Here is a 72,089-nt window from a genome sequence, read left to right on the forward strand (position 1 = left end):
ATTAAATTTTACTTGATGAAACAAGAATAAGAATTACATTATGTTTATCCTTCATCAATTAAATTGATGACACACGATGGATTTGGCATACTACTCATTCTCGTTGAAAGGATTAAGAGAGATATAGCACAAGCTTGGGAAGGTCTTCAACGAACCACCCGGTGGATTGGAAAGAACGAATGAATTGATACAAAAACAATGGAAGAGAATTCTTGAACGAACCGTCGTAAGAATTGAAAATAGCAAAGGAACAAATCGCCGGAAAGCATTAGAAAATGAGACGAAGATACTTGAGTGAATTTAAATCCATGAGAACAAAGATATCACGAGCGGACTAGAGAATACTTGAACGATGCACCGGTAAGATTGGAGAACGAGAGCTGCAAGCTGAGAATGAATAATTCTTATAAAATGATGGCCTTTGGATGAGCAAGAAAAATGAAAACAACTCCTGAAATGCTCCGGATGGGTGAAAAGAATTCTCACAATCGAAAACAATTATGAGAGGATGGCCAAGCTTGAACCATGAATCTTGAAGAGAATGGAGCAAGATTTAAGAGAAACTCTTCTTCGTTCTTCAAATGTTGAGAATGATGATGAGAACCACCATGACAATTGATGAGACACTCTGGAATGAAGAATGGAAAGGTTGAACCAATGTCGAAAAGAATGTGAAAGATCTTGGAGAAGGCATTTGACTGATGATAACTCATTCTCACGTCAAACTTGGAAAAGAATTTGAGAGTAACTCCGGAAAAATTAGAAGAGTCATGTAAGATCCTGGGAAAAGTCCTGTTGGTTAGGGCCCACTCAAAAGAAACACCGTTGAACGATTACTAGAAAGATATTGCACTAGTTGAATTAAATGACTTGAATGAGATAAAAATCTCGAAATAGCTTGAATGGATTAAGAATGGAAACACGAATCTCCTGAGATATCTTCAGCACTCCAAAACAAATGAATAGCAAGAAGTTTAAGATTAAGAGGTGCACCGGCAAGAGAAGACATTTGAAACGAGGAAAGGATATGATCAACAAAGCTTGACTTTAATCCACCGAAGAAAAAAAGAATGAAGAATGAAAAACTTGAAGCTCCGTTAGTATCTTCCTGAGAATCACCGGATAAGAATATTGACGGAAAATAATGGAGAGACTTCGCAACAATAAGATGGATGCTTGATTAAGAAATATTAGTCCTCGAAAAAAAAAAAAAAAGGGGGGGGGGGGGGGAAAACAAAGGCAACTTCGGCAGATGGAATGGATACCATCGAGAAAACTTAGAGTTGATCTTGCAGATGTTGACATGATCTGATCCACTTGAAGAGAAACACGCCGGTTGCGAAGAAATTGAGATGGCAAGCTCGAAGATCAAGAAAGATTTGCATCCACATAGAAATATGAGAACACCGCTTAGAATAAGGTATGGAATCAACATTTGACTTCGAAGCAACTCGAATACCACAACTCAAAAACAAAACAAAGATTGGCTTGCAGAATAAGCCGGAAACAAACATACGATGGATCCCATATCGTATCATGTGTCTGTTGGAAAGATATCATACGATATACTTGAATTCCCACTTATAAGCTCCCGAAACTTTCTGGTTATGCAATCAGGTGTTGGGGATACAGGGGAAGCATAATATCTCACCCAAAACTAACAAATCCTACATCCTGCTGTATACATCCTTCAACACATAACCAAGAAACCTTCGGAAATCATGTACCCCAACCTTCAAAAAGCATCTGTTATATGATTTATGGCAATACTCCCGAACTCCCGCCCCAGTACTAGGAGGCATCGAGGTTATCTCACCAACAACTGCATAAAAGAGATTTTCGATGTCGACGAACTCAGGTATTCCAAAACTGCAACGATAAAATTGTGACGACAACACCTCAGAGCTCAACTCCATGGGACACTGCCACAACCCCTAAATGTCAGGAGGCACCAAGAACAATGTTCTCGTCACAAGAATATCAGAATGATTCCAAGATACCCGCGTGATCCTAAAAAAATTCATGAAACTTGAGGAGAGAAGAGTCAAAACTCTACGTCAGGAGGCCTCACCAGAGTGACGAAGGGACTGAGGAGTAAAAAGAATCCTACTCTCCGATATATATAATCCTAAGACTCAAAACATTTTGTTCCAGACTCAACAACGTCAGCGATTCGATAAAGCAGGGGGCTCCTAAGTCGGGGAAGGCTCTGATACCAACTTGTAACGCCCACAATGCGGCTACATCTCCCACATGTCGGGGCACGACTTAGAGGCATAGCCGCATGGTAGGTTTGTCGCAAGAGGGGTAATCTTTACACAACCCCATGTATTAAATAGAAAGGGATAAGGAGTTAGCTTACAATCTCCACTTCACACAAATACAAGTTAAACATACATCATCTAGAATACAATCAAGGTCCGACTACGGAACCAAAATAAAAGAAGACAACCCCAAATGCTAGATCCCCGATCGTCCCAACTGGGCTCCACTACTGATCAACAGGAAACGAAACAACACAATGAACACGATCTTCATCAAGCTCCCACTTAAGCTCACTTGCGTCATCTGCACTGGTATCATCGGCACCTGCAACTGTTTGGGAGTATCTGTGAGTCACGAGGACTCAGCAACCTCACACCCGCGAGATGAAGACTATTTAAGCTTATGGGTAGGAAAGGGGTAGTGAGGTGGAGCTGCAGCAAGCACTAAGAATATATGGTGGCTAACATACGCAAATAAGAGCGAGAAGAGAAGCAACGCAGCGGTCGAAATGCTAGAAATGATCAAGAAGTGATCCTCAAAGCTACATACGTTGAAGCATAACACAAGAACCGTGTTCACTTCCCGGACTCCGACGGAAAGAGACCATCACGGCTACACACGCGGTTGATGCATTTGAATTAAGTTAAGTGTCAAGTTCTCTATGATCGGACATTAACAAATTCCCATCTGCCCATAACCGCGGGCATGCCTTTCGAAAGTTCAAACTCTGCAGGGGTGTCCCAACTTAGCCCATCACAAGCTCTCACGCTCAACGAAGGATATTCCTTCTCCCGGGAAGACCCGATCAGTCTCAGAATCCTAGTTACAAGACATTTCGACAATGGTAAAACAAGACCAGCAAAGCCGCCCAATGTGCCGACAATCCCGATAGGAGCTGCACATATCTCGTTCTCAGGGAAACACCGGATGAAACATCCTACGAGTAAAACCAAACCTCAAGTTTCCCCAAGGTGGCCCCGCAGTCTACTCGGTTCGGACCAACACTTAGAGAAGCACTGGCCCGGGGGGTAAAATAAAGATGACCCTCGGGTTGGCCGACCCAAGGGAAGGGTAATAGGTTGTTAGGCAAATGTAAAACCAAGGTTGGTCCTTGCTGGAGGAGTTTTATTCAAAGCAAACTGTCAAGGGGTTCCCATAACACCCAACCGTGTAAGGAACACAAAATCAAGGAACATAACACCGGTATGATGGAAACTAGGGTGGCAAGAGTGGAACAAAACACTAGGCATAAGGCCAAGCCTTCCACCCTTTACCAAGTATATTGATGCATTAATTAACATAAAAGATATTGTGATATCCCAACATATCCATGTTCCAACATGGAACAAACTTCAGCTTAACCTGCAACTAGCAACGCTATAAGAGGGGCTGAGCAAAAGCGGTAACATAGCCAAACAACGATTTGCTAGGAAAGGTGGGTTAGATGCTGACATGGAAAAATGGGAGGCATGATATAGCATGTGGTAGGTATCGCGGCATATCAATAGAGCGAGCAACTAGCAAGCAAAGATATAAGTGATTTCGAGGGTATGGTCATCTTGCCTGAGATCCCGCAAGGAAGAAGAACGAGTCCATGAAGAAGACAAACAGACGAAGTCGAACGGATCCTCACAAACCCGACGTTATCGGAACTAACCCGAAGAAGCAACACGGAAAGAAGCAAACAACATAGTAAACAACCATCACATAAGCATGGCATGATGAACAACCAAGGATGATGCATGTTTGGTTTAATGAAGCATGGCATGGCATGGCAAAGTGCACAAGCAATACTACAAATTAAGTGGAGCTCAATATGCAACGAGTTGCATATTGACGCAACACCACATGACTTATTTAGTTCACTCTCGTTTAGGTACCCAAAAATATTAAATGTTGGTTAGCATGGAAAGGGGTGAAGCATAATAAAACTAATTAACTAGGCAAGTTTAAATGAGGCCGGAAACAACAAACAACAATTCTGGAAAAACCTCATGTGCATATTTATGGATTTGGTACTGTTCTGCCCTAAACCATATTTTAGAGTTTTTAAACATGCAAGATGAATGCACCATGTTAAAATAGGCATTTTTCTACCCCATTTACATATAAAGTTTGTTAAGTTTGGAGCTACGGTTATTAAGTTATGAAATAAAGCATTTTAACATGGCATTAGGCAAATATATAAGCAAACATCATTTTAAACATCTTTACCATGCATGAAAGTGGCAAGTTATCAATCTACACATAATTCTAAGCATTTTTCATATATAAAACATTTTAATCCGATGCACCATTTGTGAGTTATATTATGCATGAACTAGGAGGATTTTTCTGTAAAACTGCAGTCTCAGGATTAATAGAAAAAATGTTCTGTGGAAAAAAACGTGTCCCAGGCCGAATCTGAGATAGCCTGCTGGGCGGCTCGCTGCTCACCTAGCTGGGCTCAGCCCAGGTCGGTGGAGACGGGCCAGGGGCGCGGTAGAGCAGGCCGGCTCAACAGGAGGCCCAAGCGGGGCGCTGGAGCGGGCTGGACGGCGAGCGAAGAGGGGCCCAGGGCGCGGTCGTTGCTCTCCCACGCGATGGGTCAGCGGGCAGGTGCGGGATCGCAGAGGGCAACCGCGGCGGCGGCAGAAGATCTCCGACGAGCAGTCAGCGGTGGGGTTCTCGAAGGACGAGGACGGTCAGATCCACGTTAGATCTGGTGAGGGGATCCGGTTACTGGCGGTGGGAGGCGGATTCGACACGGTGGAGCTCAAGGACGTCCATGGCGGTGGCGGCAGAAGATCTCCTTGCTCCTGCGTAGGAGACAGAGAGTGAGGTGAGGGAGAGGGAGGATGGAGGGGAAGGAGAGAGAGGCGGGTCTGGCCTGCTGAATCCGGGGCCGTCGGGCAACTCCGGTTGCCTGCCGGCTGGTGCGGGGCTGGACGGAGGGAGGAGCTCGGCCTCCTCCCGTGGCTTCGGGCACAGAGCTGCGAGCACTGCAGCGAAGCGGCAGCGCACGGGCCCGGGCGGGCCCCAGATGGGCTTCGCGGGCTACGGCGGCTGGGAGATGGAGGAGGAGGCGCCAATTGGCGGTGGCACTATGGAGGGGTGCGGAAAACGAGGCGTGATGGCTAGAGTTTCCAAAAATTGGAGGATGGAGTATCCATTTATAGGAATGGGCAAGGAGAGGGGGGTTCTAGTCCATCTTTGGACCCTCGGATCGCGATCAGACGGCTCCGGACGGAGGGGGGCTAGGTGGGGTCTGTGGGCTGTGTAGGAGGGTTAGGCTGAGAGGAGAGGGGAGAGATGCAGCCCGGCACGGTTTTCGGAGACCAAAAACGTCCGACGAAAAGACCGGCTACTATTGCTGCTATATTTTAGTGGTTGGCCTATCAAACGAGCTCCGAATGCGATGAAACTTGGTGGCCGGTCTACTTACAACATAACAACACCGCACGCCAACTTTCAACCCATTCCGAGAACATTTTCCGGCCAATTACAAAATAATATTTCGGACGTGCCGCGGGCGCGTGCAAGTGTGTCTTGGCTCAGAACGGACAACGGAAAGAACTGGGGAAAACCGGACGGATGCAAGTTTTGAAAAACATGATGATGCAATGCACATGATGACATGGCAAAATGCAACACGCAAGCTAATGACATGGCAAAGACAGTGAAAAACTCGAAGACACCTGGTGCAACGGTCTCGGGGCGTCACAATATGCCCTCCTGGCACACACGTTCGGCAAACTGAGGTCATGTGCGACCGGCGAGCACTCAAATACGGAAATACGTACAGTAGAGCTAAAAATACAATTATACGGCGAAATTGTTTCCGATCGCAAGTACATCCCACACAGTCAGTCCCCGCTAAACGTTTTTGTTCATATGCACATCCCACACAGTCGCTCCAAAGAAAACGTTTCCGTTCACAGGTACATCGCACACAATTTTTCCCATTAAATTGTTTGCGTTATTGAATGTAGCACACACGGTCCGTAGAAGAAACTGTGTGGCAAAGGTTGTCCATGACACACAGTTTTTATGTGGTAAACGTTTGCGCAAGGTGGCCTAACGCAAACAATTTTCAAGAGAAAGTCGTGTGTGATTGTTCATTGATCCAACACGGTGTATTCCTAGAAACTGTGTGCGTTTCCTGAGGTCATCGCCCACGGTATTTTTTCAACAACCGTTTGCAATATCAAAACCTAATTAGCAGGCTAATTTCCCTATTATTAATAATCCATTTATTAATCTAATTGACATTCATATTAGGCACACAATATATTTCATTTCCATATTAAGGAAGCAAAATTTCATAATTGAAATACATCATAGTACAACATGATATAGCTTTAGCACTCAGCTACCCCATTACACAACTGCACCAGCAGCAAATTCCACATGCAACATGTAGAACCTTTCGAAATTAGCATCATAGACGGTATATAGACAGATGCATCTCATCTGGAAAACTGCTGAAGCGGAAGGCGAATATTGAGCCTTCATTCATGTTGAAGGTCTTTGCAACTTTAGGCCAGTGCCTGTGGATGATTGACCGTCCATCCATCGACCTCTTCAAGAACACTTCAATATTGAACCGTGGGTGTTGTATGAAAACCTTCCTCGCCTCCTGACCATAGAGGTGGTTTGAGAGGTAATCATCAGTAAACAGCTTTGGAAAGGCCTGAAAACAAGGATGTGCATAAATATCTTCTCTATATTGGAAATGGGGCAAAGGAATAAAAAAGCAAGGTATAATAGTTAGTACCATCTTGTAGTGAACTGATGTCTTCTTCATTGTGCAGACAAAGATCTTGTTGTTTTTTGTCGCTAATTTCTTTATCCTAACAATCTTTTTGAGTTTCTTGATTTGATTGATATTCATGGACCACTCATTTCCCCATATGCAAAAAGGGTCGAACAGTGGGTCAAAACCTCTGACAGTAGGACCTACATGTGCGAGACCAAATTGTAAAACCAAAATATTAGAATGGTTCCTGCAATGGCACAATAATGTGCTATTAGACAACGGACCATGCACGTGCTAACCTCGATCATAAACCTCAGTGCTTCCCATTGTTTAATTGCAACACATATAAGGTAGTTAGTCATCAGGTTAAGTAAGGGTTCACATGCTATCAGTAAAATATGTTGATGAAAAATAAGCACATTGCAGATTCATCAGATTATTGAAGCCACACGGAAAACCCATTTACCCAAACCAAGCATGATTAAGAACTAGGAAATATAGCACTTGTATGTGTTTCTCATGTATTAAGTGCAGCCAAATTCGATTTATTCCTCACATGCACAACAATACAAAATTCTACCCACGACAATTGGACATCGCATTGAAGAATTGAACCAAGCAATTAACTAAACACCACAACAAATGAACCAAACATTAACTGAGCACCACATTGCACAATATAACATTGAACCAAGCAGTTAACTAAACACCACAACAAATGAACCAAACATTAACTGAGCACCACATTGCACAATATAACATACTCCTAATAGAAGATCAGAGAGTTAACCAAACAGTTTACTACAGCCAATTGTAGCAATTGTATTTGTTTCTCATGTATTTACTACAGCCAAATTCAATTTATTCCTCACATGGTATACAATAACAGAAAGCACCCACAATTTTGTAAAGATAAATTCGATTTATTTCTCACATGGAAGACAATACAAAATTGCAGCCTGAAGAATTGAACATCACATTTGTAGAATTGAACCAAACAGTTAACTGAAGACGACAACTAATTAACAAAACAGTTAATAAGTGAGCACCACACTGCACGACATATAGAACATATACACTAGAGCAATAGATTGCATGGTGAAATTAGATAGCACAATTCACTAGATTTTGTGAAGGAAAGACAGGAGCAGCACACGCAACGGGTAAACCGAGCATGCTTAACCTGCGTAGCTAGCAATTGGCAAGGTGCTCCTCCAAGATCTGGGGGTCGGCACGAATGGCAGCCATCGCGACTTCATCCGCGCGTGCGGCCGCGATTTGCTTCTCTGCTGCCAAATGCTCCTTGAGGTCATGGCTATACTGCGTGCACCATGGCTTAGGCCGGCGCTTATTTGGTGGAGGGGTCGGTGATTTGGGTGCAAGGTGTCATGCTCACGCCCGCGGTCGGGGCATGTGGGATGTGGAAGGAGAAGCTGGATGGGGGTCGGGTGTGGATTACTTGCCTGGATAGAGGAGGCCGAGCAGCGTGAAGGAGGGTAGCCGGCGAGGAGGCGGCGGCGCTGCAAGCAAGGAGTGAAGGTTTCAACTTGGAAAGGAAGGCGGAAAGAGGGGAAATGTGGCTTTTGGTAAGGGGGAGGGGCGGGGAGGTAGATATTTCCGTGGAAACCAAAAATTTGGAATCGCTTCAACCGAAAAACTTGCGCGCAAAGTGTCATCGGACAAGGTCCCTTATTCAGAACTGTGTACGATATGTGGACATCACAAACGATTCAGATAGCTTAACCTGTGTGTGATGAGTTTGAACATCAAAAGTTTTGGTTCGAATTTTCATGGTTACAGTGGTCATCCACGTCATTGCATAATTTGGGTACACAAAGGAGACTACAGCACACCCACACTTCTGAATCGAGCAAGTTCAGCAATTAAACAGAGCTAGCTGACCTAAACATTACTCTAACAAATTAAAGACCGGTGCTCTTAATTAAACAAAACATAGAGTACTACTATGGCTGGTGCTCGTCGATCTCCGCCGTCGCCTCCATGTCCAGCTCGCGCCCGACGGTCTCCTGGGGAAGGGGCTCCATGGCATCCATCGCACCATACTCGGCAAGCATCTCGCCATCTGCGTCCGCCATCTCTTTTGAAAAGGCTGCCACGAGCTGGGCGTGGGCGGACGCGATCTGGGCTTGGACGGGCTCCGTCGTCGCAAGGTATGCGGCGAAGGAACATGCGGCTGCTCGAACGCTCTCGGCTATTGCCAGCTCTTCGGCCATGGGTTGTTGACCATTGTCGGAGAAGCTTCGTTCGATTTGTGTGGTGACCGCCAGGAGCTGAGCGTGGGCGCCTCAACATGGTCGTGGGCGGCCTCCATCAGGGCTAAGGCCGCCGCTGCAGAACGGACAGCTGCTGTGCCGCTCTCGCCAGTTGCTATCCCCGAGGTAGATGTTGCTGCCGCCACCCGAGAAGCAACATCGGCTGTTTGGGCTGCCTTTGCCGCCCGGTCGCAAATTGCGGTCGCGCTCATGCACCTTGTTAGCACGCGCATGGCGGCCACCGAAGTTTCCCTCATGACGCGGGTCCACGTGCCCATCTTTCACCGGCGACGATTGAACAGTGAAATGATATATGGGGATCGAGCTAGTGTGCTTGAGACACTGGCTGTGGACTGTAGCCGACGCACCATCTCGCGTAAGCCATAGGAGTACTATACACCGACGGTGCTCCAAGATATTTTGTACTACATCTCACTCGATTGCTGATAATAAACTTTGTGCGATCTACTTGATTTTTCATCTTGATTTCAATTACATTATGGGGTCACAGCGGCAATGGACGGTGTTTCAATTGCTAGACCTTTTATCTGGAGTGAACATGCAACTATATGTGTGTCGTAAATTTTTTGGAATTATTCAGGGTTCGTTTGAACATTTTATACATTAAATTGGTTTTCTAGCCATTTCAGGTGAACAATTCAAATTTGAACTACATGCACATGCTCGAGTGCATATAAATTGGTTGAAAAATCAAATCTGTTATCTTGGGTGCATGCTTAGGTCCCATGCAAGAAATGGTAATTAATTTCAAACACCAAGACACCGTTGATTGCCGTCAAAACATTGAGATGCCTAGTTTTTAAATTCTAGTAAATCCAAAACTCATCTAAAATTCATGAAACTTAGCATGCTATCATGGAGCGGCATCAACATGCCGTGGTACAAATTTTGTTCCATTTGGGGTAGGTTTGGGTATATGCTTCTCACAAACCGGAGCTTCTCACAACAAGCATGATGGTTCTCGGTAGGTAAAGTCCCACCTTTGGGGACGAAACGATATCCATTGCCTCTTATTGCTTTCAATTTTTTTCTCGTGTCAACATAGAACAACAGGAGTGTTGTGTGATTTTTTGGGATTTTTCGGGGTTCGGTTGGACATTTTTATGCATTAACTAAGTTTTCAATGCATTTTATGTGCATAATTCAAATTTGAACTACATGCACATGCTCCAGTGCATATAAATTGGTTGAAAAATCAAATCTGTGTCCTTGGGTGCATGCTTAGGTCCCATGCAAGAAATGGGAATGAATTTCAAACACCGGGGCACCGTTGATTGCCGGCAAAACATTGAGATGCATGGTTTTTAAACTCTAGTAAATCCAAAACTCGTCTGAAATTCATGAAACTTGGCATGCTATCATGGAGCGGCATCAACATGTCGTTCTACAAATTTTGCCCCATTTGGGTCAGGTTTAGGTATATACCTCTCACAAACCGGAGCTTCTCACAACAAGCATGATGGTTTTCGGTAGGGAACGTCCCACCTTTGTGGACGAAATGATATCCATTGCCTCTTATTGCTTTCAAAATTTTTTCTCGTGTCAACATAGAACAATAGGAGTGTTGTGTGATTTTTTGTGATTTTTCGGGGTTCATTTGGACATTTTTATGCATTAACTGACTTTTTAATGCATTTTATGTGCATAATTAAAATTTGAACTACATGCACATGCTCTAGTGCATATAAATTGGTTCAAAAATCAAATTTGTGTCCTTGGGTGCATGCTTAGGTCCCATGCAAGAAATGGGAATGAATTTGAAACACGGAGGCACCGTTGATTGCCAGCAAAACATTGAGATGCCTGGTTTTAAATTCTAGTAAATCCAAAACTCGTCTGAAATTCGTGTAACTTGGCATGCTATCATGGAGCGGCATCAACATGCCGTGTTACAAATTTTGTCCCATTTGGGGCAGGTTTGGGTATATGTTTCTCACAAACCAGAGCTTCTCACAACAAGCATGATGGTTCTCGGTAGGGAACGTCCCACCTTTGTGGACGAAATGATATCCATTGCCTCTTTATTGCTTTCAAATTTTTTCTCATGTCAACATAGAACAATAGGAGTGTTGTGTGATTTTTTTGGTGATTTTTCAGGGTTCGTTTGGACATTTTTATGCATTAACTGAGTTTTCAATGCATTTATGTGCATAATTCAAATTTGAACTACATGCGCATGCTCCATTGCATGTAAATTGGTTGAAAAATCAAATATGTGTCCTTGGGTGCATGCTTAGGTCCCATGCAAGAAATGGGAATGAATTTCAAACACCGGGGCACCGTTGATTGCCGGCAAAACATTGAGATGCATGGTTTTTAAATTCTAGTAAATCCAAAACTTTCCTGAAATTCATGAAACTTGGCATGCTATCATGGAGCGGCATTAACATGCCATGGTACAAATTTTGTCCCATTTGGGGCAGGTTTGGGTATATGCTTCTCACAAACCGGAGCTTCTCACAACAAGCATGATGGTTTTCGGTAGGGAACGTCCCACCTTTGTGGATGAAACGATATCCATTGCCTCTTATTGCTTTCAAAAAAATTTCTCGTCTCAAGATAGAACAACAGGAGTGTTGTGTGAATCTTTGTGATTTTTAGGGGTTCGTTTGGACATTTTTATGCATTAACTTAGTTTTCGATGCATTTATGTGCATAATTCAAATTGAACTACATGCACATGCTCCAGTGCATATAAATTAGTTGAAAAATCAAATATGTGTCCTTGGATGCATGCTTAGGTCCCATGCAAGAAATGGGAATGAATTTCAAACATCGGGGCACCGTTGATTGCCGGCAAACATTGAGATGCATGGTTTTTAAATTCTAGTAAATCCAAAACTCGTCTGAAATTCATGAAACTTGGCATGCTATCATGGAGCGGCATCAACATGTTGTGGTACAAATTTTGTCCCATTTGGGACAGGTTTGGGTATATGCTTCTCACAAACCAGAGTTTCTCACAACAAGCATGATGGTTTTCGGTAGGGAACGTCCCACCTTTGTGGACGAAACGATATCCACTGCCTCTTATTGCTCTCAAATTTTTTTCTCGTGTCAACATAGAACAACAGGAGTGTTGTGTGAATTTTTTTGATTTTTCGGGGTTCGTTTGAACATTTTTATGCATTAACCGAATTTTCAATGCATTTATGTGCATAATTCAAATTTGAACTACATGCACATGCTCCAGTGCATAGAAATTGGTTGAAAAAATATGTGTCCATTGGTGCATGCTTAGGTCCCATGCAAGAAATGGGAATGAATTTCAAACACCAGGGCACCGTTGATTGCCGGCAAAACATTGAGATGCATGGTTTTTATATTCTAGTAAATCCAAAATTCTGTTAACCATTCATGTGACGCCACGTGTCTTTGTTTTAATGGTTGTAGGAGGTGCCATGCGGACAGCTACTTGACCTTGACTGAACGGGAGGCGTGCGAGCGCCGTCCAGTGTGCAGGCTGATCGAGAGGCGTGCAAGCTGTCCTTGAGTGCGCAGGCTCATCGGGAAGCGTGCGAGCTATATGCTATGCAGGCTCACTGGGAAGTGAGACCTTTGACTTCCATTGCCGCCCGCCTTGCTCGCATCCTCTCCATTAATGGCGCCCAAGCCGCAGTTTAATTCGCTTTTTAAATATAAAACACTCATCGCAAACGTTTTAGTTAGAACACCCGTATGCAAACCGACAGCTTCCCTAGGAAGCCAAGAGAAAATGTGTTGAGCAGGATTTCTGCAGCTCTTGATTGCAAACGTTTTAGATAGAACACCCGTATGCAAAGTGAGAGCAGCGCAGGATTTGTGCATCCCTTCAACGCAAACAGTTGTTTTGGATGACCCGTGTGGAACCACATACAAACAATTTGGTAAGGTTTGTATTTGAACATAGTTTCCAATTATATAATTTTTAAAACATGCATTAACATTTTGTTGGTTAAATTTGAGGGCAAAATATGGCATGGAATATAAAGGAGACTATAGACTAGACGGAGGAGGTACCACACGGCCGCTCTCTACGCAGTGATGCAACTGTCAGCCGGCTTGTAGGCGACCATTTGCTCCATGTTCAACTGCTCCATGCATGTGGCTGCTTCGGTTCAGGCAGCCACGGTGCACTCTGCTCGCGTCCCGCGACGCGCGCGCTCTGCTCTAGCGTCCATCCGGATGCTCTGCCCTCGTCCCTCCACGCGCGCTGCCAGTGTTTTGGGCTGGCGCATGATCACGCATGTCCGTGTGCAAGCGGTTGCGTCGGGTGCGGCGCGACGATGCATTTACCCGCTGCAAAAACTGCCATGCGGACGCGCCGAGAATCCACGCCGCCAGGCCCCCTTTTACTCACATGTCACAATAAGCACACCCATGAGGACACATACAGAGAGGACATCCAACGGTTCCAATGGCGCTCCCCGTGGCTCCAATGGCGCTCCCAACGGCCGACGACGACAATGCCAGGCAGTTCACTACGCATCACGTAGTGGACACCCATGTGAGGGGGAAGGCCCTCTTGGTGGTGTACATGAATGATCTGCTCTCGGTGGAGAGCTCCATCCAAACTATGGACCAGTTCCTTGCCGAGGACAAGTACCGAGTGGTCGGCTTCGACCTTGAGTACACCATCGGTCGTGCCGGGCATGATCAGAAGGTTGTCGTCGCCCAGTTGTGCATGCGACATGACGTCCTCGTCTACCAGTTCCACCTTGCCACAAGGCCTTGCGAGCGTTTCTCCAGGTTTATCAAGAGCTCCACTACAGTTTCGCTACGGTGGACACCCCCAACGATCTAAAAGTGCTCAAGGTTTCGGACTTGAAATGCCCGAATCTTGTCAACATCTAGCACCACTGTAAGGTCACGGGCACCGACAAAAGCAAACTGAACTCCCTGGTTGACCTCGCCTCGGCCATCATCGACCCCTACTATGCGAAGATGAAGCAAGAGAGCAATAAGGACAAGAACGCTTGGCACAGTGTGTGGCATAAGATACTGGATGAACAACATGTCAAGTACGCGGCCATGGACGCGTACACAAGCTACGAGATGTACAGACGGATCGTTGACATGAGGAACTGTCTTCTTCCTGACCCAGACGAGGGATCGAGCCACATAGCAGTGGCAGGAGCGTCACAAGAAGTAGATGACTAGATGATCGTTTCTCCTACTTTAGAATGCATGCAATTGTTTATTGAGGTGTGTGTAAATGATCTGTATAGTCACTTATGTAATTGGATGTTTATTTCAGCTATATATATACATGTTATTCTACTGTAGACAGAGCAATTCACACGGCTTATTAGCAGCAATCGTCTGTGTTATTATTGGTCTTCGCACACATTTCAGATTGCGGACATGTTTGCCGCGTATCACACACATCTTGTTCAGTTGAACCGTTTCCATTGTGTTTCCTAATCACACATAGTTCATCCCAGTGAACCGTATGCTGTATATCGCACACGCCTTCATATGGCTGCCTGTTTCTTTTGTGCCTCCTCATCACAAATAGTTCATTGAGCTGAAACGTATGCCCTGCATCGCACACGCAACTAAATTCTGAACCGTGTTTGATACATCTGTCATCGCAAACATTTTGCACCTTTTTTGATGGGTTTTTTACACCACCATTTGTGATTATGGCATTGCACACAGTTTCGTCGAAGGGTCTCTGATTCGACTGTCGCGTTTGGACCATCCTGCAGTAGTGGTAGATAATGGGATATCATTAGGATCAACATGAGCATTTTTACTAGCAAGCATATTCATAAGAGCATCCATTTTATCACAAAAAGGGGAAGCTGCTACTTCTTGAGCTTGCTTTGTTTTTTCCCTTGAAGATGAAAGGGTGATGCAGCAAAGTAGAGATAAGTATTTCCCTCAGTTAGAGAACCAAGGTATAAATCTAGTAGGAGACAACGCATAAATCACCAATGCCTGCACAAACAATCAAACACTTGCACCCAACGTGATAAAGGGGTTGTCAATCCCTTCACGATCACTTCCAAAAGTGAGATCTAATAGAGATAGATAAAACTAAACAAAAGATAAAGTAAATATTTTTGGGGTTTTTTGGTTTATAGATCCGAAAGTAAAAGATTACAAAATAGTAGATCAGAAACTTATATGATGGAAAATAGACCCGGCGGCCATAGTTTCACCAGAGGTTTCTCTCAAGATAGCAAACAATATGGTGGGTGAACAAATTACTGTCAAGCAATTGATAGAAAAGCGCAAAGTTATGATGATATCCAAGGCAATGATTATGAAATATAGGCATCACGTCCGTGTCAAGTAGACCGACTCCTGCCTGCATCTACTACTATTACTTCACACATCGATCGACTCCTGCATGCATCTAGAGTATTAAGTTCATGAAGAACAAGGTAACGCTTTAAGTAAGATGACATGATGTAGAGGAATAAACTCAAGCAATATGATGTAAAACCCATCCTCTTTATCCTCGATGGGAACAATACAATACGTGCCTCGCTGTCCCTACTGTCACTGGGAGAGGACACCGCAAGATTGAAGCCAAAGCTAAGCACTTCTCCCATTGCAAAAAAACCAATCTAGTTGGCCAAACTAAACCGATAGTTCGAAGAGAATTACAAAGATATCAAATCATGCATAAAAGAATTCAGAGAAGATTCAAATAATATCCATATATAAGCTGATCATAAATCCAAAATTCATCGGATCTCGACAAACACACCGCAAAAGAAGATTACATCGGATAGATCTCCAAGAACATCGAGGAGAACATGGTATTGAGAATCAAAGAGAGAGAAGAAGCCATCTAGCTACTAGCTATGGACCCATAGCTCTGCGGTAAACTACTCACGCTTCATCGGAAGGGCAATAGAATTGATGTAGAAGCCCTCCGTGATCGAATCCCCCTCCGGCAGGATGCCGGAAAAAGCCCCTAGATGGGATCTCACAGGACTAGAAGGTTGCGGCGGTGGAAAAGTGTTTTTGTGGATGCTTCTGGCGGCTTGAGAATATATGTGAATATGTAGGAGGAAGATCTAGGACAGGGGGTCACCGAGGGGCCCACAAGGTAGGAGGCGGGCCCTACCCTCCCGGGCACGCCCTCCACCCTTGTGGCCGCCTCGTGGCTCTTCTGACTTGCACTCCATGTCTCCTGGGTGTCTTCTGGTCCAAGAAAAATCATCGTGAAGGTGCCATTTGGACTCCGTTTGGTATTCCTTTTCTACAAAGCTCAAAAACAAGGAAAAAATAAAACTGGCACTAGGCTCTAGGTTTATAAGTTAGTCCCAAAAATAATATAAAATAGCATATTAATGCATATAAAACATCCAAAGAAAGTAATATAATAGCATGGAACAATCAAAAATTATAGATTCATTGGAGACGTATCAAGCATCCCCAAGCTTAATTCCTGCTCGTCCTCAAGTAGGTAAATGATAAAACAGAATTTTTGATGTGGAATGCTACCTAACATATTTATCCATGTAATTTTTCTTTATGGTGGCATGAATGTTCAGATCCCTAAGATCCGAAACAAAAGTTTAATATTGACATAAAAACAATAATACTTCAAGCATGCTAACAAGGCAATTATGTCTTCCCAAAATAACATGGCCAAAGAAAGCATATCCCTACAAAATCATATAGTCTAGCTATGCTCCATATTTTCATCACACAAAATATTAAAATCAGGCACAAGCCCGATGACAAGCCAAGCAAATTTTTCATACTTTTGATGTTCTCAAACCTTTTCAACTTTCATGCAATACATGAGCATGAGCCATGGACATAGCACTATAGGTGGAATATAATATGGTGGTTGTGGAGAAGACAAAAGGAGGGAGATGGTATCACATCAACTAGGCGTAACAACGGTCTATGGAGATGCCCATCAATAGATATCAGTGTGAGTGAGTAGGGATTGCCATGCAACGAATGCACTAGAGCTATAAGTTTATGAAAGCTCAAAAGAAAACTAAGTGGGTGTGCATCCAACTTGCTTGTTCATGAAGACCTAGGGAAGTTTTAGGAATCCCATCATTGGAATATACAAGCCAAGTTCTATAATGAAAAATTCCCACTAGTATATTAAAGTGACAACATAGGAGACTCTCTATCATGAAGATCATGGTGCTAACTTGAAGCACAAGTGTGGAAAAAGGATAGTAACATTGCCCCTTCTCTCTTTTCTCTCATTTTTTGAATGGCCTTCTTTGGCCTCTTTCATTTTTTTGTAAAGTCTGGAGACTCATCCTGACTTGTGGGGGGATCATAGCTTCCATCATCCTTCCCTCACATGGTACAATGCTCTAATAATGATGATCATCACACTTTTATTTACTTACAACTCGATACTTAGAACAAAATATGACTCTATATGAATGCCTCCGGCAGTGTACCGGGATGTGCAATGACTCAAGAGTGACAAGTATGAAAGAATTATGAAAGGTGTCTTTTCCACAAATACGATGTCAACTACATGATCATGCAAAGCAATATGACAATGATGGAACGTGTCATAATGAAACAGAATGGTGGAAAGTTGCATGGCAATATATCTCGGAATGGCTATGGAAATGCCATAATAGGTAGGTATGGTGGCTGTTTTGAGGAAGGTATATGGTGGGTGTATGGTACCGGCGAAAGTTGTGCGGCACTAGAGGCTAGCAATGGTGGAAGGGTGAGAGTGCGTATAATCCATGGACTCAACATTAGTCATAAAGAACTCACATACTTATTGCAAAAATCTATTAGTCATCGAAACAAAGTACTACGCGCATGCTCCTAGGGGGATAGATTGGTAGGAAAAGGCCATCGCTCGTCCCCGACTGCCACTCATAAGGAAGACAATCAATAAATAAATAAATCATGCTCCGACTTCATCACATAACGGTTCACCATACGTGCATGCTACGGGAATCACAAACTTTAACACAAGTATTTCTCCAATTCACAATTACACACTAGCATGACTCTAATATCACCATCTTTATACCTCAAAAAAATCATAAGCAATCAAACTTCTCATAGTATTCAATGCAATTTATATGAAAGTTTTTATTATATCCCTCTTGGATGCCTATCATATTAGGACTAAATTCATAACCCAAACAAATTACCATGTTGTTAAAAAAGACTCTCAAAATAATATAAGTGAAGCATGAGAATTCAATAATTTCTAAAAAATAAAGCCACCGCCGTGCTCTAAAAAGATATAAGTGAAGCACTAGAGCAAAATTGCCTAGCTCAAAAGATATAAGTGAAGCACATATAGTATTCTAATAAATCACGATTCATGTGTATCCATCTCAAAAGGTGTGTACAGCAAGGATGATTGTGGCAAACTAAAAAGTAAAGAATCATATCATACAAGACGCTCCAAGCAAAACACATATCATGTGGTGAATAAAAATATAGCCTCGAGTAAAGTTACCGATAGACAAAGACGAAAGAGGGGATGCCTTCTGGGGCATCCCCAAGATTAGGCTCTTGGTTGTCCTTGAATATTACCTTTGGGTGCCTTAGGCATCCCCAAGCTTAGGCTCTTGCCACTCCTTATTCCATAGTCCATCAAATCCTTACCCAAAACTTGAAAAGTTCACAACACAAAACTCAACAGAAAATCTCATAAGCTCCGTTAGTATAAGAAAATAAATCACCACTTTTGGTACTGTTTTGAACTCATTCTTTATTTATATTGGTGTAATATCTACTGTATTCCAACTTTTCCTTGGTTCATACCCCCGATACTAGCCATACATTCATCAAAATAAGCAAACAACACATGAAAACAGAACAGTTTGTAGTAATCTATAACTCTCGAATACTTCTGTAACTCCAAAAATTCTGAAAAATTAGGAAAGCCTAGGAAATTTGTGTACCAATGTTGAGCAAAAAGAATCAGATCTAAATCACGCTTCTGTAAAAAATGAAACTTATTTTCCTGAGCGCAAAAGTTTCTGTTTTTCAGCAAGATCAAGACAACTATCACTATATGCCATCCCAAAGGTCTTACTTGGCACAAACACTAATTACAACACCAAAACTCAATTACTACAGAGATAATAATGTGTATTTTATTCAAGAACATTAGCAAAACAAAAAACTAAAAAATAAAATTGGGTTGCCTCCCAACAAGCGCTATTGTTTAATGCCCCTAGCTAGGCATAAAAACACATAGATCTAGGTATTGTCATCTTTGGTATGCAATCCATACGTAGCTCTCATAATAGATTCATATGGCAACTTAATTTTATTTCTAGGAAAGTGTTACATGCCCTTCCTTAGTGGAAATTGGAATCTAATGTTTCCTTCTGCCATATCAATGATTGCACCAATCGTTCTAAGGAAAGGTCTACCAAGAATAATAGGGCATGTAGGATTGCAATCTATATCAAGAACAATGAAATCTACGGGCACATAATTCATATTTGCAACAATAAGAACATCATTAATCCTTCCCATAGGTTTCTTAATAGTGGAATCCGCAAGATGCAAATTTAAAGAACAATTATCAAATTCTCGAAAACCTAACACATCACATAAAGTTTTGGAATCATGGAAATGCTAGCACCCAAATCACACAAGGCATGGCACTCATAATCTTTAATCTTAATCCTAATAGTAGGTTCCCACTCATCATAAAGTTTTCAAGGGATAGAAACTTCCAATTCAAGCTTTTCTTCAAAAGATTGCATCATAGCATCAACGATATGTTTAGTAAAAGCTTTGTTTTGATTATAAGCATGAGGAGAATTCAACATGGATTGAAATAAGGAAATACAATCTATTAAGGAACGATTATCATAATTAAATTCCTTGAAATCCAAAAGAGTGGGTTCATCACTACTTAAAGTTTTCACCTCTCCAATCCCACTTTTATCAATTTTTGCATCAAGATCTAAAAACTTTGAATCATTAAGATGCCTTTTAAGTAAAGTTGACTCATCTGCGGTCCCATATTTATCAAGATTTATATTGGAAAACAAAGATTCAATAGTAGTCACATCAATCACTTTAAGATCTTCATCATTATTTTCACAAAAACTAGAAGAACATGCTTTTACAAACCAATCTCGTTTAGCACGCATCTTATTGGTTCTTTCTTTGCACTCATCAATGGAGATTCTCATAGCCTTTAGAGATTCATTGATATCATGCTTGGGTGGAATATATCTAATTTTCAAAGAATCAACATCAAGAGAAATTATATCCACGTTCCTAGCCAAATCATCAATCTTAAGCAATTTTTCTTCAACCAAAGCATTGAATTTCTTTTGCGAATTATAAATTCTTTAACACTATTATCAAAATCATAAGGCATCTTATTATAATTTCCATAATAATTGTTGTAGGAATTACTAGGAAACGACCTAGGATTAAATTTACCTCTATATGCGTTATTACCAAAATTGTCCCTACCAACAAAATTCACATCCATAGATTCATTATTATTTTCAATCAAAGTAGACAAAGGCATATCATTAGGATCAATAGAAGCACTCTTGCTAGCAAATAATTTCATAAGTTCATCCATCTTTCCACTCAAAACATTAATCTCATCAATCGCATGCACTTTTTACTAGTGGAAGATCTTTCGATATGCCACTAGAATAATTAACCACAATATTATCTAGGAGTTTAGTATCTTATCCTAGAGTAATTTCTGTAAAAGTACCTCCGGTGGCCGAATCTAAAGGATTTCTAGAAGCAAAATTCAATACGGCATAAAAAATTTGTACAATCATCCACAAATTCAAACCATGAGTAGGGCAATTTTGTATCATCAATTTCATCCTCTCCCAAGATTGTGCAACATGTTCATGATCAAGTTGCTTAAAATTCATATTATCGTTCCTAAAGGAGATGATCTTAATTAGCGGGAGTAAAATACTTGGAAATAAAAGCATCTTTACACTTATTCCATGAATCAATACTATTTTTACGCAAAGACGAAAACCAAGTTTTAGCATGATCTCGATGTGAGAACGGAAATAGCTTCAATTTAACAATATCATTATCCACATATTTCTTATTTTGAATATCACACAACTCAATGAAATTATTTAGATGGTATGCGGCATCTTCACTAGGAAGGCCGGAAAATTGATCTTCCATAACAAGATTCAGCAAAAGCGGGATTAATTCCATAAGTTTCCGCACTAGTGGCGGGAGCAATCGGAGTACTAATAAAATCATTGTTATTAGTATTGGAAAAGTCACACAATTTGGTATTCTCTTGAGCCATCATGACAAAGCAAGCAATCTAACACACGAGCAAACAAAAAGTAACGAAGAAGACGAACGGAAGAGGGGCAAAGAAAAGGCAAATCTTTTCAAAAATCATTTTAGAAGTGGGGGAGAGGAAAACGAGAGGCAAATGGTGAATAATGTAATGTAAGAGATGAGAGTTTTATGATGGGTACCTTGGTATGTCTTGACTTGGCATAGATCTTCTCGGCAAAGGCGCCAGAAATTCTTCCTACTACTTCTTGAGCTTGCGTTGGTTTTTCCCTTGAAGAGGAAAGGGTGATGTAGGAAAGTAGAGATAAGTATTCCCCTCAGTTAGAGAACCAAGATATCAATCCAGTAGGAGACAACGGACAAATCACCAATACCTGCGAACAATCAAACACTTGCACCCAACACGATAAAGGGGTTGTCAATCCCTTCACGGTCACTTGGAAAAGTGAGATCTCATAGAGATAGATAAAACTAAACAAAAGATAAAGTAAATATTTTTTGGGTTTTTTTTATAGATAGGAAAGTAAAAGATTGCAAAATAGTAGATCGGAAACTTATATGGCGGAAAATAGACCCGGGGGCCATAGGTTTCACTAGAGGCTTCTCTCAAGATAGCAAACAATATGGTGGGTGAACAAATTACTGTCGAGCAATTGTTAGAAAAGTGCAAAGTTATGATGATATCCAAGGCAATGATTATGAAATATAGGCATCACGTCCGTGTCAAGTAGACCGACTCCTGCCTTCATCTACTACTATTACTCCACACATCGACCAACTCCTGCCTGCATCTAGAGTATTAAGTTCCTGAAGAACAGAGTAACACTTTAAGTAAGATGACATGATGTAGAGGAATAAACTCAAGCAATATGATGTAAAACCCATATTATTATCCTCGATGGCAACAATACAATACGTGCCTCACTGCACCTACTGTCACTGGGAGAGGACACGGCAAGATTGAACCCAAAGCTAAGCACTTCTCCCATTGCAAGAAAAACCAATCTTGTTGGCCAAACTAAACCGATAGTTCGAAGAGAATTACAAAGATATCAAATCAAGCATAAAAGAATTCAGAGAAGATTCAAATAATATTCATAGATAAGCTGATCATAAATCCACAATTCATCAGATCTCGACAAACACGCCGCAAAAGAAGATTACATCAGATAGATCTCCAAGAACATCGAGGAGAACATGGTATTGAGAATCAAAGAGAGAGAAGAAGCCGTCTAGCTACTAGCTATGGACCTGTAGGTGTGTGGTAAACTACTCATGCTTCACCGAAAGGGCAATAGAGTTGATGTAGAAGCCCTCCGTGATCAAATCTCCCTCCGGCAGGATGTCGGAAAAGGCCCCACAATGGGATCTCATGGGAACAGAAGGTTGCGGCGGTGGAGAAGTGTTTTCGTGGATGCTTCTGGTGGTTTGAGAATATATGTGAATATATAGGAGGAAGATCTATGTCAGGGGGTCACCAAGGGGCCCACAAGGTAGGGGTTGGGCGCTACCCCCCTGAGCGCGCCCTCCACCCTTGTTGCCGCCTCGTGGCTCTTCTGACTTGCACTCCAAGTCTCCTGGGTGTCTTCTGGTGCAAGAAAAATCATCGCGAAGGTTTTATTCCATTTGGACTCCGTTTGGTATTCCTGCGAAGCTCAAAAACAAGGAAAAACAAAAAACTGGCACTGGGCTCTAGGTTTATAATTTAGTCCCAAAAATAATATAAAATAGCATATTAATGCATATAAAACATCCAAAACAGATAATATAATAGCATGGAACAATCAAAAATTATAGATACGTTGGAGACGTATTAGAAACTTTTTTGATGGAATTTACCTTCTTACCAGTTGGAGCTCGTTCGGCGTGCCATTAGGAATAATTTGTTCTCATATTATCGAGAAGCTTCATGGCTTCTCCTAATATGATCTCCATAAATGTGCCACCTACAGCTGAGTCTTGAGTTGTTTGATGAAGTCTCGCTGGCAACGGCGCCAGAAATTCTTCTGCTACTTGTGATAGGCATTGGGATTTCCTCGAAGAGGAAAGGTGAAGTAGCATAGTACCAGAAAGTATTTCCCTCAGTAAAGAACCAAGGTTTATTGAACTAATAAGAGATTCACATATATGACCTTAGCAGTACCTACACACACAAGAGCAAATACTTGCACTGATACATCTCCGTCGTATCTATAATTTTTGATTGTTCCATGCCAATATTCTACAACTTTCATATACTATTGGCAAGTTTTTATACTATTTTTTGGGACTAACATATTGATCCAGTGCCCAGTGCCAATTCCTGTTTGTTGCATGTTTTTTGTTTCGCAGTAAATCCATATCAAACGGAGTCCCAACGGGATAAAAACTGACGGAGATTTTTTTTGGAATATATGTGATTTTTGGGAAGAAAAATAAACGTGAGACGATGCCTGAGGGGGCCACGAGGCAGGGGGCGCGCCCTGGGCCCTCGTGGCAACCCCGTAAGGCGGTTGATGCCCTTCTTTGGCCGCAAGAAAGCTAATATCCAGATAGAGATTGTGTTAAAATTTCAGCCCAATCGGAGTTATGGATCTCCGGGAATATAAGAAATGGTGAAAGGGTAGAATCTAAGAACGCAGAAACAGAGAGAGACAGTGAAATAGATCCAATCTCGGAGGGGCTCTCGCCCCTCCCATGCCATGGAGACCAAGGACCAGAGGGGAAACCCTTCTCCCATATAGGGAGGAGGTCAAGGAAGGAGAATAAGGGGGGGGCTCTCTCCCCCTCGCTTCCGGTGGCGCCGGAGTGCCACCGGGGGCCATCATCATCACCACAATCTTCACCAACAACTTCACCGCCATCATCACCAACTCTTCCCCCCTCTATGCAGCGGTGTAACCCCTCTTTTACCCGCTGTAATCTCTACTTAAACATGGTGCTCAACGCTATATATTATTTCCCAATGTTGTATGGCTATCCTATGATGTTTGAGTAGATCCGTTTTGTCCTATGGGTTATTTGATGATCAAGATTGGTTTGAGTTGCATGTTTTATTATTGGTGTTGTCCTATGGTGCTCTCCATGTCACGCAAGCATGAGGGATCCCCGCTGTAGGGTTTGCAATATGTTCATGATTTGCTTATGGTGGGTGGCGTGAGTGACAGAAGCACAGACCCGAGTAAGTAGGTTGTTTGTGTATGGGATAAAGAGGACTTGATACTTTAATGTTATGGTTGGGTTTTACCTTAATGATCTTTAGTAGTTGTTGATGCTTGCTAGAGTTCCAATCATAAGTGCATATGATCCAAGTAGAGAAAGTATGTTAGCTTATGCCTCTCCCTCAAATAAAATTGCAATAATGATTACCGGTCTAGTTATCGATTGCCTAGGGACAAATAACTTTCTCGTAACAAAAAGCTCTTTACTAAAACTAACTTAGTTGTGTCTTTATCTAAACAGCCCCTAGCTTTTATTTATGCGCTCTTTATTATCTTGCAAACCTATCCAACAACACCTACAAAGTACTTCTAGTTTCATACTTGTTCTAGGTAAAGAGAACATCAAGCGTGCGTAGAGTTGTATCGGTGGTGATAGAACTTGAGGGAATATTTGTCCTACCTTTAGCTCCTCGTTGGGTTTGACACTCTTAGTTATCGAAAACTGTTGCGATCCCCTATACTTGTGGGTTATCAAGACCTTTTTCTGGCGCTGTTGCCGGGGAGCAATAGCGTGGGGTGAATATTCTCGTGTGTGCTTGTTTGCTTTATCACTAAGTAATTTTTATTTGCTGTTCTTAGTTGTTCTTTATCTTTAGTTATGGATATGTAACACAAAATACCAGAAAAAATTAGGTGTACTTGCTGCTCATGGAGATGAGGAACCTCCTAAAACCCTCGATGCTCGTTATGTGACAGATATTATGTACTACTTTGATAATCCAGAGAAAACCCCATTCAATTTGGTAATGGGAGACACGTTGGATCAACGTGAATACTTTAGGGATTATCCCTTGACTCAAAAAAGGAACTAATATATAAGGATAATCCCTAAAGCGATAGTTCAACTATAAGGATGATTGCTATGCTAGTGGCCAAGATGCCAATATAAATTATGCTCATGGAGATGAACTTTCTATAGTTCCTTATGTTAAACATGAAATTGTTGCTATTGCACCCACGCATGATAGTCCTATTATCTTTTTGAATTCTCCCCACTACACTATATCGGAGAAGTTTGCACTTATTAAGGATTATATTGATGGGTTGCGTTTTACTATTACACATGATGATTTTGATGAATATAATATGCATGTGCTTGCTGCTCATACTTGCAATTATTATGAGAGAGGAACTATATATCCACCTCTCTATGTTTCCAACATGGTAAAATTGCAAGAAACTATTTATACTATGCATTGGCCTTTACTATGTGTGCATGAATTGTTCTTTTATGACATGTCGATGCATAGGAAGAGAGTTAGACTCCGTCATTACTTGATATGTGTTACTTTTTGATCACTGCTAAATTACAAATCATTGTTAATTAAAATTGGCTTTGATATACCTTGGGATCCGGTTGGATCCATTACTTGAGCACTATATGCCTACCTTAATGGATTTAAAGAAAGCGCTGCCGGGGAGACAACCCGGAAGTTTTAGAGAGTCATTTATTTCTGTTGTGTGCTTTTATATAGTTTAAAAACAAAAAAATAAAGAGGGGAGCCCAAAACTTTTCAAAAAGAAAAGTGAAAGTGAGATAGACGAGCATTGTGAAAGTGGGGGACGTCCTTGAACTTTGTTCATGCCCATGGAAACTTTGTGAATCTTAATTACATAAACTTTTCAAAAAAAATTATCCCCTTGTACAATTCCATTGTATTATAAAAATAATGTGCCAAGGTTTGCCTTTAGGATGTTTTAGATGCTTGTTGGTTTGTACGGTGCAGGACAGAAACTTTGGCTGTAGTGCGTGATTTTACATTTATTACTGGAACTTCAACTGGTTCTGATTATTTTTGCACTGTCTTTCTATACCAATTTTTTATTTTTCCTAATTTTGGCAGAATTTTTCAAGTATCAGAAGTATGGTGAATGTTCAGATTATTACAGACTGATCTGTTTTAGACAGATTCTGTTTTTGATGCATAGTTTGCTTGTTTTGATGAAACTATTGATTTAAATCAGTGGATTAAGCCATGAAAAAGTTATATTACAGTAGCTACAATGCAAAAACAAAATATGAATTGGTTTGCAACAGTACTTAGAGTAGTGATTTGCTTTATTATACTAACGGATCTTACCGAATTTTCTGTTGAAGTTTTGTGTGGATGAAGTGTTCGATGATCGAGAAGGTCTCGATATGAGATGAAGGAAGAGAGGAAAGAGCTCAAGCTTGGGGATTCCCTAGGAACCCCAAGTAAATATTCAAGGAGACTCAAGCGTCTAAGCTTGGGGATGCCCCGGAAGGCATCCCCTCTTTCTTCAACAAGTATCGGTATGTTTTCGGATTCGTTTCGTTCATGCGATATGTGCATTTAGTTTTCATTTTTCTTTTATGTACCATGTTTTTATGAGATAGTCCTTGGTTGATTCATAGAATGCTCTATGCACTTCACTTATATCTTTTGAGTATGGCTTTATAGAATGCTTCACGTGCTTCACTTATATCATTTGAAGTTTGGATTGCCTATTCCTCTTTACATAGAAAACCGCCATTTGTAGAATGCTATTTTGCTTTACTTATATTTGTTAGAGCGTGGGCATATCTTTTGTAGAAAGAATTAAACTCTCTTGCTTCACTTATATCTATTTAGAGAGATGACAGGAATTGGTCATTCACATGGTTAGTCATAAAATCCTACATAAAACTTGTAGATCACTGAATATGATATGTTTGATTCCTTGCAATAGTTTTTGCGATATAAAGATGGTGATATTAGAGTCATGCTAGTGGGTAGTTTTGGATTAGTAGAAATACTTGTGTTGAGGTTTGTGATTCCCGTAGCATGCACGTATGGTGAACCGTTATGTAACGAAGTCGGAGCATGAGGTATTTATTGATTGTCTTCCTTATGAGTGGCGGTCGGGGACGAGCGATGGTCTTTTCCTACCAATCTATCCCCCTAGGGGCATGCGTAGTAGTACTTTGCTTCGAGGGCTGATAAACTTTTGCAATAAGTATGTGAGTTCTTTATGACTAATGTTGAGTCCATGGATTATACGCACTCTCACCCTTCCACCATTGCTAGCCTCTCTAGTACCGCGCAACTTTCGCCGGTACCATAAACCCACCATATACCTTCCTCAAAACATCCACCATACCTACCTATCATGGCATTTCCATAGCCATTCCGAGATATATTTCCATGCAACTTCCATCATCATCATATACATGACTTGAGCATCATTGTCATATTGCTTTGCATGATCGTTAGATAGCTAGCATGATGTTTTCATGGCTTGTCCGTTTTTTGAAGTCATTGCTACGCTAGATCATTGCACATCCTGGTACACCACCGGAGGCATTCATATAGAGTCATATCTTTGTTCTAGTATCGAGTTGTAATATTGAGTTGTAAGTAAATAAAAGTGTGATGATCATCATTATTAGAGCATTGCCCCAGTGAGGAAAGGATGATGGAGACTATGATTCCCCCACAAGTCGGGATGAGACTCTGGACAAAAAAAAGAGAGAGAACGGCCAAAAAAAGAGAAGGCCCAAAAAATAAAAAAAATGAGAGAAAAAGAGAGAAGCGGCAATGTTACTATCCTTTTACCACACTTGTGCTTCAGAGTAGCACCATGTTCTTCATATAGAGAGACTCTTGAGTTATCACTTTCATATACTAGTGGGAATTTTCATTATAGAACTTGACTTGTATATTCTGATGATGGGCTTCCTCAAACGCCTGAGGTCTTCATGAGCAAGCAAGTTGGATGCACACCCACTTAGTTTTCAGTCTGAGATTTCATACACTTATAGCTCTTAGTGCATCCATTGCATGGCAATCCCTACTCACTCACATCGATATCTATTGATGGGCATCTCCATAGCCCGTTGATACGCCTAGTCGATGTGAGACTATCTTCTCCTTTTTGTCTTATCCACAACCACCATTCTATTCCACCTATAGTGCTATATCCATGGCTCACGCTCATGTATTGCGTGGAAGTTGTAAAGGTTTGAGAACATCAAAAGTATGAAACAATTGCTTGGCTTGTCATCGGGGTTGTGCATGATTTGAATATTTTGTGTGGTGAAGATGGAGCATAGCAAGACTATATGATTTTGTAGGGATAAATTTCTTTGGCCATGTTATTTTGAAAATACATGATTGCTTTATTGGTATGCTTGAAGTATTATTATCTTAATGTCAAAAGATAGACTATTGCTTTGAATCACTCATGTCTTAATATTCATGACATGATTAGATTATGTGATCAAGATTATGCTAGGTAGCATTCCACATCAAAAATTATCTTTTTTATCATTTACCTACTCAAGGACGAGTAGGAATTAAGCTTGGGGATGCTGATACGTCTCCGTCATATCTATAATTTTTTATTGTTCCACGCCAATATTCTACAACTTTCATATACTTTTGGCAACTTTTTATACTATTTTTTGGGAATAACATATTGATCCAATGCCCAGTGCCAGTTCCTGTTTGTTGCATGTTTTTTGTTTCGCAGTAAATCCATATCAAACAGAGTCCAAACGGGATAAAAACTGACGGAGATTTTTTTGGAATTTATGTGATTTTTGGGAAGAAAAATCAACGTGAGACGTTGCCCGAGGGGGCCGCGAGGCAGGGGGCACGCCACAGGGGGGCAGGCGCGCCCTGGGCCCTCGTGGCCACCCTGTAAGGCAGCTGATGCCCTTCTTTCGCCACAAGAAAGCTAATATCCGGATAGAGATCGTGTTAAAATTTCAGCCCAATCGGAGTTAAGGATCTCCGGGAATATAAGAAACGGTGAAAGGGTAGAATCTAAGAACGCAGAAACAAAGAGAGACGGTGAGATAGATCCAATCTCGGAGGGGCTCTCGCCCCTCCCATGCCATGGAGACCAAGGACCAGAGGGGAAACCCTTCTCCCATCTAGGGAGGAGGTCAAGGAAGGAGAAGAAGGAGGGAGGCTCTCTCCCCCTCGCTTCCGGTGGCGCCGGAGTGCCACCGGGGGCCATCATCATCACCGCAATCTTCACCAACAACTTCACCGCCATCATCACCAACTCTTCCCCCCTCTATGCAGCGGTGTAACCCCTATTTTACCCACTGTAATCTCTACTTAAACATGGTGCTCAACGCTATATATTATTTCCCAATGATGTATGGCTATCCTGTGATGTTTGAGTAGATCCATTTTGTCCTATGGGTTATTTGATGATGAAGATTGGTTTGAGTTGCATGTTTTATTATTGGTGCTGTCCTATGGTGCTCTCCGTGTTGCGCAAGCATGAGGGATCCCCGATGTAGGGTTTGCAATATGTTCATGATTTGCTTATGGTGGGTGGCGTGAGTGACAGAAGCACAGACCCGAGTAACTAGGTTATTTGCGTATGGGATAAAGAGGACTTGATATTTAATGCTATGGTTGGGTTTTACCTTAATGATCTTTAGTAGTTGCGGATGCTTGCTAGAGTTCCAATCATAAGTGCATATGATCCAAGTAGAGAAAGTATGTTAGCTTATGCCTCTCCCTCAAATAAAATTGCAATAACGATTACCGGTCTAGTTATCGATTGCCTAGGGACAAATAACTTTCTCGTAACAAAAAGATCTTTACTAAAACTAACTTAGTTGTGTCTTTATCTAAACAGCCCCTAGATTTTATTTACGCGCTCTTTATTATCTTGCAAACCTATCCAACAACACCTAAAAAGTACTTCTAGTTTCATACTTGTTCTAGGTAAAGCGAACGTCAAGCGTGCGTAGAGTTGTATCGGTGGTCGATAGAACTTGAGGGAATATTTGTCCTACCTTTAGCTCCTCGTTGGGTTCGACACTCTTACTTATCGAAAACTGTTGCGATCCCCTATACTTGTGGTTTATCATGCACCCACGTGGGAAGAGGGTTGTCAATCCCCTTGTACTCGTTATTTGCAAAGATTAAATTTGATAGTTGGAGATATATAAATTGCAAAATGAAATAAAAGTAAATAAATTGCAGCTAGATATTTAGGGTTTCAGTAAATGATGTAAGTAGACCCAAGGGCCATAGCTTTCACTAGAGGTATCTCTCTCAAGGACATAACAAATGGTGGGTACCCAAATTATTGTCGGGCAATTGATAGAATGGCGCATAGTTATGATGTTATTCATGACATGATCAGTACAGAGGCATTATGTCTGTGACAAGTAGACCGAAATGATTCTGCATCTACTACTATTACTCCACCCCTCGAGCCCTATCCAACATACATCTTAAGGTATTAAGTTCATAACAAACAGAGTAATGCTTAAAAGCATGATGGCATAATGTATACAGAATAAAACCAATCGATATGATCAAACCCCATCATGAGGTGAGGACACCACAAGATTGAACCTTCCACAAAGCACCTCTCCCACTGAAGATAAATCAATCTAGTTGCACTGGTGCAGAGACCTGCTATACAAACGGTTTTTAACCCCTTTCTGAGATGGCGCTTCGAACCGTCGCCAAGTGAGTGTGGGCGATAGGGGGTCCTTCCCACACGACCCAAAAATCGTCGGGGATAGGCCCTCCTGGCACACAAAATGAGCTCGTGTGTGATCTGGCGAGGTATCAAAACCTAATCGTTTCCATTCGTATGTACATCCCACACGACAAATCCCAGAAAAACATTTCCGTTCGTATGTATATCACACATAGTTTTTGTGTGGAAACGTTTGTGCAAGGTGTCCTAACGCAAACAGTTCTCTGCCGGAAGTCGTGTGTGGTTGTTAGTTGATCGAACACGCCTACTTTCTAGGAACCGTGTGGGTTGTTTGAGTTCATCGCCCACGGTGTTGCCTGAGTAACCATCTGCAATAGAAAACCCCAATAAGCAGGGTAATTAGCCTATTATTGATAATCCATGTAGTAATCAAATTGACATTTCTTATAAAACACACCAGATATTTCATATCCGTATAACGGCAACCAGGATTTCATAATTGAATTACATCAGATAGCTTCGGCACTCAGTTACACCATTACACAACAGCACCAAGTTTCACATGCAACATCAAAAACCTTTGGAAAGTAGCATCGTACACTGTAAATAGACAGATGAATCTCATCTGGGAAACTACAGAAGCGGAAGGCAAATATTGAGCCTTCAGTGATGTTGAATGTCCATGCAACTTTAGGCCAGTGGCCATGGTTAATTGCCCGCCCAACCTTCGTCCTCTTCGGGAAGACTTCAATATTGTATCGTGGGTGTTGAATGAATACCTTCCTCACCTCTTGACCATGCAAGTGGTTTGAGAGGTAATCATTGATGAACTGCTTTGGAAAGTACTGAAAACAAAGATATGCATAAATCGTTGTTATAAATTTTGAAATGGCGCAAGGGGTAAAAACAAGGTAAAAGAGTTAGTACCATCCTACGGTTGACTGATGTCTTCTTCATTGTGCAAACAAATATCTTGTTGTTATTCATCACAAGTTTCTTCATCCTAACAATATTTCTGAGCTTCTTGACTTGACTGATATTCATGGACATCTCATTTCCCCATATCCAAAATGGGTCGAACAGTGGGTCTAAACCTCTGATAGCAGGACCTACATGTGCAAGACCAAATTGTAAGAAACCTAAATATTAGAATGATTCCTGCAACTTCACAATAATGTGCTATTAGCAAAAGGACCATGCATGAGCATACCTCGATGGTAAAATGCGGTGTCTCCCATTGTTTCCCTGCAACACACATAAGGAAGATCTTGATCAGGTTAACTGAGAGTTGCCATACTATTAGTAGAATATGTATTGAGTGCAGCCAAATTTGATTTATTTCACATGCATAACAATACAAAATTGTACCCGTAGCAAATGAAAATCAAATTGCAGAATTGAACCAAACAGTTAAATGGACAGCAGACCAAATGAACCAAAAAAGTTAACTGAGCACGACATTGCAGAATAGAAACATGTACTAGAACATAAGACAGTGAACAAAGAAAATAATGCTTGAGAATAGTACTACAAAATGTAGCAATTGTTGGACCAAACTGTTAATTGAACATTACATTTCGAAGGACCAAACTATTAACTGAACATTACATTTCAGAGGACCAAACTGTTAACTGAACATCAGATGGCATATTAACATTACATAGGGCAAATCACTAGAAGGCACTAGCGGTGGCCTCAAGAAAACAACACAAACTCTGTTTTAAAGTAGACAACCGCATGGCGATGTCGACGGTGGCCTCAAAGACGAGGTGCTCCTCCAAGATTTGGCGGTCGGCATGCATGGCAGCCATAGCGACCTCGTGCGCGCATGCGGCAGCGATTTGCTTCTCCGCTGCCCGATGCTACTGAGCTCCACGTTATACTGCATGCAAAATGGCTGTGGGCGATGCTTAATTGGAGGAGGGGGCAGTGATTTCGGCAGAAGGTGTCACACCGTCGGTCGGGGCATGTGGGATGGGGAAGGAGGAGGATGGTGTGGGTGGGGTGTGGATTACCTAACCATATCGACGAGGCTGCGTAGCAAGAAGAATGGTCGGTGGCGAGGAGGCCGTGCAGCAAGAAGAAGGGTCGCTTGCGAGGAGGCGGCGCTGCAAGAAGATCGGTGAGGTGGCGGTGCTGCAAGAAGAAGGGTAGCCGGCGATAAGCGACGCTGCAAGAAGAAGGGTTGCCGGCGAGGAGGCTGAGCTGCTAGTAAGCGGCAGTGAATGTTTGAACTTGGAAAGCGAGGAGGTATAGTGAAAATGTGGCTTTTGGTGGGAGGGAGGGACGGGACATAGAAATTTCCGCGGTGGCAGAAAAATTTCGCTCGGTGTCGTGAGAAACTGGTGCGCAAGTGTGGTTCAAGCGGGGGCGGTGGACTGTAGACGACGAAGCTTCCCGCATAAGCTAGACAAGACGGTGCGCCAAGATATTTTATATCGCATCCCACACGATTCTTTCTAGTAAATTGTTTGTGGTATACCTGGTTTTTTCATTATGTTTTGAAAGACAAAATGGTGTTACAGAGGGAAAGGATGGTGAAGTGTATGCTAGAACATTTATGTACAGTGAACATGCAACTACATGAGTGTCGTGTTTAAATTTAGAAATATTCCGGGTTCGTTTGGCATTTTTATGCATTAATTGAGTTTCTAGGCATTTAATGTACATAATTCAAATTTGAACTACAAGCACATGCTCCAGTGTACCAAAGTTTGTTGAAAAATCACATGTGTGTCTTTGGGTGAATTTATAGGTCCCATGCAAGAAATGGGAATGAAATTCAAACATCTGGGCGTCGTGGCTCGGCCGGGAACATTGAGAAACTTGGTTTTTAAATTCCTAGAAATTCAAAACTAGCCTAAAAATCATGAAACTTGGCATGGTGTCATTTCATGGCACAAACATGTTGTGGTAAAAAATTGGCCACATTTGGACAAGTTTTTGGGTATAAGCTTCTTGCAAACCGGAGCTTCTCTCGAGAAGACTCGTGGTTCCCGAGGGGGGACGTGTCACCTTTGTGTGCGAAACGATATACGCTGCCTCCCCCCCCCTTGATTTTTAACGGAGGCAACATGGAAATATATGAGTATCGTGCTAAAATTTGGAATTATTCCGGGTTTGTTTGGACTTTCTTATATATTAATTGAGTTTTTGGTCATTTAATGTGCATAATTAAAATTTGAACTACAAGCACATGCTCCAGTGCACCAAAGTTGGTTGAAAAATCACATGTGTATCCTTGGGTGAATTTCTAGGTCCCATGGAAGAAATGGGAATGAAATTCAAACATCTGGGTATCGTGGCTCGGCCGGAAAGATTGCGAAACTTGGTTTTTTAATTCCTGTAAATCTAAAACACGCCTGAAAATCATGAAACTTGGCATGGTGTCATGACATGGCACCAAAATGTTGTGGTACAATTTTTGGCCGAATTGTGACAAGCTTTGGTATAAGATTCTTGCAAACTGGAGCTTCTCTAAAGAAGGCATGTGGTTCCGAGAGGGAACGTGTCACCTCTGCGTGCGAAACGACAAACACTGCCTTCTACCACCTTAATTTTTTTTACACAGCTAGATTAGACCAAATAGAAGTGTCGTGCTAAATTTTGGAATTATTCCGGGTTCGTTTGGCCTTTTTTATACATTAATTGAATTTTTGGGCATTTAATGTGCATAATTCAAATTTGAACTACAAGCACATGCTCCAGTGCACCAAAGTTGGTTGAAAAATCATAGGTGTGTCCTTGGCTGAATTTCTAGGTCCCATGCAAGAAATGGGAATGAAATTCAAATATCTGGGCATCGTAGCTCGGTTGGAAATATTGAGAAACTTGTTTTTTTGATTCCTGTACATCCAAAACACGCCTAAAAATCATGAAACTTGGCATAGTGTCATGACATGGCACCAACATGCTATGGTAAATTTTTTGGCCGAATTGGGACAAGCTTTGGTATAAGCTTATTGCATACCGGAGCTTCTCTCAAGAAGGCTCGTGGTTCCAAGAGGGAACGTGCCACCTTCGTGTGTGAAATGACATAAACTGCCTTCTCCTGCCTTAATTTTTTTACACAGGTAGATTAGACCAAATAGAAGTATTGTGCTAATTTTGGAATTATTCTGGGTTCGTTTAGCCTTTTTTATACATTAATTGAATTTCTAGGCATTTAATGTGCACAATTCTAATTTGAACAACAAGCACATGCTCCAGTGCACCAAAGTTGGTTGAAAAACCACATGTGTGTCCTTGGGTGAATTTCTAGGTCCCATGCAAGAAATGGGAATGAAATTTAAACATCTGGGCATCGTGGCTCAGCTGGAAATATTGAGGAACTTGGTTTTTTAATTCTTGTAAATCCAAAACACGCGTGAAAGTCATGAAACTTGGCATGGTGTCATCACATGGCACCAACATGTTGTGGTAATTTTTTTGTCCGATTTGCGAAGGCGCACACATTAACAATCAAAAAGTCATTTTGGAACAAGTGTTGTCACGTTACAAATCGGAAACACAAGTATTATTGAAACCGTGGGCGTTCTACTTACCAATTACGTGCCGCCACGCGCCCCCTTTTTTATTGGCTAGGAGGTGTCGTGCGGGGTAGCTATTTGAGTACGGGAGGCGTGTGATCAGACTCTTGTGCGTGCTCATCGGGAGGAGAGCCCTTTAACCTCTATCCACCATGCACCTCCCTCCCAACGTCTCCTTTAATGGCCCCCAAGCCCCTATTTCACGGCATGGCTATGTCTCACTGGACTGAGATTTAAGAGAGAAAAAGGAAAATCTAAAAAGAAAGTTTTGCACGGATCTTGATGTAAGATCCAAAGGACCTATATAGCATCGAATGCGACTTATAGCAAGACTAGTGAATATAAGGACGATGACAGTGCATAATAATTGTCTTACTTATTTAGGAACATAATTAAAAAAGCCACATGCGGCAATGCCCGAAATACACAAGGGCAAAATAAGACGGAAGACAACGATCTGGCTCGCTGATCTCTACTTTCTTGATGCGGTGCTGCAGGCTGCGGGAACTAGTCTCCACGACGAGCGGTGATGAGCTCTTTCTTGTCCTCAAGATGCTGCTTGAGAGCATCCACGGATTCCACCACCAGCCTTCTGCACTTGATGCGCAGCATGGCATTATCGTCCATAAGTTTCTCGACGATGATGCATGTCCTCTTCAACAAGGCAGTGGTCTCCTCCTGCTGCTCCACACTTCCGACGATCTTCGCCCTCAGCGGGTCACGCTTGGCCCGGAGCTTTGCATTGCTCTCATTTAGTTGCCGGATGACGCCGGTAGCCTATTCAAACAAGGCTTTCATGTCGTCCTGCACCCTCGCCCAGCCGGAGATCTGATCCATCTGGCTATGGATGATCGCATGCATGCGCCTGTAAGAGTCCTTGCCTGCCCGCGAGACATTCTCCCAGGACGCCGCGGCGCGAGAGGACATCTATGCTGCGTTCGCGGCACGGTAGGACATCACTTCTGCTTCCGTGGCGCGGCCGGACCAGTCTGCTGCATCGACGGTGCGGCGGGACCTTCGTGCTGCTTCAGCGGCGTGGCGGGACCTCTGTGCTACAACGGCTGCGCGGCGGGACATGTCGGTTGCTTTCACGGTGAGGCGGGACATCTCTTGTGCTTCCGCTTCCATGCTCACCTCTCCCTGGTGGCAATCTCTCGACCTAGAACTCACAATGGCCATGGCAGACGCAAGGGAACGATGATGAATGATGTGTTTGTTTTTGTGGATAAGGCGTTGAGGAGGAATGTGCAGTCATCTTGGAGTAGTAGTATTTATAACCGAGTACTAATACACTCCTAAGTGGGAAACCGTTTAGGTTTTGATCGTGTGAACAGGTTTGCAATTAAATATAGTGTGGTAGTAATTTGGAATGTGATGGGACGCAGGCTCAAAATTTATTGACGGTTCTAAGTGCGGCACTATTCCCGGAAGGCGTAACGTGGGCACACTTTCTCGGCCGCGTACGTGGCGCTTGCACCATAGGGTGCACCACAATAGGCAATGCCAGCACATGTCTTGTTCCAACAACCGTGCGCGCTCGTTATTACCATCACGCATGCTTATTTTAATTAGAATGTGTGCACGTCTAGCGCACACACGTTGATCTATCTAAATGTTTCTATTTGTTGTGGCTAATCGCAAACAGTTCATCCGTGTGAAGTGTATGCCATCAATCGCAGACACTTTGATCTGGCTGACCGTTTCTATTCTGTTGCCTAATCACAAACAGTTAATTCTTCTGAAGTGTATGCCCTCAATCGCACACACCCTTATCTAGCTGCCCGTTTCTGTTGTTCCTCCTCATCACAAATAGTTAATCCGAGTGAATTGTATGCCGTATATCGCACACGCCTTCATCTAGCTGCCCGTTTCTGTTCTTCTTCCTCATCGCAAACAGTTAATTGAACTGAACCGTATGCCCTACATCACACACGCAACTAAAATCAGAACCGTGTTTTATGCATCTGTAATCACAAATGGCTTGCACCTTTTTTGAGAGTTTTTAGACCACCATTTGTGATTAATGCATCACACACAGTTTCGTCGAAGGGTCTCTGATCGTAGTGTCACGTTAGCAGCATCCTGCAGTAGTATTGGCCAAACCAAAAGGATAGATCGAAGGGAAATACAAAGCTATATCAATCACACATAATAAAGTTTAGAAATAAATCAATTACTTTCTATGAATAATTTGATCATAGACCCACAATCCATCATATCCCAACAAACGCACCGCAATAGATTATGTCAAATCCATCTTCGAAGAGAATATTGTATTAAAAACAAAGAGAGAGAGAGAGAGAGAGAGCCATCTAGCTGCTATGGAATAAGTCCGGTGAGGAACTACTCACACATCATTGGAGGTGCAACAAGGTTGATGTAGAAGCCCTCCGTGATCGATTCCCCCTCCGGCAGAGTACCGGCGGAGGCCTCTTGACGGGATCGCAGAAGAACAAAGACTTGCGGTGGCAGAATAATTGTTGCGGGTCTTCCCTTGGGGTTTTTGCAATATTTGGGTATTTATAGCGCTGGAATTGGGTCAGACAGAGCCACGAGGGGCCCATAAGACATCAGGGCATGCCTACCCTCTCTGGGCATTCCTTGTTGTCTTGCCGTCTCCTTGTCTGACTTCTGGTCCTCCCCTGAAGCTTCTAGGGTCCCTCCTCGTCTAGAAAAAATCGTCAAAAAGTTTCGTCGTGTTTGGACTTCTTTTGGTATGGATTTTCTGTAAAACCAAAAACATGCAGAAAACAACAACTGACCCTAGGCACTGGGTTAATAGTTTAGTTCCCAAAAATAATATAAAATTGCATATAAAATATATATAATTAATAATATAATAGCATGAAACAATCAAAAATTATAGATACGTCGGAGACGTATCAAGCTGCAGTTGCACGGTGAATGAAAGATCACCGGGTAAATCACTGAGCTATCCATTATTGCCCATTGCTTCCTGAACTGTTCGCCGATGGCCCGTGCGAGCCTCCACATAGTTGTAAATCAAAGGAGCGATATCAATGACCACGAATCTGTGGACCCACCGGTCCCTCCAAAAAAGCACACGACTCCTGTTGCTCATTGTAACCTAAACAAGAATGGCAAACATCCGGCGAGCCATCTTATCCTCGACCATGGGGATGCCCTGCCATGGCATGTTGGGATCTGTCCTGCGCAAGTACTCCCAACAAACGTGAAGAGCCAACGCCTGCAGCTGCAGGTTCTTCACACTTAGCTTGTCAAAGTGAGTCGGCCGGCAAATTGTGCTGCACGCGACTAGGCACTGCCCTCCATTGACTTTCTCTCTACCTTTCCAAAAAAAACGACCTCATCATCAAGCTCCTCAAAGACCCAGGCTGGTGCCTCCTTGACCATGAAGTGGTAGACGAGCTTCGTAGCAATCACGAATTTCACAAGTACCAATCGTCCAGACCTCTGAATGAGGCCTCTCTGCCAGGCCGGAACGAAGTGCTTCACCTGGTGGAGCATAGGTTGCCACTCCGCTCTGGTAAGATGCCTGATCGCAAGCTGCAGCCATAAGTACTTGCATGAGACCTCACCCGCTTGGCACCACGGCACCTCATCCACCCTCAGACGATCCTGAGATTGCATATGTTTGTATTGTATCACTCCGTTCCTAAATATAAGTCTTTTTATAAATTCCACTGCAAACTACATACATACACACACACATATAGACATATTTTAGAGTGTAGATTCACTCATTTTTCTCGGTATGTAGTCCATAGTGAAATCTTTTAAAAGACTTATATTTAGGAATGGAGGAAGTATATTTGTATATACTCAAGTTGCTCATATTAAACACATTAACGTGTGTTGTAAGGGCGATCGCTAGAGGCATCCACCTCATCACTTTTACACTGTGACGATGGCCCGAAGCAATAGAAAGATAGCACCTCCACCAGATATTACTGCATGCAAAAAGATTGGAGGAAACTTAATAGGCAAGGAAGGCAACATCCTAGAGGTATCGAGCCCCATGGCCATGTCCTCTCCACCTTCCTTTTCTTCTTGTTCCTCCCATCTGGCCATCTCTTTGGTCGATCTGCGGCGGAGGTGGCTCCTCCACCTCCTCATCTCCTTTCTTGGTGTGGTGTTGCTCCTCCCCATGGCTCGTCGGCAAGACAGCGACAAGAATGAGAAGGCGGGCGGCACCATGAGCTCTTGTACCAAGGAAACAATAGGAGGACGAGGTCGATGCGTTCGTCCACGACTCCACCGCCATGGGAGCCCATGAGCGAGAGGAAGGAGGTGTCATCAGCTGCGTGCCTGAGCTCGCCACGGAAAGGTCCATCTCTCTCTCAAATTGGGAATATTTTGAAGTGGAAAGGCAAGAAAATGTTTTTTCGTGAATACGCGAAGCTTGCATATCATTGCATTGTTAGAAAGAATAGAATGAGTATAGAGGGGGTATATCACATGACACGAACGCAGGCAGGTGTGAATATGGTGCCCGAAGCAGGGCGACAAGGGATGCTTGGCCCAAACAAGGATACAACACAGCTAGACCTACCAAGCCTGAACCAAAAGCGGCAAAGCCAAACTAGTGAGAATACCAACATTGTGAAAACCAAAATCGGGGCACCACGAACGAGCAAGATATCGCCTTCAAGAAGGAAGACGACGCCGAGATGCCATCGCCATCCGGTCCGAAGGACCTAGGGTTTCCCCTGTGCTCGAGGAGGGGCTCAGCCGAAGGCCTTGATAGTGCCTCCAAGAAGGAAACGACATCCACAGATGTTGACGCAGCCAGCACCGGCAAGCCGGGCAGAGATTTCACCCCGGCCATAGGTTGAGTAATCCCATAGCCACCGTATCGGGAGTTGAAGATGAGGAAGTAGCCAGAGCCACTGATTCAGAAGGTGGTAGGTGCAGCCCAGCCAACCAAAAGGCAAGAAAATGTTGCCAGAAATGATTATGCCGATCATTTCAAGACCGGATATTATGGATACAATGAATTTCACATTGAAGCATTTGTTGAGGTCAGCTGCCCATCTCATCCAGTGATTGTCTGGTTGAGTTTGCGATCCAGCTGTGTGAGATTAGTACTTACAAATTGTCTGTCTAGCATGCTTATTCATATTTTTTCCATGATTTAGTTTTGTTTTTGTGAACATTCTTTGTCTCGTGCAGATGTTCCCAGCTATTGAGATTGTTGAGTTACTTGAATCATTTGGAAAAAGATCCCCTGAGTGCTTGCGTACAAATACACTAAAGTTAAAACCATATTAACTCAAATTCTTGATATATGTATATGGTCTCTGACTGTAAATTCATCACTGCCTCATGGAGCATTCTCTCTCTTATCTTGTTTGTGGGGTTTTAGACCCGTAGGAGGATCTTGTTACGGCTCTTATTCCAAGGGAGTTAGTCTAGATCCAATAGGAAAATGGTCAAAGGTTTGCTTTCTTTGAAAATATTTTCTTTTACAACTAAATAGTGCAGAATATTAAAGCAACTCTTGTGGTTTGGACAATTTCAAGTATGATTAGTTGTGTATGGCTCAACTATTTCGTCTGGTGCCACTGTTTAATATATGGCGGGACATTACATGGTATCTTCCTCCCCCCTTACTATTTGTTAAGATTGTTTTTCTCACTCTCCATCTACCAGTAATTCATTCTTTAATGCTATGATTACAGAAACAAGGTGCATTTACCAATGATGGCTCTTTCTCCTGAGGAGAAGGAGCGAACAGTTGATATGGTGTAAGATTTCCCCCAACTCTGATAATCATTTTGCAATAATTCATTTATCTAACTAATATATATATGTGTTTACATGTATGTAAGCCTTCATATGCTATCTGAGCGGTCCTAAACAAACGGTTTTAACCCCTTTCCGCGACGACATTTGGAACCATCGCCAAGTGAGTGTGGGCGATAGGGGGGTCCTTCCCACACAACCTATAAACCATCGAGGATATGCCCTCCTGGCACACACGCTCGGCAAAATAAGGTCGTGTGCGACCGTCGAGCGCTCAAATACGGAAATACATACAGTAGAGCTAAAAATACAATTATACGGCGAAATTGTTTCCGGTCGCAAGTACATCCCACACAGTCAGTCCCCGCCAAACGTTTCCGTTTGTATGTACATCCCACATGGTCGCTCCAAGGAAAACGTTTCCGTTCACAGGTACATCACACACAATTTTTCCCGTTAAATCGTTTGTGATAGCATTGCCATTGCACACGATATTAATAATTTTATCGTTTGCATTATTGAATGCATCACACATGGTGCGTAGAAGAAACTGTGTGGCAAAGGCTATCCATCACACACACTTTTTATGTGGTAAACGTTTATGCAAGGTGGCCTAATGCAAACAGTTTTCAAGACACTGGTGCGCGTCGGTCCTAAACAAACAGTTTAAAACCCCTTTCCGCGACGGCATCTGGAACCGTCGCCTAGTGAGTGTGGGCGATAGGGGGGTCCTTCCCACACGGGCTAGAAACCATCGAGGATACGCCCTCCTGGCACACACGTTCGGCAAAATGAGGTCATGTGCGACTGGCGAGCGCTCAAAAACGGAAATACATACAGTAGAGAAAAATACAATTATACGGCGGAATTGTTTCCGGTCGTAGGTACATCCCACACAGTCAGTCCCCGCTAAACGTTTTCATCTGTATGTACATCCCACACACTCGCTCAAAGGAAAACGTTTCCGTTCACAGGTACATCACACACAATTTTTCCCGTTAAATCGTTTGTGATAGTGTTGCCATTGCACACAATATTAATAATTTTATCATTTGCGTTATTGAATGCGTCACGCATGGTGCGTAGGAAGAAACTATGTGGCAAACGCTGTCCATCACACACACTTTTTATGTGATAAATGTTTGCGCAAGGTGGCCTAAGGCAAACAGTTTTCAAGAGAAAGTCGTGTGTGCAGTGGAGATTGATCGCACATGTAGTGGATCCTAGAAACGTTTCTGATCTCCACATATATCGCAGACGTTTCGCTTTCGCAAACCATGTGCAGTGTAATCCCTATTTAATCCATAATTAATCCCTAATTTAAAAATCACATGTTATGAATTTGAAAGTAGGCAACCACTTATTTCATATCCAACCATGTTTATTACAAATATAGGTTCAACCACGAATCCATAATTCGATGCACAGGTACATATACTAAAGAACTACAGAAGCACCAAGTAAAGAATGATGAACCACAGTTGTACTAAAGACTGTAAAGAGAGAGGCAAAAGACATTCTGGTTGCTGGAGAAGGTGAAGCGGAATGCCCATATTGTGCCCTCCTCCATGCGTAAGGCGCGCACAACTCTAGGCCCCTTGTGATGGCTGCCCGCCCATCCTTCACTGTCTTCATTAGGAATTCTTGATACTCATTGTACTCTGGATGAAATACTTTAACCTTCATTGCGTGTCCACCAAACATGTACTTTGCGAGGTAATCTTGAGTGAACTACTTCGGGAACCACTGGGAACGAAAAAGATTCAGACATTGTTGTCTAACAACTCATTATGGGCAATAAAAAGAGAAGGCTGCAGAGTTTGTAGTTACCATCCTATAGCTCACTGTTGTGTTGGATAGAACATAAACAAACAATTTGCTTGCCACCATTCGTATCTTTTTGTTAATAATCCTTATCAGTTTCCTCACTTGATGCTTGTTCATCAATATCTCATTGCCCCATACGCAAAAAGGGTCAATGTGTGGATCCTTGCCAAGGGCATATGTACCTACAAGCAACAAGTCAATATTAGAAGCTAACTAGTGTCCAGGCCTGGATCTATATGCACTACATTATGGAACGATGGGGGAGTACAAACCGAGGGATGAAGCTAACCTCAGCAGAAAATGGTGGCCACTCCCGTTGTTGTCCTGCATAAGTAGTGGAAAGGCATGATAAGTACAACAATCTTAACATCAAACAAATATAGCAAAGGTAAACAACATCATCTCCAAATGATAGCTTGAATGTGTTGGTTTTAGCATGCTGTTAAAGCAGATATAAAATGGAAGGCAATGTTACCGACAGCAGGCTTAACAGCCGTCAAATATTGCAATTCAAACTGGTATTGTTGAAAATAAATAGAACGCGGGTAATGCTTAAACATCACACTAGATAAATGTGTAAAACTGAAAATAAAGGGCATGTGTTAACTACACCAGTAATAACTGGAACCAAATATAGCCGTTCAAACTGGTATTGATGTAGTCGAGCGGCACAGTTCCGACTTGCACATAATGAACCACACATTGTGAATGACTGAAATAAACAAGGCATAAATGACCAGTATAACAACCAAATATAGACATTGAAAACTGGACAGAGTCTTACTTCAACCAACCTGACAAGCAATGTAGATAAACTGGGCATATGCTTGAAAATAGGACAAATGCTCACTGCAACCAACCTAACAAGCAGATAAAGATAAATAAGGCATGTGCTTGATAACTGGAGAAATGCTAAAAAAGCAACCTAACGACCAAATACAGATAAACAAGGCATCTGCTTGATAACTGGACAAATGCTAAAAAAAGCAACATATCAACCAAACACAGATAAACAAGGCATCTGCTTGATAACTAGACAAATACTCACTTCAACCAAACTAAGAACCAAATACAGATAAACAAGGCATCTACTCGATAACTGAAAAAATGCTCACTCCAACCAACCTAACAACCAAATACAGATAAACAAGGCATCTACTCACTATAAACAACCAAATATAGCCATTCATGAAACTAAAGTGGACAATTCATACTTAAACATCACATAGACCTATTGAACAATACATTTTCGCATAACTAAAATAATTAAACACGGCACAGTTAAAGCACCGCATGGCAAATGCTACTACAACAAAGGGTACAGGTTGTGTCGTGGTTTTGTCACGGCAGATGTCCTAGTGAAAGGACTTAGTTGTGGAGCTCGTGACGGGTTATTGATACTTCCATTCTGCATCATGCCTTTATATCGATATTTATCGCATTATGGACTGTTATTTCACTTTATGTCACAATACTTATGGCTATTCTCTCTTATTTTACAAGGTTTACACAAGGAGGGAGAATGCCGGCAGCTGGAATCCTGGTCTGGAAAAGGAGCAAATATTAGAGACCTATTCTGCGCAACTCCAAAAGTCCTGAAACTCCACGGAACATCTTAAAAGAAATAAAGAAAAATCCACGCCAAAGATGAAGGCCAGGGGGCCCACACCCTGCTCACGAGGGTGAGGGGCGCCCCCCCTAGGGCGCGCCCCCTACCTCGTGGGCCCCCTGGTGGCTCTCCGATGCCCATCTTCTCCTATATGAGGTCTTTCGATGAGAAAAAAATAAGAGGGAACTTTTCGGGACGAGACTCCGCTACCACGAGGCGGAACCTTAACGGATCCAATCTAGAGCTCCGACAGAGCTATTCTGCCGGGGAAATTTCCCTCCGGGAGGGGGAAATCATCACCATCGTCATCACCAACGCTCCTCTCATCAGGAGAGGGCATTCTCCATCAACATCTTCACCAGCACCATCTCATCTCCAAACCCTAGTTCATCTCTTGTATCTAATTATTGTCTCAAAGTCCGGGATTGGTGCTAGTAGGTTGCTAGTAGTGTTGATTACTCCTTGTAGTTGATGCTAGTTGGTTTAATTGGTGGAAGATCATATGTTCAGATCCTATATGCATATTATTACCCCTTTGATTATGAACATCAATATGCTTTGTGAGTAATTAAGTTTGTTCCTGAGGACAAGGGAGAAGTCTTGCTATGAGTAGTCATGTGAATTTGGTATTCGTTTGATATTTTGATAAGATGTATGTTGTCTAGCCTCTAGTGGTGTTATGTGAACGTCGACTACATAACACTTCACCATTATTTGGGCCTAGAGGAAGGCATTGGGAAGTAATAAGTAGATGATGGGTTGCTAGAGTGACAGAAGCTTAAACCCTAGTTTATGTGTTGCTTCATAAGGGGCTGATTTGGATCCATATGTTTCATGCTATGGTTAGGTTTACCTTAATACTTTTGTTGTAGTTGCGGATGCTTGCAATAGAGGTTAATCATAAGTGGGATGCTTGTTCAAGTAAGAACGGCACCCAAGAACCGGTCCACCCACATATCAAATTATCAAAGTATCGAACGTGAATCATATGAACGTGATGAAAACTAGCTTGACGATATTCCCATGTGTCCTCGGGAGCGCTTTTCCTATTATAAGAGTTTGTTCCGGCTTGTCCTTTGCTACAAAAAGATTGGGCCACCTTGCTGCACTTTATTTACTTTTGTTACTTGTTGCTCGTTACAATTTATCCTATTACAAAACTATCTGTTACCACTTATTTCAGTACTTGCAGAGAATACCTTGCTAAAAACCGCTTATCATTTCCTTCTGCTCCTCGTTGGGTTCGACACTCTTACTTATCGAAAGGACTACAATAGATCCCCTATACTTGTGGGTCATCAAGACTCTTTTCTGGCGCCGTTGCCAGGGAGTGTAGCGCCTTTGGTAGGTGGAATTTGGTAAGGAAAAATTTATATAGTGTGCTGAAATTTACTGTCACTTATTACTATGGAAAGTAATTCTCTGAGGGGCTTGTTCGGGGTATCTTCACCCCGTCCAGTAGAGCAAAGATTAGCTCCACAACCTACTGAACCTATTGAAAATGAAATTCCTTATGAGTATCCTCCGGGTATGATAGAAAAACTGCTAGCTAACCCTTTTACAGGAGATGGAACAAAGCATCCTGATGAGCACTTAATATATGTGGATGAAGTTTGTGGATTATTTAAGCTTGTAGGTATACCCGATGATGTTGCTAAGAAGAAGGTCTTCCCTTTATCTTTGAAGGGAGACGCATTGATATGGTATAGGCTATGTGATGATATGAGATCATGGGACTATAAAAGATTGAAGCTGGAATTTCATCAAAAGTATTACCCTATGAATCTTGTTCATCGTGATCGCAATTATATATATAATTTCTGGCCTCGCGAAGGAGAAAGCATCGCTCAAGCTTGGGGAGGCTTAAATCAATGTTATATTCATGCCCCAATCATGAGCTCCCGAGAGAAATAATTATGCAAAGTTTTTATGCTTGGCTTTCTGAAAACAATCGCACCATGCTCGATACTTCTTGTGCTGGCTCTTTTATGATGAAAACTATTGAATTCAGATGGAATTTATTGGATAGAATTAAACAAAACTCTAAAGATTGGGACCTCGATGAAGGTAAGGAGTCAGGTATGACACCTAAGTTTGATTGTGTTAAATCTTTTATGGATACTGGTATTTTCCGTAAGTTTAACACTAAATATGGACTTGACTCTGAGATAGTAGCCTCTTTCTGTGAATCTTTTGCTACTTATGTTGATCTGCCTAAGGAGAAGTGGTTTAAATATCATCCTCCCATAGAAGTAAAAGTAGATGCACCTATTAAAGTTGAAGAAAAGACTGTCACTTATAATGATCCTACTGTTCATACTTCTTATATTGAGAAACCACCTTTCCCTGTTAGAATAAAGGATCATGCTAAAGTTCAACTATTGTTCGTAAAAGCAATATTAGAACTTATACACCTCCTGAGAAAGTTAAAGTAGAACCTAATATTTCTATTGTTAAAGATCTCTTGTCTGATAATATTGATGGACATGTTATTCAGTTCGAAGGTGAAACTGCTAGAATTGCTAAACCTTGTGCCAAAGATAAACATAGACCTGTGGTAGGCGTGCCTGTTATTTCATTAAAATAGGAGATCATTGTTATCATGGATTATGTGATATGGGTGCTAGTGCTAGTGTTATACCGCATACTTTATACGAAGAAATTAAGAATGAAATTGCACCTGTTGAGTTAGAAGATATTGATGTTACTATTAAACTTGATAATAGAGATACTATTGCACCAATTGGAATTGTTAGAGATGTTGAAGTCTTGTGTGGGAAAACTAAATATCCTGCTGATTTTCTTATTCTTACTTCCCCACAAGATAGCTTTTGTCCCATTATATTTGCTAGACCCTCCTTAAATACTGTCAATGCTACCATAGATTGCACTAAGAATGTTGTTACTGTTGGTTTGGATGATATGGTTCATGAGTTTAATTTCTCTAAATTTAGTAAACAACATCGTGAGGAAGAATTACCTAGTAAGGATGAAATTATTGGTCTTGCTTCTATTGCCGTACCTCCTAGTGATCCTTTAGAACACTATTTGCTAGACCATGAAAATGATATGTTCATGAAAGAAAGAAGGGAAATAGATGAAGTATTCTTTAAATAGGAACCTATTTTGCATCACAACTTGCCTGTTGAAATTTTAGGGGATCCTCCTCCACCCAAGGGTGATCCCGTGTTTGAGCTCAAACCTTTGCCTGATAATCTTAAATATGCTTATCTTGATGAAAAGAGGATATATCCTGTTATTATTAGTGCTAACCTTTCAGAGCATGAAGAAGAAATATTATTGAAAACTCTGAAGAAGCACCGTGCTGCTATTGGATATACTCTTGATGATCATAAGGGCATTAGTCCCACTCTATGTCAACATAAAATAAATTTGGAAGCAGATGCCAAACCAGTTCGTGATCCTCAACGACGCCTGAATCCTAAAATGAAAGAAGTGGTAAGAAAAGAAATACTAAAGCTTCTGGAGGCAGGTATAATCCATCCCGTTGCTGATAGTGAGTGGGTAAGTCATGTCCATTGTGTCCCTAAGAAGGGAGGTATTACTGTTGTTCCTAATGATAAAGATGAATTGATTCCACAAAGAATTATCACAGGTTATAGGATGGTAATTGATTTCCGCAAATTAAATAAAGCTACTAAGAAAGATCATTACCCCTTACCTTTTATTGATCAAATGCTAGAAAGATTATGCAAACATACACATTAATGCTTTCTAGATGGTTATTCTGGTTTCTCTCAAATACCTGTGTCGGCTAGATATCAATCAAAGACTACTTTTACATGCCCTTCTGGTACTTTTGCTTATAGACGTATGCCTTTTCGTTTATGTAATGCACCTGCTACCTTTCAAAGATGCATGATGGCTATATTCTCTGACTTTTGTGAAAAGATTTGTGAGGTTTTCATGGACGACTTTTCCATCTATGGCTCCTCTTTTGATGATTGCTTGAGCAATCTTGATCGAGTTTTGCAGAGATGTGAAGAAACAAATCTTGTCTTGAATTGAGAAAAGTGCCACTTTATGGTTAATGAAGGTATTGTCTTGGGGCACAAAGTTTCTGAAAGAGGTATTGAAGTTGATAAAGCCAAGGTTGATGCTATTGAAAAGATGCCATGTCCCAAGGACATCAAAGGTATAAGAAGTTTCCTTGGTCACGCCGGATTTTACAGGAGGTTCATTAAGGACTTCTCAAAAATTTCTCGGCCTCTGACTAATTTATTGCAAAAAGATATACCATTTGTCTTTGATGATGATTGTGTAGAAGCATTTGAAATACTTAAGAAAGCATTAGTCTCTGCACCTGTTGTTCAGCCACCTGATTGGAACCTACCCTTTGAAATTATGTGTGATGCTAGTGATTATGTTGTAGGTGTTGTTCTAGGGCAAAGAGTTGATAAGAAATTAAATGTTATTCATTATGCTAGTAAGACTCTAGACAATTCTCAAAGAAATTATGCTACTACTGAAAAAGAGCTTTTAGCAGTTGTATTTGCTTGTGATAAGTTCAGATCTTATATTGTTGATTCTAAAGTAACTATTCAAACAGATCATGCTGCTATTAAATATCTTATGGAAAAGAAAGATGCTAAACCTAGACTTATTAGATGGGTTCTCTTGCTACAAGAATTTGATTTGCATATTGTTGATAGAAAGGGAGCTGAGAACCCCGTTGCAGACAACCTGTCTAGGTTAGAAAATATTCTTGATGACCCACTACCTATTAATGATAACTTTCCGGATGAACAATTAAATGTTATAAGTACTTCTCATAGTACTCCATGGTATGCTGATTATGCTAATTATATTGTTGCTAAATTTATACCACCTAGCTTCACATACCAGCAAAAGAAAAAGTTCTTCTATGATTTAAGACATTACTTTTGGGATGACCCACATCTTTATAAAGAAGGAGTAGATGGTGTTATTAGACGTTGTGTACCTGAGCATGAACAGGAACAGATCCTACGCAAGTGTCATTCCGAGTCTTATGGAGGACACCACGCTGGAGATAGAACTGCACATAAGGTATTGCAATCTGGTTTCTATTGGCCTACTCTCTTCAAGGATGCCCGTAAGTTTGTCTTGTCTTGTGATGAATGTCAAAGAATTGGTAATATTAGTAGACGTCAAGAAATGCCTATGAATTATTCACTTGTTATTGAACCATTTGATGTTTGGGGTTTTGATTATATGGGACCTTTTCCTGCCTCTAATGGATACACACATATTCTAGTTGCTGTTGATTACGTTACTAAGTGGGTAGAAGCTATTCCAACTAGTAGTGATGATCATAACACTTCTATTAAAATGATTAAAGAAGTTATTTTCCCGAGGTTTGGAGTCCCTAGATATTTAATGAGTGATGGTGGTTCACACTTTATTCATGGTACTTTCCGTAAAATGCTTGCTAAATATGATGTTAATCATAGAATTGCATCTCCTTATCACCCACAGTCTAGTGGTCAAGTAGAGTTGAGCAATAGAGAGCTCAAATTAATTTTGCAAAAGACTGTTAATAGGTCTAGAAAGAATTGGTCTAAGAAACTTGATGATGCATTATGGGCTTATAGAACTGCATACAAAAATCCTATGGGTATGTCTCCATATAAAATGGTCTATGGAAAAGCATGTCACTTACCTCTCGAACTAGAACATAAGGCATATTGGGCTATTAAAGAGCTCAACTATGATTTTAAACTTGCCGGTGAGAAGAGGTTATTTGATATTAGCTCACTTGATGAATGGAGAACCCAAGCTTATGAAAATGCCAAGTTGTTTAAAGAAAAAGTTAAAAGATGGCATGACAAAAGGATACGAAAGCGTGAGTTTAATGTAGGTGACTATGTATTGCTATACAACTCCCGTTTAAGATTTTTTGCAGGAAAACTTCTCTCTAAACGGGAAGGCCCTTATGTTATCGAAGAGGTCTATCGTTCTGGTGCCATAAAAATCAACAACTTCGAGGGTGGTAAACGGTCAAAGAATCAAACATTATATCTCAGGTAATCCCATAAATGTTGAAACCAATATTATTGAAACCGTAACCCTGGAGGAATACATAAGGGACACTTTCCAGAACGTTCCAGACTCCGAAAAGGAATAGTTATGTGGTACGGTAAGTAAACTGACTCCAAAACAATTTTTAAGGCAATATTTCTCAGAAAAATAGAAAAATAAGTAGCAGTCCGGGAAGGACACGAGGGCCCCACGAGGGTGGTGGGCGCGCCCTACCCCCCTGGGCGCGCCCCCCTACCTCGTGAGCACCTCGTGTGCCTTCCGGACTCCGTTTTCTTGCACGTTAAATATTTTGGTCGGTAAAAATTCATTATATAATCTCCCGGAGGTTTTGACTCCCGTATCACGCAAAAATCTCCTGTTTTTTTTCGAGCTGTTTTTCTGACAGATCTAGGTTATCATGATGGCCCCAAGCGCCTCCAAGGACAAGTTCTTCAAGAAGGTCATCAACCCTTACCTCGCGGAGGTGCTGCGACACCCTCAAACCATTGAGTTGTGTGATGGGTTGCTGCACATCCGCGATGAAGAGGGACCAAAGGGGACCGGAAGCATAGAGACGAGGCTCGAAGCATTGGAGCAACAAGTTTTCAAGTGCCAGGGGATGGTGGAGCGTGGAATCAACGCTAGCCACACGATGCTCGCAGAGTTCACTAACAGTTACAAGCCGGATGCCAAGAACACCGAGGAAGCCATCTTCAAGCTATATGAGAAGATCGAGCACCTCCAAGCCCAAGTCTATGACCTTCAAAACCAAAACTGTGAGTATGAATATAGATTCAAAAGAATGAGTTTGGCTGCAGATTTGAGGATTCCGGAGACTCAATCATCTTTCTATGATGGTGAACCTATGCCTTGGAAGATGGATGACAAGCCCGCATCATCAACAACACCTCCGCCGTCTCCTCCAACAAAGAAGAATTGAGTATCTGGGTATGGGCACTCCCCTTGGCAACTGCCAAGCTTGGGGGAGGTGCCCCGGTATCGTATCAAAATCACAACTCCTATCTTTACCTTTTTCTTAGTTCAATCCTATTAGTAGTATCTTGATCTAGTAGAATAAAGTTTATGGCATGATCTAGTCCTGAGTTTTGCTTTATGATCTCTCTATGTAATCGAGTCCATGAGCTATATAATAAAGATTAGTGTTGAGTCAAGGGCTTGATTATTTTTCCATGATCTTGGGTGAATAAAAGAAAAGATAAAAGAATAAAAAGAAACAAAAAGTTCATATTGATCTTATTGAGAGTAATGACTTCACATAGAAAGAGTATGATGATTAAAAGTTGTTGGGAGTTGGCAGACATAGCTTTGGTCATTGTTGCAATTAATAGGAAGTAATAAGGAAAGAGAGGTTTTCACATATAGATATATTATCATTAACATCTTTTATGATTGGGAGCACTCATTAAAATATGACATGCTAAAGAGTTGATGTTGGACGAGGAAGACAACGTAATGAGTTATGTATTTCTTATATCTGAGATAAAGTATGTTGTCATGGATCCTCTAACTTGTTGAGCTTGCCTTTCCCCCTCATGCTAGCCAAATTCTCAGCACCAAGTAGAAATACTACTTGTGCTTCCAAATACCCTTAAACCAGTTTTGCCATGAGAGTCCACCATATCTACCTATGGATTGAGTAAGATCCTTCAAGTAAGTTGTCATCGGTGCAAAGCAATAAAAATTGCTCTAAATATGTATGATTGATTGGTGTGGGAGAAATAAGCTTTATACGATCTTGTGATGTGGAAGTAATAAAAGCGATGGACTGCATAATAAAGGTTCATATCACAAGGGGCAATATAAAGTGACGTTCTTTCACATTGAGATTTTAATATATCCAACCATAAAAGCGCATGGCAACCTCTGCTTCCCTCCGCGAAGGGCCTATCCTTTATTATTATCTTCTACCTTATGCAAGAGTCATGGTGATATTCACCTTTTCTTTTTCATTTTATCCTTTGGCAAGCTCAACATGTTGGAAAGAACATGATATATATATATATATAATTGGATGTAGGGGAGCATGAACCATTATTGTTGACATTACCCTTGAGGTAAAAGGTTGTGGGGAAAAACTATAAGCCCCTATCTTTCTCGGTGTCCGATTAAAACTCCGTAACCACAAGTATCGCGTGAGTGTTAGCAATTATGGAGGACTAAATGATAGTTGAGTATGTGGACTTGCTTTTTAGCTCTGACATAGACTCTTTCCGATGTTATGATAAATTGCAATTGCTTCAATGACTGAGATTACAGTTTGTCGGAGCCCAATAAGGTTTATGATTTATACTCTTGCATTGTGAATAGATCATCACTTGAACATAAGTAATCATATGACAAAACCTATATATGTTGCTGTTATGAGAATAATCATGATGCCTTCATGTCCGTATTTTATTTTTATCGGCGCCTCTACCTCTAAACATGAGGACTTATTTATTGTTATCAGCTTTTCGCTTGAGGACAAGCGAGATCTAAGCTTGGGGGAGTTGATACATCCATTTTGCATCATGCTTTTATATCGATATTTATCACATTATGGAGTGTTATTTCACTTTATGTCACAATACTTATGGCTATTCTCTCTTATTTTACAAGGTTTACACAAGGAGGGAGAATGCCGACAGCTGGAATCTTGGTCTAGAAAAGGAGCAAATATTAGAGACCTATTCTGCGCAACTCCAAAAGTCCTGAAACTCCACGGAATGTCTTAAAAGAAATAAAGAAAAATCCACGCCAAAGATGAAGGACAGGGGGGCCACACCCTGCTCACGAGGGTGGGGGGTGCCCCCCTAGGGCGCGCCCCCTACCTCGTGGGCCCCCTGGTGGCTCTCCGATGCCCATCTTCTCCTATATGAGGTCTTTCGATGAGAAAAAAAATAAGAGGGAACTTTTCGGGACGAGACTCCGCGCCACGAGGCGGAACCTTGACGGATCCAATCTAGAGCTCCGACATAGCTGTTCTGCTAGGGAAACTTCCCTCCGAGAGGGGGAAATCATCACCATCGTCATCACCAACGCTCCTCTCATCGGGAGAGGGCAATCTCCATCAACATCTTCACCAGCACCATCTCATCTCCAAACCCTAGTTCATCTCTTGTATCCAATTCTTGTCTCAAAGTCAGGGATTGGTGCTAGTAGGTTGCTAGTAGTGTTGATTACTCCTTGTAGTTGATGCTAGTTGGTTTAATTGGTGGAAGATCATATGTTCAGATCCTATATGCATATTATTAGCCCTCTGATTATGAACATGAATATGCTTTGTGAGTAATTACGTTCGTTCCTGAGGACAAGGGATAAGTCTTGCTATGAGTAGTCATGTGAATTTGGTATTCGTTTGATATTTTGATAAGATGTATGTTGTCTAGCCTCTAGTGGTGTTATGTGAACGTCGACTACATAACACTTCACCATTATTTGGGCCTAGAGGAAGGCATTGGGAAGTAATAAGTAGATGATGGGTTGCTAGAGTGACAGAAGCTTAAACCCTAGTTTATGCGTTGCTTCATAAGGGGCTGATTTGGATCCATATGTTTCATGCTATGGTTAGGTTTACCTTAATACTTTTGTTGTAGTTGCAGATGCTTGCAATAGAGGTTAATCATAAGTGGGATGCTTGTTCAAGTAAGAACAGCACCCAAGCACCGGTCCACCCACATATCAAATTATCAAAGTATCGAACGCGAATCATATGAACGTGATGAAAACTAGCTTGACGATATTCCCATGTGTCCTCGGGAGCGCTTTTCCTATTATAAGAGTTTGTTCCGGCTTGTCCTTTGCTACAAAAGGATTGGGCCACCTTGCTGCACTTTATTTACTTTTGTTACTTGTTGCTCGTTACAATTTATCCTATTACAAAACTATCTGTTACCACTTATTTCAGTACTTGCAGAGAATACTTGCAGAAAACCGCTTATCATTTCCTTCTGCTCCTCGTTGGGTTCAACACTCTTACTTATCGAAAGGACTATGATAGACCCCCTATACTTGTGGGTCATCAGTTATCTTAGAGGGTTTAAAGCGGATAAGGGACGCAAGGAATTATACTGGTTCGGCCCCTTACGATGAAGGTAAAAGCCTACTCTAGTTGTGATGGAATTGCTAGGGTTTTGATGACCAGGGAGCGAATCCGCTTTGCATGGCTCTCGAGTTATTGTTGTCTATCCCTAAACCACCATCGGGTCATCCCTTTATATACACAGGTTGACGCCCGACAGTTTACAGAATCCCGAGGCCGGCTCATAAACGTGCCCGGCTCGGTTTCTACCTTTCCTTGCCTTACAACATAAGTTACATACCATACGGCGGTTTATGTCTACGGGCCCTAACCCGCCTTTGGGCCTTGGGCCTTCATGTTAGATCTCCTCTGTAAAGGGCCATACTTCTTGTCTTCATGGGCTTCAAACATGATTAACTCATTGTGGTCATAACTCGGCCCCTCATGGCCGGTTTATACTTAGTAGTAATATCCCCAACATTAGGCCCCAGATTGATTTGAACTTGTTTATGTCAATCTTCAACACTTAGAAAAATTCCTCCTTCAGCACCTTCGCGTTAATCTTATGAACCGCCATGACATCATCTTCCAGGTTCGTAATAAACTGCCATGACGTCACCCGTTATTAAAAATTGAATGTACCTCACCTTCATTAATGAGCCTCCGACAATCGAGGCGACCGCTCTGTCACATATCCAACTTTTGGGCTCCTCGATTTTCGCGCCTGTCACTTATCCCTTCACCTTATAAATAAGACCGGGGGTCCTTTTCATTTTCCCCTCTTGCCTCCTCGCTTCTTCTTCCTTGCGACGACCCGACCCTCACGCACAGTCGCCGTCGTCAAGCTCCGCCCTCGTCTTCATCTCCGGCCGCTGCATCAACCTGAACGTTCCAGAGAAACGCGGCGCGCCTCCGCTGTTTCAACAGCTTTGATGAGTTCCTCTTCTTTTCCTCTGTAGACCCGCTAGGGTTTTCGCGAGTTCACAAAAGCTTCATGGTGTTCTATCCTTGTTCTTCATTAGATCCTATATGACGGACTTCAAACTTGATGTACTTTCGTGCGGTAGCAATGACAGTCCTTATTTTGCCTGTCAAACCATGCCTTTTGTGTATGAAAACCGATCTAGAACTTTGCGAACTGCTCAAGCACCAACTTTTAGGTCTAAATCTTTTCCTGACATGCGGTAGATCCAAAATTCCGATGTGAAACCGTGAAACTTGTTTTCCCCACTTAGTCATCTTTTTGCTTCAGATCTGTACCTTCCCCACCAATATAGGCGGTTTAACTTTTTTAGGAAATAATAATCCGGTATGTAAAGAATGATAATCCGGCAGGTACCATTAGTCCCCTTTTAAACCGCCAATTCGTTTATCTTTGTAACCCCTCCAACATTAGGCTCTGGTTTAACAATGTGCATCGGTCTCTGTCTTCTCCTTCTGATATTGCATCGCTTTATGTGTGTCTGTCATAAACCCTAAACCGGCATTTGATCTTTTTCTAGCTTTTCTTTTGAAATGGCCAAACAATTTTATGCTTGCAACTGGGTCCCTTCCCGGGTTACCGAAGAGCAACTAGATGGATGCGTCAGAACTGGCGCTTTACCAAAACGAAGCGAAATCCACTGGCGAGTTCCCGGCCCAGAAAATCCTCCTACCGCCAAGGATGGCGAGGTAGTGGTATTTGTTGATCATATGAGCCGCGGTTTTAAACCGCCCAGATCCAAGTTTTTTCGTGATGTGCTTGCCAGCTTCCAGATCCACCCTCAAGATATTGGACCAAACTCGGTGTCCAATATTTGCAACTTTCAAGTGTTTTGTGAGGCCTATCTGCAAGAAGAGCCAACCATTGAATTGTTCAGGGATTTTTTCTACTTGAACCATCGTACTGAATTTCTAGACGGACCCAACAGTGAACTTGGCGGCGTTTCCATTCAGAAAAGGAAGGACGTCAGCTTCCCTCACACCAAACTTCATAGTCATCCCAAGGATTGGAACCAGACTTGGTTCTACTGTAAGGATACTTCCCTTGATGATGAGAACCCTCTGCCTGGTTATCGTCCTCACCGGCTTACCAACACACATCCATTTCCGCAAAGGCTGACTGCCAAGGAATGGGCCACATATGCACCACAGCTCGCCAAGCTCAGAGCTTTTATGGCTAATGGTTTGACAGGAGTTGACTTTGTCCGTTGCTGGATATCTTGGAGTATTTTACCATTAAGCCGTCGCCCCGGTTTAATGTGTGAGTACACAGGGGACTCAAAAGATCCTCAATGACATATTGACATTCAGCTAACAGAGGCTAAAGTTACTGAGTCTGTTAAGAAAATACTGAATGAATCGGAGGCTGTCTGTAGCAAGATCGGGTTAAGTCCCTTCTATACTTTGAATAAACCGCCAGCTGTAAGAATTGCCTCACTCCTGCTTGTACTTGATATTCTTAACTGTGTAATCTCTTATATCCTTTGTCAATCTTTTAACAGGGTGACGACTCATTTTGGAAGAAGAAACCTCGAGATAAACCGGCCAAGACACCTCGCCCCAAGACCAAGGTTACTAAAAGACATGCCAAGAAGAAAACTACTGAACCCTCTGAACCGGACGTTGATGATGACCCGGATAATCCGGACTCAGAGGTAGAACATGACTCTCTTGGTTCGTTTTTCATACACCTCATTGACAATGATTATTATCAGGATGACGCTGAAGGCAGCCAAGCTGATGCCGTAGAGGTAATTATCCTTTCCTCCGGTTCAGACCCTCTGCCAACACAAAAAATCCGGAAAGTAAAAATTTCTCACCCCCTAGCTCACTTGGACCCACACTTTCTTTTGAAGAAGCAGCAACATGAAGCTCGCCGCACAACCCGGCACAGCGACCAAGTAGTTACTTCAGCCGGTTTACCGAACACTCCTGTTCGGAAACGTCAATATGAGGTCTTACACACTTCCGATACTTCTTATCCCAAGGCAGGTTATTTTCGACAACCTCTTAATCCGTCCAATTCAAATTATCAGGGAACACCTCATTCATCATCTGGCGAACAACGGCCACACAGCTCCCTCCTCTTAAGACTGTTCATGGGTAAACACTTTAAACTTAATCCTTTGACGCTTTATACTTGCGTGCTATACTGACCTTTATATATTTTTCTTTCAGAGCCAAGGCCAGACCCAGCAAGAAAGCTTGGGTAAATAAACCTTCTGATGACGATGTGCTTATTGAACCGGAAAGAACTCCAGAACCGGAAGGAACCAATGCTGACGCCATGCTTGATGATCCGCCACCTCAAGATCATGACTTTCTTGTTGAACAAGTAGAAGTTGACGCAACAGGCCATGCTGATAAACCGACAAGCCCGGTCCGCACTAATGATAAACCGTCAAGTCCGGCTAAGGCTACTGATAAATCGTCAACTCTAGTGCAGGCTGCTGATGACAAGGAAGATGACATTACGATTACCGGCTTTGGCCACACCACTCCTGGCAATCATGTTGCTTTATCAAAACATAGTGCCAAGGAAGAGCTTTCTGCTATGGGAAAAGGCAAGTGGAACACAGACTTGTCAAGCTACGCCCACCTCAACGCCCAAGAACTTCATTCTGGTTTTTTAAACCGTCTGTACACAAGTCTTGATTACGAAGCCGGTTTAGTGAATCTGATGAAGGAGCGATATGAGGTAACTACATAACTATTTCTCTCTTATTTCCAATTTCCAGTACCAACTCCAGTAGCCCCCAAGGGCCGATTTATGATGCCAATCTAAACCGGGACTTTGTAATATCTCAACTTTGCATGCTTATCCTCCAAGGGCCGGTTGATCTGTTGAAGATGAACCGGTACTTTAGAATTGTAATCTTTCAACTTTCGCCTGTGTAGTTCCCAAGGGCCGGTTTATCTTTCCAAGTTGAACCGTGACTTTGACCAATGTTACTTTGAGCAAATGTACATTAGCCCCCAAGTGCCAAGAATAATACTTGTATTGCGCTTGGGAGTTGTAAAAAAATTCTGATAATCAAGCGAATAGGCATTAGCTCCGAAGTGCCAAGTATATAACTTGTTATGTGCTTGGTACTTCAAATATTCACTGCCACCTCATAATATGTCTTTCTCTCATAGGCTGAGCTGAGCAAAAAGGAAGCCCAAACCGCTGATCTTCAAGAGAATATCAAATCCCAGCAAGCAGAAACCTCCAAAGCGAAAGAGGAACTGACCAGTGCCTTAGTAGCCATGGAGAAGCTGAAGGAAACCTTTAAGAAGGAACGGGTGGATTGGGGCATAGAGAAAACCGCATTACAAAAGAGAGCTGAAGACGCAGAAGCAGCCCTTAAACCGGTGGCCGAAGAGCTGACCGGTTTAAAGCGGCAGATAAATGCCAAGACCGCTGTTGTATTTGGTAAGTATCCTCACCTAAGTTTTCAACATACATTATCTCATCAGTTACCGGTTTACTGATGCTCGCAATGACGCAGGAACTCGCATTACCCATCTGGGCTCTGACATGCGGATAAAGCTGAAGGCTGCCTATACCCTTATAGAGCAGTTATATCTCGGAGCCCAACGGGCCATTTGCACTGCTTCTCATAACAAATGAAAGATCATGGATGTCGCCTAGAGGGGGGGTGAATAGGCGTTTTAAAATAATTACGGTTTAGGCTTGAACAAATGCGGAATAAACCTAGCGGTTAATTTGCCAAGCACAAAAACTAAAACAACTAGGCTCACCTATGTGCACCAACAACTTATGCTAAGAAAGATAAGCAACTATGTGATAGCAAGATATATGACAAGAAACAATATGGCTATCACAAAGTAAAGTGCATAAGTAAAGGGCTCGGGTAAGAGATAACCGAGGCACGAGGAGACGACGATGTATCCCGAAGTTCACACCCTTGCGGATGCTAATCTCCGTTTGGAGCGGTGTGGAGGCACAATGCTCCCCAAGAAGCCACTAGGGCCACCGTAATCTCCTCACGCTCTCGCACAATGCAAGATGTCGTGATTCCACTAAGGGACCCTTGAGGGCGGTCACCGAACCCGTACAAATGGCAACCCCTGGGGGCGGTCACCGAACCCGTACACTTTGGTAACCCTTTGGGGCGGTCACCGATACCCGTCAAATTGCTCGGGGCGATCTCCACAACCTAATTGGAGACCCCGACGCTTTCCCGGAGCTTTGCACCACAATGATTGAGCTCTGAACACCAACAACCATCTAGGGCGCCCAAGCACCCAAGAGGAACAAGCTCAAGGGTACCAAGCACCCAAGAGTAATAAGCTTCTCAACTTGTAACTTCCACGTATCACGTTGAGCCTCAAACCGACGCACCAAATGCAATGGCAAGGGCACACGGAGTGCCCAAGTCCTTCTCTCTCAAATCCCACCGAAGCAACTAATGCTAGGGAGGAAAATGAGAGGAACAACAAGAAAGAGAACACCAAGAACTCCAAGATCTAGATCCAAGGGGTTCCCCTCACATAGAGGAGAAAGTGATTGGTGGAAATGTGGATCTAGATCTCCTCTCTCTTTTCCCTCAAAAACTAGCAAGAATCCATGGAGGGATTGAGAGTTAGCAAGCTTGAAGAAGGTCAACAATGGGGGAAGAACACGAGCTCGAAGGATTAGGTTCATTGGGGAAGAAGACCCCCTTTTATAGGAGGGGGAAAATCCAACCGTTATGTGCTTAGCCCGCACACGAGCGGTACTACCGCTCCACGAGCGGTACTACCACTCAGGCAGAAGAAACAGGGAAAAGGAGCAACAAAACATGAACCTTGGGGCGGTAGTACCGCAGGAGACAGCGGTACTACCGCTGGGTTAAGCGGTACTACCGCTCCCTTGGGCGGTACTGTCGCGCAGAACGAAGGGGAAAGGGAAAGAGGGAACCGGGCGGTACTACCGCGGAGGAAGGGCGGTACTGCCGCTAAGGAGCGGTACTGCCGCACTACTGCCGCAACGAGGTACCACACAATCCGACACAGAAAAAGACCCCTCGAATCGACGCGGTAGGGACCTGGTAAGCCAACGGTAGTACTACTGCGGAGTCACCGTCGGTACTACCGCTGCGGAGCGGTACTGCCGCTTGTGACTCCTCAGCGGTACTACCGCTGGGTACCACGGTACTACCACTGGGACCCTGACAAAAACCACACTCAAGAAAACCAGAACTGCCATAACTTCTGCAAATGAGCTCCGAATTGAGCAAACTCAAGCTTGTTGGAAACAAGACGACGAGTAGCATCAAAACAGCGAGGAGGCAGGGGAGGTATGCCTAACAGAAAGATGAGTGAAACCTCCAACCGAGAAGAACCGGCAAAACCTCCAACATCGAAAACATCATAGAAGATGCAAGCGAACTCCGTTTTCGATGAACTCAAGCTTGCCAACAAGATGACCGTAAGCTCTAAGACTCACAAAGAGAACCAAACAAGAACCAAGAAAGATGATGCAAGGATGCAATGGTTTGAGCTCTCAACGAACGATATGATCAAGCTACTCATTGAGGGGCCCCCTTGATAGTATGGCAATCGATCCTATAACCCGGTCTCCCAACTACCATCATGGGACCGGTAAAATAGAAAACCTATCAAGGGCAAACCTTTGCCTTGCACATGGTCCACTTGAGCTAGATGGTGACGATCTAGACTCCCTCAAGTTGGACCACCTTTCTTGATTGTGTTGGCTCGATGAAGACTAGTTGATTGCTCCCCCATACTCCACTATGGTGAGCCTTTCTTCCGCACATCTTCACAAGTCCATTGTCACCACAATGGACGGAAAGCTTCAAGCATTTGATCTCTTCGTGATGCTCCACTTGAACTTGCACCGCAACCTTTCTTGATTGTGTTGAGTCGATGAAGACTAGTTGATTGCTCCCCCATACTCTACTATGGGCGAGCTACTCTTCCGCACATCTTCACAGGTCCATTGTCACCACAAAGGACAACAAGCTTCAAGCATTTGATCTCTTCGTGGTGCTCCACTTGAACTTGCACACCGCAACCTAACCCCACAAAGAACCCTCACGAAGATCATGGGTTAGTACACAAAGCGTAATTGACAATGCTTACCATACCATGGGATCACTTGATCCCTCTCGGTACATCTTCTACGCTTTGTGGGTTGATCATCTTGATTCACTCTTTAACTTAGTCTTGATCAACCTCTCACAAGACCAATCTTTAGGTAACTCCTTGAATAGCACCTTGGTCGACACAAACTCTCCTTGAAACCAACACATGTACTCCAAGAAAAGCCTATGGACAAAACCTTCAAATATAACTCAAGGCAACCATTAGTCCATAGAGATTGTCATCAATTACCAAAACCAAACATGGGGGCACCGCATGTTCTTTCAACAAACCACCTCCAACTTTTATAAAGGAAACCCTTGAGAAGCTGTCAGTGCTGCCTACCTGGTTGGACGAATTAAAAAGATCAGCTGCAAGGTCAGGTGCGCTGACTGCACTAATCCGGGCTAAGGCATGGATATCAGATCTTGAGTCGTCGGATATAGGCGGCGGCTACCCTGGCGTAAAGGAGGATGGTTCAGAGTTCAACAATGATGATCTTCGAAGGTTAACAAGGGAAATGCGCCCCTTAGCGAGAAAATTGGCTGAAGAAACAGATCTCTCTCACTATCAGCTGGTTTATGATTCTGATCATAAAAGACTTCCTGCGCCAACACATGATGTAGAAGATCTTATTCTGCCAATTCGTAAGCACACATATGCCCCTGATGTTGACCCCTCCAACCTTATAAGCGATGAAGCTTGTTCCAAGCTTTAACTGGAATCGATTGGGCAACCATTGACATCCAGCCACTGGGTAGAGAGGAGGAGGATGCGCCAGCGCAAGACAATCCACAGCCTTCAAGTCAGCCTGGTGACGAGTCATGATCCGGCAGCCGGTTTAGCCTTTTGCGTACTGCCACACTTGCTGAAAACAATTATTCTTTTTGGGCATTAAAACGCCTTCTAATAGGCTAGTTCAAAACACTTGGTCTGCTATGCCATCGCGCATACTTATTTTGCCTGATACTATGAATCCACCATGTTTTAGGATATATTATGTTCATAATCCATAGCCGTGTGATTCAAACTGTTCCTGCATACAACAAGTTGAAAATGTCTTGGCGGCTTACCACAAGACGGGTCATGATGCCCAAATGTATATATAGCCAGGGTTTATAACCCAGGCTGTACTTTGAAAATAATCAAAGATGATGAAGAAATGATACCTTTGATATTGAATCACACCGTTGGTTGACCAACTTTTGTATATTAAGGGTGATAACCCCAATCTTGAGTATCGATAACTCCTTCCATGTTTGCCGGTTTATGATAAAACCATACCGGGTTATAATAAACACCGGTGTATCCACATATAATGTTGGTGACTTGTAGTCGAAACCAGACCGGATCAATAAATGTCAGATTATAATTGATCATGTACTGACAACTTATCGTTGAAAGCCAACCCGGGTCAATAAACGTTGATTTATCATAAGATATTAAAAATCTCACCAAAGGAGAAAAAAACTTGGCAAATAAAAACACAAAAAGAACATCCAAGGCTTTTCATGGGCTGCCAGGCCCTAAATCGAGGCTTTTCATGGGCTGCAAGGCCACTGAGTTAAACCATTTTTCGGAGCCTTTTAAGATGGACCTCACATTAACCAATCGTCGTTTTAACTTTGACAAGTTCAGGGTCTATGAGATTGACTTATGAAACGTTCGGCGGGTCATACCAGGATTACCTGGACGGAGTGGCTTACTTAAAAAGGCAGGATAACCCGGGGTTTTAGGTGAATACACCTGGCTTCCAAGCCTGGCTTGATAGCCTATTGCAAGGGTGTAAGCTCTTTGTTCTTTGAGAAGCAAAGAGCCCCCAAGCAACATTTGAGCTGTGCTCGGTGGGTGCCTATGTTTGAGTTGTGCTGTTGCAACACTCTCTTTGGCCCCACATGATTTCCTTTTGGCCTTATGCCGATCAAGAGGTGTAGCTATGGTTCAAATACAACCAAGCCCCCAAGTGATTTCCCTAATGGCCTTATGCCAATCAAGAGATGTAGCTATGGTTCGAATACGACCAAGCCCCCAAGTGATTTCCTTTGATATATGTGGCTTTATAAGCTGGATCAATGGCAAATAAAACTCCTCTTTATAAACAGAAGCCCCCATGTAACCACACATGATGTAATAAAAACAACAGAGACCCCGATTTAGCTAAGGCTCCGGTTTATTATATTGATCATAATATATACATTATCATAACTATGTACATAAGAAGAGCCTGTGGCTCAAGTATAGTAAGGCCGAAGATGAGCTATATTCCACGGCCGTTGGGTCCCCTCCTCCGATTTACGTGAGTCTTTGTGCTCTCGAACATCGATAAGGTAGTATGATCCATTGTGCAGATTTTTGCTGACCACAAAAGGCCCTTCCCAAGGTGGGGACAACTTGTGCATATCAGTCTGATCCTGGATGAGCCGGAGCACTAGATCACCTTCTTGAAAAGTTCTGGTTTTTAACCCGGCGGCTATGATAACATCGCAGGTCTTGTTGGTAAATCACTGAATGAGCTGCTGCAATATCACGCTCCTCATCTAACAGGTCCAGTGAATCCTAACGTGCTTTCTCATTATCAGCTTCAACATAAGCCGCCACACGGGGCGAGTCATGACGGATGTCACTAGGGAGAACCGCCTCTGCTCCATAAACCATGAAGAAAGGCGTGTAACCCGTAGATCTGTTTGGTGTGGTATTGATACTCCATAACACATAAGGTAACTCCTCCACCCAACAACCCGGCGTCTGCTTTAAAGGAACCATAAGCCGGGGCTTGATGCCTCTCAAAATTTCTTGAATGGCTGTCTCTGCTTGACCATTAGATTGGGGGTGAGCCACTGATGACACGTCAAGCCGGATGTGCTCACATTGACAAAATTCTTCCATGGCACCCTTGGACAGATTAGTACCATTATCAGTTATGATGTTGTGTGGAAAACCAAAACGGAAGATCACTTTTTTGATGAATTGAACCGCCGTAGCTGCATCATACTTACTGACTGGCTCTGCCTCTACCCACTTGGTGAACTTATCAACCGCTACCAGTAGGTGGGTCTTCTTGTCCTTGGACCTCTTAAAAGGCCCAACCATATCCAGCCCCCAAGTTGCAAATAGCCAAGTGATTGGAATCAACCTTAATTCTTGAGCTGGAACATGAGCGCGGCGTGCAAACTTCTGACAACCGTCACACCTCTTTACCAAATCCTCAGCATCAGCATGAGCCGTCAACCAATAGAAGCCATGACGAAAAGCCTTAGCTACCAAGGATTTTGAACCGGCATGGTGACCACAATCTCCTTCATGGATCTCACGCAAAATCTCACAGCCTTCTTGAGGAGACACACAATGCTGAAACGCCCCTGTTACACTACAATGATGTAACTCCCCATTGATAATGGTCATTGATTTGGATCGCCGGATTATCTGCCTGGCCAAGTCTTCATCCTCCGGTAACTCGCCCGGGTTCATGTACGCCAAGTATGGGACTGTCCAATCCAGGATAACATGAAGAGCCGCCACCAATTGAGCCTCCGGGTCAGGAACAGCCAAATCCTCCTCTGTAGGTATCTTGACCGACAGATTATGTAGCACATCCAGAAAGACATTGGGTGGCACCAGTTTATGTTGAGAGCCTAAGCGAGTTAAAGCGTCCGCCACTTCATTCTTTCGCCGGTCTATATGGTCAACCTGATAACCCCTGAAATGACCAGCCACTATGCCCACCTCTCGTCGATACACCGCCATGAGTGGATCCTTGGAATCCCAAGTGCCAGACACCTGTTGAGCTACCAGGTCCAAGTCACCAAAGCACTTAACCCGGCTTAAATTCATCTCCTTAGCCATCCGAAGACCATGGAGCAAGGCCTCATATTCAGCTGCATTATTAGTGCAAGGGAACATTAAACGGAGAACATAACAAAACTTATCACCTCGTGGGGAAGTTAATACGACTCCAGCCCCCGAGCCCTCCAATTGTCTGGACCCATCAAAATGAGTAGTCCAATAAGTGTTATCTGGCTTTTCCTCTGGTGCCTACAACTATGTCCAGTCGTTGATGAAATCCACAAGTGCTTGGGACTTGATTGCTGTGCGAGGCATATATTTTAACCCGTGAGTTCCAAGCTCAATGGCCCATTTGGCAACCCGGCCAGTTGCTTCCCTATTTTGGATGATATCCCCCAAGGGGGCAGAACTGACCACAGTGATAGGATGACACTGAAAATACTGCTTGAGCTTCCGGCTTGCCATGAAAACTCCATACACCAGTTTCTGCCAATGTGGGTACCTTTGCTTGGACTCAATAAGCACCTCACTGATATAATAAACCGGTCGTTGAACCGGATACTCCTTTCCGGCCTCCTTACGCTCCACAACAATAGCCACACTAACAACCCGGGCATTAGCAGCCACGTATAACAGTAAGGGCTCTTTATCAACAGGAGCAGCAAAGATAGGCGGCTCAGCTAGCTGCCGCTTTAAACTCTCAAAGGCTTCATTGGCAGCATCACTCCAGACAAAATGGTCTGTCTTCATCATCTGATACAGAGGAATTTCCTTTTCTCCCAAACGGCTGATAAACCGGCTCAATGCTGCAATACGACCCGCCAGACGCTGGACATCGTTAATACACGCCGGTTTAGCCAGGGACGTAATAGTCTTGATCTTCTCTGGATTAGCTTCAATGCCCCTGTTAGACACCAGAAAACCCAAGAGCTTGCCTGCCAGTACACCAAAGACACATTTGGCCGGATTAAGCATCATCTTATAAACCCGGAGGTTATCAAAAGTCTCCTTCAAGTCATCTATCAATGTTTCCTCCTTTCTGGACATTACCACAATATCATCCACATAAGCATGAACATTGCGCCCAATCTGATTAGGAAGACAATTCTGTACACAGCGCTGATAAGTCGCCTGGGCACTCTTGAGCCCAAAAGGCATAGATACATAGCAGAAGGCTCCAAAGGGAGTTATAAAAGATGTCTTCTCCTGGTCCTTAACTGCCATTTTGATCTGATGGTAACCAGAATAAGCGTCCAGAAAACACAAACGGTCACAACCCGCCGTAGCATCAATGATTTGATCAATACGAGGGAGAGCAAAGGGGTCAGCTGGACAGGCCTTGTTCAAATATGTGTAGTCCACACACATACGCCAAGTGTCGTTCTTCTTAAGTACCAGCACCGGATTAGCTAGCCACTCAGGGTGAAAGAGCTCCACAATAAACCATGCTGCCAAAAGCTGGGCTACCTCCTCACCAATAGCCTTGCGCCTTTCTTCATTGAAGCGGCGGAGAAACTGCCTGACTGGTTTAAACTTAGGATCTATATTAAGAGTGTGCTCAGCGAGTTCCATCGGTACACCTGGCATATCAGAAGGTTTCCATGCAAAGATGTCCCGGTTCTCATGGATGAACTCGATGAGCGCGCTTTCCTATTTTGGATCCAGGTTAGCGCTGATGCTGAACTGCCTGGATGAATCGCCAGGAACAAAGTCAACCAGCTTAGTCTCCTCGGCCGATTTAAACTTCAAAGCCAGATCATGCTCTATAGTTGGTTTTTTCAGAGAAGTCATATCTGTCGGATCAACATTGTCTTTGTAAAACTTCAAATCCTCTATTGCACAAACCGACTTAGCATAGGCCGCATCACCTTCTTCACATTCCAAAGCAATCTTCCGGCTCCCATGCACTGGGATGGTCCCCTTATGACCCGGCATCTTAAGCTGGAGATAAACATAACAGGGCCTTACCATGAACTTAGCAAAAGTCGGCCGTCCAAACAGGGCATGATATGGGCTCTTGATTTTCACCACTTCAAAAGGCAATGTTTCTGATCTTGAATCATGATCATATCCAAAAGCAACCTCTAGAGCTATCTTACCAACTGGGTACACCGATTTAACAGGCACCACACCATGAAAGACAGTGTTTGACGGTTTAAGATTTTTATCTGTCAACCCCATGCGACGGAAGGTTTCATAATAAAGGATATTGATACTGCTCCCTCCATCCATGAGTACCTTGGTGAACTTGTACCCCCCAACCTAAGGTGCCACCACTAATGCCAGGTGACCCGGATTATCAACCCGGGGTGGATGATCCTCTCGACTCCACAAAATGGGTTGTTCAGACCAGCGCAGATAACGGGGCACTGCTGGTTCAACGGAGTTTACTACCCTTTTATGAAGCTTCTGATCGCGCTTACACAAACTAGTGGTGAAGACATGGTACTGCCCACTATTCAACTGCTTCGGCTTACTCTGATAACCCGATTGTTGCTGCTGCTGACTCCCCTGATGATTATAACCTCCCTGGTTGCCCTGACTGCCTTGATTGCCATGTCCGGTTTGGTTGCCTTGGAATCCTGAACCAGAGCTGCCTCCACCATAACCCGGCCCATGAAAACCGCCTCCTAAACCGCCAGGTGGTCCATGGTCGTATTGAAAGAGATTTGAATTTTTGAACTCCCGCATAATGAAGAAATATTTCCAAAGGTGCGTAGCTGGCCTTTCCTTCGACCCGTGCTTCGGGCAAGGCTGATTTAACAGGCTCTCAAGATTGGGACCTGATCCCCCACCCCGCTGGGGTGGTTTACCCTTACGGCGCTGACCATTATCCTGGGTGTTGGTGTTAGCCACAAAGTCCAAGCTATTATCCGCCTTGCGCTTACCATTGTTCCCATGACCCGTCGGGTTATGCTGCTGCCCCTTGGCACCGCCATTCTTCTTTCCCTTCCTCGGCTTTTCATCCTCAGACTCAGGGTCCTTGGTACTATCCGAATTGGCATACTTAACCTGAGCTGCCATAAGCATAGCCATGTCATTGCAGTGACGCTTGAGCCTTCCCAACTTTAGTTTCAAAGGAGTAAACCGGCAATTGCCTTCCAACATCAAGACTACCGTATCAGCATTGATGCGGTCTAATGAATGCAAAATAGCTGAGACTCACTTTACACAATGGGTTGTAGACTCCCCTTCCTCTTGAACACGGGCGGCTGCTACCTCTTGAGCACTGCGTTGGTTTTCCCCGAAGAGGAACGGATGATGCAGCAAAGTAGCATAAGTATTTCCCTCAGTTTTTGAGAACCAAGGTATCAATCCAGTAGGAGGCTACACGCGAGTCCCTCGTACCTGCACAAAACAAATAAATCCTCGCAACCAATGCAAATAGGGGTTGTGAATCCCTATAAGGCCACTTACGAGAGTGAGATCTGATAGATATGATAAGATAATATTTTTGGTATTTTTATGATAAAGATGCAAAGTAAAATAAAGGCAAAGTAAATAGCAAAGGAAATAACTAAGTAGTAGGAGATTAATATGACGAAGATAGACCCGGCGGGCATAGGTTTCACTAGTGGCTTCTCTCGAGAGCATAAGTATTCTACGGTGGGTGAACAAATTACTGTTGAGCAATTGGCAGAACTGAGCATAGTATGAGAAGGTATGATCATGTATATAGGCATCACGTCCGAGACAAGTAGACCGACTCCTGCCTGCATCTAGTACTATTACTCCACTCATCGACCGCTATCCAGCATGCATCTAGAGTATTAAGTTAAAAACAGAGTAACGCCTTAAGCAAGATGACATGATGTAGAGGGATAGACTCATGCAATATGAAGAAAACCCCATCTTGTTATCCTTGATGGCAATAATACAATACGTGCCTTGCTGCCCCTACTATCACTGGGAAAGGACACCGCAAGATTGAACCCAAAGCTAAGCACTTCTCCCATTGCAAGAAAGATCAATCTAGTAGGCCAAACCAAACTGATAATTCGAAGAGACTTGCAAAGATAACCAATCATACATAAAAGAATTCAGGAAGATTCAAATATTATTCATAGATAGACTTGATCATAAACCCATAATTCATCAGTCTCAACAAACACACCGCAAAAATAAGATTACATCGAATAGTTCTCCACAAGAGAGGGGGAGAACATTGTATTGAGATCCAAAAAGAGAGAAGAAGCCATCTAGCTACTAACTATGGACCCGTAGGTCTGAGGTAAACTACTCACACTTCATCGGAGGGGCTATGGTGTTGATGTAGAAGCCCTCCGTGATCGATGCCCCCTCCGGTGGAGCTCCGGAACAGGCCCCAAGATGGGATCTTGTGGATACAGAAAGTTGCGGCGGTGGAATTAGGGTTTTGGCTCCATATCTGATTGTTTGGGGGTACGTAGGTATATATAGGAGGAAGGAGTACGTTGGTGGAGCAACAGGGGGCCCACGAGGGTGGAGGGCGCGCCTGGTGGGGGTGGGCGCGCCCCCTACCTCGTGGCCTCCTCTTTTCTTTCTTGACGTAGGGTCCAAGTCTCCCGGGTCTTGTTTGTTGAGAAAAGCACGTTCCCAAAGGTTTCATTCCGTTTGGACTCTGTTTGATATTCCTTTTGTTCGAAACCCTAAAACAGGCAAAAACAGCAATTCTGGGTTGGGCCTCCGGTTAATAGGTTAGTCCCAAAAATAATATAACAGTGGATAATAAATCCCAATAATGTCCAAAACAGTAGATAATATAGCATGGAGCAATAAAAAATTATAGATACGTTGGAGACGTATCAAGCATCCCCAAGCTTAATTCCTGCTCGTCCTCGAGTAGGTAAATGATAAAAACAGAATTTTTGATGCGGAGTGCTACTTGGCATAATTTTAATGTAATTCTTCTTAATTGTGGTATGAATATTCAGATCCGAAAGATTCAAGACAAAAGTTCATATTGACATAAAAATAATAATACTTCAAGCATACTAACAAAGCAATTATGTCTTCTCAAAATAACATGGCTAAAGAAAGTTATCCCTACAGAATCATATAGTCTGGCTATGCTCTATCTTCACCACACAAAATATTTAAATCATGCACAACCTCGATGACAAGCCAAGCAATTGTTTCATACTTTTGACATTTTCTAACTTTTTCAATCTTCACGCAATACATGAGCGTGAGCCATGGATATAGCACTATAGGTGGAATAGAATGGTGGTTATGGAGAAGACAAAAAGGGAGAAGATAGTCTCACATCAACTAGACGTATCAACGGGCTATGGAGATGCCCATCAATAGATATCAATGTGAGTGAGTAGGGATTGCCATGCAACGGATGCACTAGAGCTATAAGTATATGAAAGCTCAAAAAGAAACTATGTCGGTGTGCATCCAACTTGCCTGCTCATGAAGACCTAGGGCACTTTGAGGAAGCCCATCATTGGAATATACAAGCCAAGTTCTATAATGAAAAAATCCCACTAGTATATGAAAGTGATAACATGAGAGACTCTCTACTATGGATATCATGGTGCTACTTTGAAGCACAAGTGTGGTAAAAGGATAGTAACATTGTCCCTTCTCTCTTTTTCTCTCATTTTTTTATTTTTTTTATTTGGGCCTTTTCTATTTTTTTATGGCCTCTTTTCTTTCTTTTTTTCCTTTTTTTTATTCTTCGTCCGGAGTCTCATCCCAACTTGTGGGGGAATCATAGTCTCCATCATCCTTTCCTCACTGGGACAATGCTCTAATAATGATGATCATCACACTTTCATTTTTCTTACAACTCAACAATTACAACTCGATACTTAGAACAAAATATGACTCTATATGAATGCCTCCGGTGGTGTACCGGGATATGCAATGGCTCATGAGTGACATGTATGAAAGAATTATGAACGGTGGCTTTGCCACAAATACGATGTCGACTACATGATCATGCTAAGCAATATGACAATGATGGAGTGTGTCATAATAAACGGAATGGTGGAAAGTTGCATGGCAATATATCTCGGAATGGCTATGGAAATGCCATAATAGGTAGGTATGGTGGCTGTTTTGAGGAAGGTATATGGTGGGTGTATGATACCGGCAAAAGGTGCGCGGTATTAGAGAGGCTAGCAACGGTGGAAGGGTGAGAGTGCGTATAATCCATGGACTCAACATTAGTCATAAAGAACTCATATACTTATTGCAAAAATCTACAAGTTATCAAAGCAAAGTATTACGCGCATGCTCCTAGGGGGGTAGATTGGTAGGAAAAGACCATCGCTCGTCCCCGACCGCCACTCATAAGGAAGACAATCAAAAAATAAATCATGCTCCGACTTCATCACATAACGGTTCACCATACGTGCATTCTACGGGAATCACAA

Source organism: Triticum urartu, chromosome 1 (assembly GCF_003073215.2).
Source record: "Triticum urartu cultivar G1812 chromosome 1, Tu2.1, whole genome shotgun sequence".
Lineage (NCBI taxonomy): Eukaryota > Viridiplantae > Streptophyta > Magnoliopsida > Poales > Poaceae > Triticum > Triticum urartu.